The sequence below is a fragment of the Rousettus aegyptiacus genome, unplaced genomic scaffold, assembly GCF_014176215.1.
Source record: "Rousettus aegyptiacus isolate mRouAeg1 unplaced genomic scaffold, mRouAeg1.p scaffold_m13_p_4, whole genome shotgun sequence".
NCBI classification, from domain to species: domain Eukaryota; kingdom Metazoa; phylum Chordata; class Mammalia; order Chiroptera; family Pteropodidae; genus Rousettus; species Rousettus aegyptiacus.
The window spans coordinates 154,614,111-154,675,058 of NW_023416307.1; the positions used below are offsets into that span (position 1 = coordinate 154,614,111).

General features: G+C 49.2%; 1 protein-coding gene and 1 pseudogene across 4 annotated transcripts; one reads left to right on the forward strand and one right to left on the reverse strand.

The window, feature by feature from the left end:
- Window positions 1-28,601: 28,601 nt before the first annotated feature.
- On the reverse strand, window positions 28,602-48,886 carry CDC25A (cell division cycle 25A). 4 transcript variants are annotated; one of them, XM_016149822.2, is made up of 15 exons: window positions 48,210-48,883; window positions 47,157-47,230; window positions 46,366-46,408; window positions 45,834-45,870; window positions 45,273-45,371; window positions 43,351-43,470; window positions 40,746-40,880; window positions 40,110-40,184; window positions 38,601-38,774; window positions 35,407-35,505; window positions 33,716-33,778; window positions 33,522-33,620; window positions 33,011-33,141; window positions 30,715-30,826; window positions 28,602-30,477 (listed from the first exon to the last, which is right to left on the reverse strand). In XM_016149822.2, exons 1-15 carry the CDS (start codon window positions 48,377-48,379, stop codon window positions 30,337-30,339), a joined length of 1,572 nt encoding a protein of 523 aa, XP_016005308.2. In that variant the 5' UTR covers window positions 48,380-48,883; the 3' UTR covers window positions 28,602-30,336. The 4 variants fall into 4 exon arrangements, with proteins under 4 accessions (XP_016005308.2, XP_016005307.2, XP_016005310.2 ...); XM_016149821.2 differs by having other exon boundaries at window positions 45,273-45,374; window positions 48,210-48,875; XM_016149824.2 differs by lacking the exon at window positions 43,351-43,470 and having other exon boundaries at window positions 48,210-48,886.
- LOC118602246 lies at window positions 34,029-34,147 on the forward strand (annotated as a pseudogene).
- Window positions 48,887-60,948: the final 12,062 nt, after the last annotated feature.

Below are 60,948 nucleotides of genomic sequence, written 5' to 3' on the forward strand. Positions count from 1 at the left end.
ACTTTGGTATGGATGCCAGTTCTGCCACTTAACTGGGTGACCTCTTGTTCCTGTCAGTCTCCATTTCCTCATCTGTAAATAAATACAGACAACTAGTGCCTGGAAGATAGCGAGAGCTCCAAAAGGGAGAGCTTTATTAAGCTAAAAGAGTATAATGGAGTTTTTTGTTAAAACATTTTATCCGAAAGGAAGGAGTGCGGACCACGTAATGACAGCCACTCAAGACACCCTCCGAAGAGAGATGCCTCGCTCTACAGAACTAAGAAGAGCAACGTTTACAAGTGGCAAGGGAAGCAAGTACCTGCTGCACTGTACCGACGGCATCCTTTGCTTAGCAACTCTAATGTTGTCTCCCAAACACCCTGTAATAGTGAGAGCATGACAACTGTTCGCTCTAAATCCCTGCACTCAGCTTGGATCCAGGGCTGATTTATAAAAATAGCCGCTGCGCCGCTGCTCTTTCAATCTCTTTCAGCTGATGACTGGGCAGTGTTACCCTATAGGCCTGGAGCAGCTGTATTCCCTCGCCACACCCTTTTCTCTGCCGACCCAGCCCGGCGGTCGGCACCCCCCCTCCTGTCTCTGCAGCATACTATTCTCCCTCTTCCTGGGCTGAGTGAGCAAATCGCAAGCACAAATATCCCCTGATGCAATGCCACAACCATCCCTGGGAAAGAGCAGAAGCAGTTGCCAAAAAGCTCGGCAGCAGGGAAATGGGCGGGAGACGCACATACACGGAGCAAGAAAGGCTGCAGCGCTCGGCGGCGGGGAGAGCGGATCGAGAGGCCCCGGGGAGCCGCGCTGTAACTGCACCGGACGAGGGGGAAGGAGAAAGGGGGGTTTCCAGGAGAACGCCAGGGAGCATGGGATTCCCGCTGCGCCCTGGATCTGCGTCCCAAACCCAAAACTTAACGTACCCCCTGCTTCCTCCCCAGGAACTCACACGTTCCTGGATGGAAGTAAAACCCCGCGGGGTAATCTCACTAAAGAGCTCAGTCGGCACCGCCGCGGAGGACCTGGTCCACGTGCTAAATCACAGTCTCGGTCCTGGGTGACGTTTCCGACTGCCCCGCCTGGCCCGCGTCCCCATCCCCACCCTTACCGCGACCCCCCTCCGCAGTCCCGCAGCCGGACTCGTCCCCACTCCCCACACCGAACCGGAGCCGACGCACGCAGAGCCGAACCCCGGCCCGGTTCTCCAGGCCACCCCTCGGCCGCTCCCGTAAGCCCTGACGGGACTCCCTCCCGAAGGCTGGCCTCGGCCCCACCGCAGCTGACCCCCCAAAAGCCTCAGAGGACGACCTCTGCGTTCCGATGCGTCCCCGAGCCCCACCCAGGGCCCCAGACTTCAGCCGACCCTCGCTCCCCGGGCTCAGCCCCGTCCCGAGGCACGCCTCTCGGCCTCCCGCTCCGGACCCCCGAAAACGGACCCCTCGGCCCTTCGCGCCGCGCGGGGGCCCCGGTCGCGCCCGGAGGACTCGGCAGATCACGCCCCCGGGCCCCCCGCCCGGCCTCCCCCGCGTCCCGCGGGCCGCCGGCCACCGCCCTTCCCCGCCTCGGGCGGGCCCTGCGGGGTCCCGGGCGGCCGCGGGGCCGCGCTCGGGCAGCCCCCCGGGACGGCGGGGTCAGGCCGCCCCCCGATCAGGCCCGCCGGCCGCTGCACCTACCCGCCGCCGCCGCCGCCGCGCCGGAGCCGGAGGGAGCCTGGAGAGGGCCGGGAGGAGCCGGGAGGAGCCGGGAGCCAGCGAGAGCACCCGAGGGGCGGGCCGCAGGGAGGTGGCCGCTTCCTCGTCGCCCTCTTGAGGGCCAGCGCGGGGGCGGGGCGCCGCCGCCGCCTATCCCGCGGACGCCTCGGCCGCGGCCAATGAGCGCGCCGGAGGGGTGGGCCGAGCGCCGCGGCCGCCAGTGGGCGCCGGCGCCGCCGCCGCGACCTTGCAGCGGGAGCGGCGCGCGCGGGGGGCGGTTGGGGGCGAGGGACGCGTGGGGGGCTCCGGGCCCCGCCCCTGGCCGCTCGGGCCGCCCCGCCGCCCCGCGGCGATCCGCTCGCTCTCAGAACTTGGGTGCCCGGAGCGCGGAGGATGCGGGCGGCGGGGAACGCGCAGGCGGGGGCCGGGCCTCCCCGCGCCGGGCCTGCGAGCTCTGTGACGTCACCTGGGAGAGCGGCGGGGCGGGGCCTGCGGCGCGGGCCCGCGGGTCGCTGGAAGGAGCGGCCGGGGGACGAGGGCGTGCCTGCCGCGGCCTTCCCGGAGCGCCCCCGCCACCCGCTGCGAGTGACGTGGCCGGTCCAAGCTAAGATGTGCGCTCCTAGTGTGGACTACACACCAGGTTTTCGAGACTTAATACCAAAAATGAATATTCGTAATTTTACGTTGATTGTAAGTGGATAATTGTTTCCAAAATTGATTACTGTGTGGGATATATTTGGTTAAATAAAATACACTTAAAATAATTTCATGCTGCTTTTTGCTTTGTAAAATGTGGCTACTAGAATGACCATTTTGTTCACATTATATTTCTGCTGTATAGCACTAATCCAGAATGAAAAGTGATAGTTTACACCTATTGTGTCCTTACTATGTTCCAGGCTCTCTTGTAAGCATGTGACACCTAATAACGCATTTAGTCGTCACCATAATTCTTTATGATTGGTATTAATGTTCCTATTGTCATTTTACAGATGAGGAAACAAAGAATGTTACTAACTTACCTAATGTCAGCTAGCCAGTGATGGGCAGTGGGGCTTTAACTGAGGCAGCCAGGTGCTACGGCCACGCATTCAACCTCTAGAGCAGGCTGGTGACCAGAAAGAACACCGGACTTGGTGGAAAGCCCTTGGCCTGGCTCTGCTACTTTCTAGCTGTGTAACCTTAGGGAAGTTAAGCTTCAGTTGTCTTATTTATAAAAATGAGATAATACAGTCACCAGCCTCTGTCATAGTAACTGTTAGGGTGACCTGGAGGTAGTGTATTGTGGTAAGTAAACTTGGACTCCGGACCCAGACTCCCTGTGTGCAAATCTGCGCACTGATACTTAAACGTTATGTGAATTTATGGAAGATACTTAATCTCTCCGTACCTCGGTATCCTGACTGTAAAATGGATAATAAGGGTACTTACCTCATTAGGGTTGTTATGTGGGTCAAATGTGTTAAAATATGTGAAATGCCTAGATCAGATGCCAAGCATGTACAGAATGCTATTAATATAATGATTATAATGAAGTGTTAACAACCTATGCAAATATGAAGGGATGAAGAGTAAAGCGCTAAGTGGAGAGGTTCAGAACTATGAATTGGGAGCCCTGGAAAGAACTTTAGGCCAATTACAGAGGACTGAGATGACTGGCCTAGCTCACGCATCAATTAGTAAGCCGGAAGCCTTGGGCTCCAACTCAGCCTTCCCTCTCTCACACTTACCCAGACTCCAAAGTAGGGGGACCATCGTTGCAAGCCTGAGTTCATTCATCCCAGAGATGTTGATTGAGTACCTGTGCGTCAGGAAGGGCCACTTGCACATCAGGAAGGGAACACTTGTACAAAAATGAATAAAATGGATCTCCTGTCCCGGTGAAATTAGCGTCACGTCATACCAAAACCCACATTTTGTCTAAGCATGAACTTAACTGCTGTAGGAAAATACATAGGTGGAAGCTAAAAAAAAAAAAAAAAAAGTTGCCTTGATCCTTCCTGTTGCCTGGAGTAGCCAGTCCCAAGGCCTGTCCCAGCCCTTATGAACGGAACTAGCTTTGACCTCCTTATAAGTCAGATGATTAGGAAAATTCAAAAGTGTCGAAATCTTCCATTCCTTCTATAAGGTCATAGAGTCACCATGTTACGTGTATCCCAAGCTAGACACTCGAGAGTCATTCTCAGTTATTTCCTTCCTTCTCCCCGATCGGGCCCACCAGATGTTGCTTCTGCCTCAGAAACGTCTCCATCACCACCGATGCCGCTCTGGTTCAGTCCCTGTTCCCTGTGTCCTGCCACAGCTACCTCCAAGCCCTCCTTCTGCCCCTGCTTCAGTCCCAGTTTTACACCTTCTGCACCACCCTCTCTAATTCCTACACATCGGCCTGTATCCCTTACATGCCTCTCTATTACAGCACCCACCACATATGTGGTAATTATTTGCGTAAACGTGGATCTGTCCTAAATAGATTGTTTTTCAATGTACAGGTTCATCCTGTTTCCCCACCCCCAGTAAGGAAGAACATTCCTTGCATTTCCATGGTACCCAGGGTGAAAAGCATAGATCCCCACAGCTTCTCAGATTGGAAAAGATCTTAGCAAACATCTGGTCCCATGTGTAAGGGTTTATTCTTGAAGCTCTGGAAGTTCACAATAAGATATTTTAGAGTTACCCAATATTTTTATTATCCATGAGAAGCATGCTTTATGTTTATTCCTCCGAATTTTAACCAAAGTGTCAGGCAAGAGACAGATATGAGCAGAGTCCAATGGCTTACCATAGAGACTTCCCTCCAGCTTTAACATAAACTTTTCCATGGCTTTCCATTGCATTAAAATCATGCAAATGGCTTTCGAGAACTTGTGCGATGATGCTGTCTCTCTCTCGCCTCATCAGCCTTATTTCTCACTATGGCCAGCATCATCTGCCTGCTTTGTTTCTTGAACTTTCCCCACTCGGGACCTTCCTCAGGCTGTTTCCTCTGCCTATGCTAATTTGTAAGTAATATAATTTTTTTTTGCATAGAAAATTTGGGAAGATCTACAAACTATTAGAATTAATAAGACAGTTCAGCAAGATTACTGGATACAAAGTTGACATATAGAAAGGAGTAGCATTCCTATACATATCCAGTCATCAATCACAAAATGTGATAGGAAAAAAACATCCGCTACAATGAAAGAACAAAATCAATACAGTACCTAAGAATTAACCTAAAATAGGGTTGTAAGACTTCTATAGAAAAATATTATAAAACTTTACAACATTTGGTGGGGAGATTGGATTAAACGTGAGAGGGTCGCAAACCCTCAAAAGACCCTGGCATGCTACGACTCAATTACACCTTCTGAATTTCATCTCACATCAGGGTCGTGCTCCCCGGTTGCTAAGTGCTTTGCTCTCCGGTATTGCAGGTGATGCTTTCTATCACCCTCACATAGGCAAGGCTAGTATTATCATCCCTGAGGACACAGATTCAGGGTTGTGGAGCGATTTGCCCAAGATCACACAATTAGTAAGTGGTAGATCTGGAACTAGAAACCACAACCTTTGATTCCTTGCCCAGTGCCCTTTCCACTACACCTTGATTTTTTTTTTTTTCTCCTTCTCTTTTCTCTCCAGGATCCACTTTCTGGCTACAAGTCATAACTGCTCTCAGCTGTGACCCCAAGACTGCTCACAGTGATGCTCTCAGTTCCAGGCACTGGCATGCTCAGCAGACACCTGGCTTTCCCCCAATTCTTCTTCCATCCTCAGTTCTGAGTCTTCAGTCCCGATAAATCCTCCTGGAAATATGGGCCCAGTGTGGTCAGAGAAAACGAAGCCAAATTTAATGTGCGGTATCCTGGTTGTTGAGTGTCAGCAACTAATTAAACAGTTTTAAAAATTCCATGTAAGCCGAACCCATCTGTGGACCAGTGGCTCTTGGGATGCCAAGGTCCAAATCCTTTACCCCGCAGATAAGGAGGCCAGCATCCTTCAGGGGGACACAAACCTCGGACCTTCTATTCAGAGGTCCCCCTCGGCCACCTAGAAGCTGGAACTGTGGCCTATTCAGCTCAGCAGGCCTCTAGTGAGAGCCCGCTCTGACAGAGACATTGTGAGAGGAGAAACAGATGAAGGAATTCTTTTAAAAGATGCCCGCCTCAGTTCTTTGTCACTCCTTCACCTAGCCTGGACTCAAACATTTAGTTGCAACAAACTAAGTCATGTTTGAGAGATAGCCGCACGTGTTCGTGGAATTTCTGCGGGCACAGTCCACACTGACCGACTTAGGATTCGGGGGCCCGCAGTCCACACCGACTGACAGGATTCAGGGCCTGCTGGGGAGCTTTTTCTAAACTTCCTATTTGGAAGTAATTCCAAATGTATCGAAAAGCTGCAAGGATAAAAATAGCACATCGAACTCTCATATACTCTTTACCAAGGCTCACCTCTTTGAAACGTTTGCTTGATCATGTGCTACACGCACATACCACATGCAAATATTTTTGGAGCCATTTGAGTGTAGATTCCAGACATTACGGCTTTTTATCCCTAAACCCTGCAGTGTGTATTCTCAATAATAAGGAATATTTCTTGTACCTACAATATAGGGATCGACCTCAATAAATTTAACATTGACTCAGGAACTCTTTCTATCTAATTTACCACCCGGATTCCAGTTTTTTCAATTGACCCAGTAACGTCCCTTAGAGTGTATTTTCCTCCTTCAGAACAGGACCCAGTCCAGGATCAAATATCACATTCGGTTGCCTCGTCTCTTCGATTCCTGTTAACATGAGGCATGTTCACAGTCTTGTGTGTGTGTTTTATGGCATTAACATTTTTGACAAATACGGTTCCCCTTTTTCTAATTAGAATGTCTCATTTCGGGTGTCTGATGTTTTCTCACAGTTAGACTCGGGTTATGCGTCCCAGTCTGGAATAATGCATAAGTGACGATGTGTCCTTCCCCGGACATCATCTCAGGAGTCACACCCGATTTCTGATTTCTCCAGCGGAATTTTACTCTTTTCTTCCTTTCAACTAATAAGCAATCTGTGAAGAGACATGCTTATAACCTGCTCCTCATCCAAATCGTTCCCTAGATTTAGCATCCACGACAAGTCTTGCCCAAACCAGTCTTTACTGTGATGGTCGCACGGTGATGAGTATCCATTTCACTTCTCCCTCCATATTTACCTGTTGACACTACGCATTTTGATATAAACCACATGCCTCCCTTTTTCCTCCAGGGATGAAGTTTCAATCTTTCGCAAGGTAAGGGAGATCTGGCGTTCGACTGGAAAACGTTAGTGTCTCCTGGCAATGGAGGGTAAGGAGATAGCCTACCTTGCCTCGTCGTTGAGAGCAGACCAAGGGTGAAGTGGGACAGTCACTGCCAGGCTCCAGCTAAGGAAGCCAAGACCTTCAGGGAAGCAAAGCAGCAAAGAGGAACGTGCGGGGTCTTCACACAGTGTCAGTTTCAAATTCTGTCTCTTTTCACCTGCTTAGTGACCTCTGACCTCCACCAGTATACTTGGCTTCTCATTGGCCTCTGTTTCCTAACTTGTAACATGAGGTAATTCTTACCTTAAAGGCTCATTGGGAAGATTAAAGGAAACGATATGCTCATATCTCGAGAGGTGCATATTATATAGAATATGGGGAAATTATGGTGTATTTGAATTGTTTCATTTCAACAGGTGTCCCCTAAGAGCCTACCATGCCTCAAGGCTCTGTACTTGGAGCCAGAGACTAAATAAATCAGCCCTCACAAAACTCACAATCCAGAGGAAGAAAAAGACAAACTTAATTCCACTCCTAGCTATTTATCCAAGAAAATTAAAACACACATCCAGATGAAGATTTGTTCAGGAATGTTCATGGCAACTTTCTTCTTAATAGCCCCAAACTGGAACAGCTCAGGCATCCATCAACAGATGAATGAATAAAAAAAAAAATTGTAGTACGCCCAGACAGTAGAATATTACTCAGCAATAAAGAAGAACAAACTGCTGATTTTATTGCAACCTGTCTGAACCTCAGAAACATGTCGAGTGGAAGAAGTCTTACACAAGAATACATACTATTTGATTTCATTTATGTGAACTTCGTAAACAGGCAAAACAGGAAAAACCATCAGAGAAGTGGCCGCCTGAGGTGGAGGTACAGTTCGGGGTTGCTGGGAAGGGCAGGAGGGAACTCTCCAAATGACAAGATAATGTTCTATATGTGGCTAGGGGTTGGATCGCACAGGTTTGTGCGCTTGTCCAAATTCAACGCATGTACAATTCAGATTTGTTTATTTCATTGTATATAAATTCCACATCAACAGAAAAAAATTAAAAAAGATCAAACTCTGATTAATGGTATGCAGAGAGAAGTGTACTGATGTCTAGTATTTTCTTTAAAAAGTATCAAAAATAATTTGGATTAACAGACGGATGACAGCATGGAAAGACGGATAGATATGCGATAAAGCCAAGTATCATAAAGTGTTCACAGTAGAAACAAGATGCTAGAGAAATGGGTATTAACTGTAAAATTCTTCCAACTTTGCTGTGCATTCAAACGTTTCATAAGAAGATATTTGGGGGAAAACAGTGCTCTACAGTTCAAGTTAGACTTTGATAAAATGGTGAGGTAGAGAGAGAACCGGCTTTCTCCTCTGTGAGCACAGAAAAAAAATAGAAAAGTGATCATTTCTGCTGGGGATGAATGGGGCAGGGGTCAAGGAGAGTCTCAGGGAGGAGTTCTAGGAAATGGACCTGAAAAATAAGATTTTAAAGGTAGAGGAAGGACAAAGGGGAAAGACATCCCAGTAAGAAAAAGAAAAAAAAAAAAAAAAAAGGCAGCATGACAATGCAAGGCATTTTTGAGAAGCTGCAAGAGCGACTGGGCACAAAGTGGCAGAAGAGGAGGCCGAGGAGCTGAACTGTGCCCAGGATGAGAAGGCCTTCATGGAACAGACAAGGGCATCTGGTGTTGACTCAGTAAACACTGAGAAGCCACTGAGCATGTGTGTGCACCTGTGCGCATGCACGTGCATGTGAGCACGTGTGTGTATGTGTTTGTGCGCACGTGTGTAAGGCTTAGCCATCTGACAGCCAGAGTAGAGGAAGGCGAGGAGGTGGAGACCAGCAAAGGGGAGAAACAATAAAGCTCGTGATACAATTGTCTCCTGCTTTTATTAGCAAGCTGACAACGAGGGCAATTTTTGGGACAGAAAAATGGTCAAGACCTTCCTGGAGGTGAGAAGTCTTTTAAATGAGTCAGGAAGATAATTTAGTGTGTCCTAGTTCCCAGCTCTCTGGAAACTTTAATGTCCCTAAAGACTTCCTGTTCCCTCTGAAGCTCTGGGCCGTCTGTTGACCTCCCTCTGGCCCTCAGCCACAGACAAACCAGAAGATGCAACTCATCCTCAGGGTCCTCCAAGAAAGAGCACACCGGGAGTCGGGAGATCTGGCTTCCAGCCTGCTTGCGCCACCGCCCCGCACCCAGAGGCCGTGTCCTCCCCGCTCCCTTCCAGTTTCGAGACTGCTCTAATTGGCCTTACAACCAGCCTCCCCGGCTCTTTCTCAAATGTTCATTTTCCCTTGACTTGCAGACATCTTTCTGATCACAGCCCCCACTGTCTTATTTGTCTTACTAACTACCTCTTTCCTCCTTGTCAAGGGTGTCGCTGCAGGTGTCCAGCTCCAGCTCCCGGCTGATCTGGGCTGGGGTTTAAAAGAGCCCCCTGCTGGCAGGTCAGCGGTCTCTGGGCCTCCCTGATGAAGACGTGAAAGGGGTCAAAATTCCCACCTCCCTGGGACGTGGGGAAGAACCACGAAGTGTGCAAAAGCACAGCCCGGGGGGCCAGCCGCAGCCCAGGTACTCAGCCGCTGTCCTCCACACCTCCCCTCCGCGTCCCAAAGTTCACAGGTGGCCTGGAGTGACTGACCTGAAAAGGATACGCCTTCGTCTTCACACCAGCTGAGGAGGCCAGGAGAGAAATGCTCCATTCTCCCGACCCTTGCTGAGCTCTGGGTAGAGCTCAGAGTTTGACACACATCGACCTCCATTAATTCTCACGGTGAGGCTGGTATCTGTTCCGCTTTAATAGATATGGAACTGAAAGCTCAGAGAAGCTACACATCGTGCCCAAGGTCACACAGTGAGATCCGAAAAATTCACAACCAACGTAACTAAAGGAGCAATGATGCGGTATTCTCTACACCCAGCACCGACTTTCGTGTGTGTGTGTGTGTGTGTGTGTGTGTGTGTGTGTGTGTGTACACATTGCTCCTTAGTCTGGGGCAGCAAACAGAAAAAGTCCAGAGATGGCATTTGCTGCTTCCTGAGGGGCCAGGGAACTTCCCCAGGCTCCTGCATTCACTGAGCCGATGCTGAAATTTCATCCGAAAGTAGAGTGCTGAGGGGAGACAGAGACAGGCAGGGGAGGGTTCTCTGGACTCTTTAGAAGATGAGGAGTCAAGAAGCTGAAAAATGAGAGGGCCCCGGGGGCCCAGCGTGGTCTGAGAAGTAGGAGCAGAGTAGAAGAGAAGACGCTGTCGAGGGCGAAGGACCTTTGACGGGGGAGGATGGGTCAAAGAAGTTTGAATGCTCAGGCTCCAGGGCACTTAACCACCTGAAGGAGCTCGCAGTTCCTCGAGGAAGAAACCCGCAGCCGTCTGGAAAGCTGTGTGCCACAGGAGAGTCGTCTGGAAAGGTCTCGCCAGGTGTGGGGCAGAGGCGGTGTCAGCGGCTGGGGGCGGTGCGGGCCCTCTGGGCCTGGGCCCCCAGGCGTTGGCTTCCAGGGCTCTCTCTGGGCAGGCCGCCCGGGCGGTCAGCCACCTGGGGATACACCCAGCGCCACACTCGTGGGTTGGATTGAAGCTTTGGAAGGACTCGGCTCAAATGCTCTCTGTGATAAGCCTTCCCTAACTCCCCTGGAGCAAGGGGTTCACATCCTCGGGGTACATGCTCACCGGTCGTGGAGCACGTCCTGCCCTTCTGAGTCCTCTGCAGCCCGTGGCGGGGTTCACTCACTCATTCGTTCACACCGCCTTGCCGAGCTCCAGGGCTGTCGGTCTACTGGACAGACGACGCGGGGGCAGGATGCTGGATCCTCACAGGGGGCTGCGTCCCTTGGAGTCCCACTCGGCCCTGAGAACCCAAGAGCTCTGAGCAGGCAAAGCTTCCCACTCTCCGTATCCGTAGTGATTTAAAATATGTCTGAAAATTCTTCCACGCTTTTCCCTTTCAAAGGCGGAGTCCTCTCTCCGTGGGTGTGGGCCAGACTTAGTGACTTGCTTCTAATGCATAAAACGTGGCAGAAGTGAGTATGACTTCAGAGGCCAAGCCATAACAAGGTGACAGCTTCCTCCTCGCTCACCCTGGGGGAGGTCAGTCGCCACAGGGTCAGGCCAGCCCTGCGGAGGAGCCCCTGTACGGAAGGAGTGGGGTCTTGCCCCGAAGCCAGGCGTGTGAGTGAGCCGTGTGGAAGGGCATCCTCCAGACTTAGTTAGGCCTCAGACGACTGTGACCCAGCCACCACTGGACTGCAGTGCTGGAGACTCTGAGCCAGAACCAGCCAACCAAAGCCATCCTCCCATTCCTTATCTGCAGAAACTGTGAGAGACAATAAACATTTTTTGTTGAATTAAGCCACTAAGTTGCACGGCAGGGGATAAATAGGCATTCTCCTTCTCCCCATTGCCTCTCTCTAGGCTCCATGTGCTCCAGACAAACTGAACCACTCACTGTTCAAAGCAACACATCTTTACTGAGTGTGTTCTGTGTGCCAGCCCAGGCCAGACACAGGGGATATGGCAGTGAGCCAGCTAGACCAGCGTGGCCTCTGTCTTCACGAGCTTATGGGTCACATGCTCCAAAGGTTTTCAGATCCTGCTTTGGCCATCGTGTGCCCTCCATCCAGAGAGCTGGCCCACCCCCTTATCATTACATTCTGATCATTTTTGAATTGACCTTTCTTCTTCAGCGCACAACTTCATGCTGCCTCCTCCATGAAGCCTTTTCTGATTGCCCCATTGTAAATGACCTTTTTGTCACTGAACTTCTATAATGCTTTGTCCCAGCTTAGTTTGGCCACTTACCATCTTCCTTATAGTATTATGATTATGTATGTTAATAACCTCCCTGATGGCAGACGTAGATTTCTTGGGGTGGACGTCTCATTCATCTACAACTAATAGACCAAGTGCCATGTGCATAGTTAACATTCAAGAAATGTACATTATGCAAATGAATATGTGAATGACTTGACTGTGATATAATAAAAAACCAAATATCAACACGGAAAAACAGAAGCAGCGCTATGAAGGCCGGGGAGGGGAGTGCACACCCCTGGGAGAAAGAGCAGGGAAGAACTAAACTTTATTAGATTCTAATACTATTAATCGCAAAACACCTCTATGATCCAGCAGCTCTTGTCCTAAGCATGTACTTATGAGAAATAGATGCTTGTCTCCAAAAAAGGCCTGTACAAAAATGTTCAGAGCATCTTTATTCATGATAGGCAAACACTAGAGCTAACCTAAAAATCCACAAAGGAATGGATAAACAAACACACCGTGGTATAGTTATAAACGAACACTGCACAGTAATGAAAAAGAACATTCTACCGGCACATGCAACAAACAGATAAATCTCAAAAATATTGCATTGAAAGAAAGAAGCCAGACGCAAAAGGGTTCATAAATATAAAAATAAGCGATCCCATTTATACAGCGTTCAATGCAGGCAGAATGAATCTATGGTGATCAAAGTTAGAACAATGATTACTGCCGAGGGAGGGTATTTCCTAGGATGGAGAAGCATTTTCTGGGGTGCTGAACTCTCTTGACTTAGGTCGTAATTAAATGGTGTATACATAAGGTGAAATTAATTGAGCCGCACATGTCCATGTTTTATAAATTAAATTATACCTTAGTTAAACAAAACAAATAAAACATGAATAACCCTGTGCTCAGCCTGGTGCCCATCATGGGAGAGAAGCTACAATACACACACGCTCAGTAAATTAATCAAATCACATCAACCAGTAGACCTCATCTTGTTTTAGTGTTCTGATTCTGATGCCAATTCCTAGATATGTTTTTTTTCCCCATACCATTGTTTGAGCCGCCAGTCCTCAAAAGACACACAGACTACCAGAACTCAGTGAGTTCCAGGAAATAACACTCTTTATTCAGCCAGCTGGGTCTGCCAGGGGTACGCGGACCCCAAATTAAGCAGCCCCGAAATGTAGAGGTACAGGGTTTTTAAGCCCAAAATCTCATTGTTCATTCCGTCTAAACACAAAGGTCTATTTTGCTTCTATTCATTACCTGTCGACCCACAGGTCGGGTGTGCAAGCGGGGGTACAGAAGCAGAAAGCTTATTGTTAGAATGTTATGTTCCTATGGGTGACAGCCTATGTCCCCATGGACATAGCCAAGCAGTAATTTTCCAGCCAGCACACCATCACCCAATTTTATGATTGAGTGCCCTATGATTCGTTAGATCACGGACTTATTATAAAGAGACATAACTCAGGAACAGCCAGATGGAAGAGATTTATAGGGCAGGGACTGGGCAGGGGCTAAGGGCTTCCATGTCCTCCACGAGAGTGACAACCTTCCCAGCACCTCCACAAAGCTCCCCTGAACCACATCCTTTTGGCTTTTTGTGGAAGTTTCATCATAGGCATGGTTAAGTCAATGGCCACCGGTGATTGATTCGACCTCCAGCCCCTGTCCCCTCCTCTTGGAGGTTAGGGGGTGGGACTGAAAGATCCAACCCTTTGGTAACCAACCCCCATCCTCAAGGTGCTTTCCAAAAGTCACTGCATTAACATAAATTCTGGTGTAGTTGACTGGGGTTTAAGAATATCAAGATACCTTTATCATCCTTATCTCTTGGTAAATTCCAAGGGTTTTAGGAGCTCTGTGCTGGGAATGGAGACGAAGACCAAACACATACTTTACTTTCCAAACTTACCTCATGAAATAACAGTTTATCTTCCTGAGGATTTTTATAAAAAGAAAGAATGAAAGGAAAAAAAGGAGGGAGGGAGGGAGGGAGGGAGGAAGGAAGGAAGGAAGGAAGGAAGGAAGGAAGGAAGGAAGGAAGAGCCAAAATGGAGTCACTTTTGCCAAGTCATGTCACCAAATCCAGACTTAACAACTAACCTAACTGCACGCAGTTTCAGCCTCTCCCAGGAGTGGAATTCTAAACCAATTCATCTGGAATTTCCCAATCAACACAGGTGAGGTAACCTGTCTGATAAGACCCCTGCCTTTCCCTGAGGGAAGATGTCCTTACCTGAAACAGTTCACTCTCAACTTCTTAGTTCCGCCCTCTCTCTGTCTATAAAACCTTTCTATTCTGTGCAACTAATCAGAGTCGCCTTCTAGTTCCTGGATGCGAAGCTGCCTGATTCACGAACCACTTAATAAAGCCAATTAGATCTTCACATTTACTTGGTTGGATTTCGTTCTTTAGCAAGTTCCTCAGTGGTAGAGTTTGAATTCAGGCACTACACTCTTAATGCTTTTTTTTTTTTTTTTAAGTTGCGGCAAATATATATATAATATAAAATTTTCCATTTTAATCATTTTTAAGTGTACGGTTCAGCGGCATTAAATACAAATACGTTCCTGTGCAACCAGCACTACTATCCATCGCGACATTTTTCGTCGTCCATATTAAAACCGTACCCCTGCAGCACCAACTCCCCGTTTCCCCTGCACCCCAGCCTCTGATAACTGTTGTCTTACTTTCTGTCTCCATGAAATTTTGGTTTTTAGAGAAATTTTCTAACAGTTTATTGGAGCTAAATGGATGACATGTGCCAGGAAGCAAGACCTCGTCTGTCTCTATGAATTTGATGACTGTAGGTCTCTCGTCTAAGTAGAATCATACAGTTTTTGTCTTTTAGCGACTGGCTTATTTCACGTAGCATGATGTCAAGGTTCATCCATGGTGGAGTATTGCATTTCTTTTTAAGGTCGCATACCGGTCCACTGTATTTAACACCTTTTGATGAAAATAAATGGTTCGCCAGCATCTTTGCCTTGAGCATAATTTGAGCTTCTCTTGATGCTTCAGCATTATCATCTGAATCCTTCTTCTCTTGGTGTCTCAGTTTGTCTCTGCAGTGAAGGGGCTTACTCAAGTCTTCTTTATGGCTGTGACAGTGGCTTTTTGCCTTCCCTGAAGGCTTGGGCTCTGACTCCATCTGTCCACGGGGTAGGACGGCATGGCCTATGTCTTCTCTAGACAGAGAAGCGATGTAGCCTTCGGTCAGCATACTTTCTCAGCAATAAGATTACAGTATAAAATGATATCGAAGTAACAAACTGTACACCTTAAACTTACACAAGCTTACACGTCACGCTTGTTCTATTCAAGAAAAATAAATTTTAAAAAGTAAGAAAAAGAGGCGGGGCAGGTTAGTCAGAGGAGATGAACTCAGGGAATCTGAGCCATTACCAGATCACACATTCGACTCCTGTACCGTGACAGGCCACGCCCCTCCCTGCTCAAGCCGGCTGGGTGAAGGCCACCTCCAGGCATTTCACCTGGCACACGTCACCCCAGCATTGATGTTGGTGGGGAAACCCAGGCAATCGGCGCTCACGTGCAGGACTCATCCTACAGAGAGAAACGAGGCAGCCTGGTTTGGCTCTCACGGCACCCGCTGCCCAGGAGCATGGCATTATGTGTGGAAGGAAGTCCCTGCCCTAGAGAACTTGGCTGAGGTCCCACAAGGCACCATGCAGCAGCCGGGTTCTATAGCTGCCTGTCCCAGACCTGAGCCCCTCAGGGTGCTCAGCACCCTTCCCTAAAAGCATGGAAGAAAAGAATGATGTAATGCACTCCAAAGTCACCTGTATCTAAGCTCTAGTCCTTCGTTATGAGAAGCTCTAACCCAGGTCGCTTGCTCAGGCTGGGGACTCACTTGCCCAGTTTAGACTGGTAAGTCACTGGAGAGAACCCTGTTCAGCCAATGGGCAAGAAAAATACCCAAGACAGAACCTGTGCTCGATGTGACTTCCCCGGCTCCTCCGTGGGCTCTGGGCACTGGGGACGTTGTTCAGATCATCGGGAATAAAGCACTGAGCACGGACTTTGGGGCGGAAGCATCTGGCCCTGAGCACTGGCGTTGACACCAGTGGGCGGTCTTGAGTAAGTCGGTTCAACTCTGCAGACCCCCCAGTTGCTCATCTATAAATCAGTCGTAAACCCTCCCCCCTCTCGCAGGGTCAGTGAGAAGGTCAAGGGAGATAACGCACGGAAGCACTCTGTGGACGGCAAAACCCTTCGAACGAAAGGGTTATTATTGTTGAGCTGCTCCATGGCCAGGGGTACTGGATGTTGTGATTGGCCCTGCCCTTACCCAGGTCGGTCCCCTCCCCACTCTGCCCTTTCAAATAGTCGGGCTAGAAGGACTTCCCTGTTCAACGGAGTCTGATGGTTAGTGGTGATGGTGGTGGGAAAAGCAGAGGACGTAAACCTCGTGTGGAGGGCCATGCAAGGCAAACAGACGGCGGCGGTGTTGAACGACCAAAGGAAGTGACCCCCCCCTTCCCCCCCCATGAGGTTATGGCATTGAGCCAAGCTTCCGGCAGCGCCGGGTTTAAGCAGGGAGGCCCCAGCTGGTCAGCCTCAGTCTCCTGAGCAGCTCCAGAGCAAGCTCGCTCCAAAGCCAGGGCAGGGCCTGCTGCTTGCAAGGGCCACTCTGAGCACAACGGGTGTCTGCAGGCCAGGCAGACATTATGTCATTCATGCATCTGGAAACCACAGGCCCGCCCTCCTGGGTCCCCAGAGGCTCTCACGCTCTCTGGCCAGGATTCCTGAGTTCCGTTCTCTCTGTGTCCCCAACCCTTCACATTTCAGGCTCCCAAGGAACTGAGTCAGGACCTCCCGGGCTTCGGTCCAAACAGCTAATTCTAAATTCCCCCACCCCCTCGTCCCTTGGGAGTAAACAATGCAACCTCAAACAAAGACCACAGAGGCCGTGAGGCAAATACTGGGCCGAGTTGAATGTTATGCTTACCGTTCATTTCTTTATACCCACACTTTGTTCCAAGATGGAACCTGAGGGGCTGTGGTCATTGTAATTCTCTGTCCCCGCTCTGGGCTCCGGACGCTGTGAATGCTGCTCACATTCACAGGGTTGGTAGGGTAGTGGAGCAGGTGTGTTTTAAGACAGAAACTTGGGTGTTTGATCCCAGCTTTGCCCCCTTATTTAAAATTTTTTATTTTACTTTTTGTTTATAGTTGACATACAATATTATATTAGTTTCCGGTGTAAGCTCTGTCCCCTTATTGACCGGGGAGTCTGTATTGACATCACAGGGTTGGGGTTGCTGTGAGGAGCGGGTGGCAGCACACAGTGGGGGCTCAGCACGGAGGACCTTCCTGCCCGCCCCCCCGTCCATTAGACCACCGTCCTCACTGCCCTGGAGGAGGGCTCCAGCTCTGATCGCCCGGCCTCACCACCAGAGTGACCCATTCAGCAGTTCTGAGCCAGTTCTAAGAGCCCCCCCAAGAGCTGTTGCTGCGGGTGGCCCAGAGGCCACATCTTGAACACCCCATTGTGTTAGACAAAGCATGCGTGGCCCTGTCCCCCTCGCGAGGAAGAGGAGAGGAGCTTTGCCCTCTGCTCTCAGCCTGGCACCCAGGGGAGCTCTGGGTTGGACTTGTCAAAAGTGAAGTAGTTCAAGTGTTCATTGACGTGTAATTGACACACCATAAAATTCACCTGTTTTAAATTATACAGTTTAATGACTTTTAATAAATTTACAAAGTTGTCCTATCGTCTCCACAATTCAGTTTTAGAACATTCCTACCATCCCAAAAAGTTCCATTTGGGCGATCTGCGGTCAGCCCCCATGTCCCCTCCCAGCTCCAGGCGATCACTGGTCTGCTTTCTGTCTCAGAGTTTGCCTTTTCCTAGAAACTCTGTATACATGGACTCACACGGTATACAGTCTTTTGTGTCTGTCTTTTTTCAGGCCTCATAACATTTTTGAGGTTCATCCGTGTCACTGCTGAGTAGTGTTCCATTGTGTGGGTATACCGCCGGTGACTTATCTACTCCCCAATGATGGGCACTTGAGTTGTTTCCAGTTTTGATATGAATAAAGCTGCCAGGAATGTTCGTGTGCATGCCCTTCTGTGAACGTACTATGTTTTCAAATGCCGTTTCTAAACATAAACCATAACTTAGCAAGTCACCCCGCCCTTCACGGTGTCTGTGGCCAATGCTGTTAGGGGTGTGAGGCAAGAGATCCAATCCAAAGGGCTAGCGGGAGCCCCGCCCCCAACCCCCCACCTCCAATGCCAGCAGCCAATCAGATCTCACCCCACAGCCTACTTGTCATCGCCTTCCGCCTCATCACCCTAAATGTTATACCTTGACTTAGAGCTGGCGATTAAAGGATTTTACCTCTCAGTTAAATCAAACTGCAGCCAGCAGGAAAGAGAATAAAAACAGGATTGACCCAGATCTCCTGAAAGTCCTGGCGCTTCTCATCCCTCCTGAGCATCACCAGGCCTGGGATGTCTCCATGTATGAGGCTCTGTCTGGTCCAAAAGGAGCATCTTCTCTGGGTGCACAGCAGTCAGAGCCAACTGAGGACCCAGACACTGGCCTTTTGCCCCCAAGCCCCCTGATTCTTTTCTGCTGTTCCGCTGCCCGATGTAGCCGACGTCATGTCTAAAACACCTAGACTCTGTTCTGTCTGTCTCAGAGACATCCCCGCTGCTGTGCGGGGCAGCATTTTCCCTGCTCCACTTCCGAGCTCTTCCATCTGCCACACGAGGTGGGTACTAAAACTATTAGTCTGTACACAGACACTGTCCCTTGCAAGGGCCCCGGAAGAATGACTCGAGCAGAGGCTGATTGTCTGCGACTCTGTGCCCTGAGCCAGTGCCCCGGCTCTCCGGGGCCAGGCGGAGCTGAGCTCAGATCTTGGGTCACGCCACTTGGCAGGGGAGGTTCCAGCGTCCGACTCCAGAGATCTGGGTTTGCGCTTCTGTGCTGGCTTGTGGTAGCAGTGAACTTGGGCTGTCTCCCTTAAACGGGGGTGATGCTTTCATCCTGCCTGCCTCCCCGGGGCAAGCAACTGAGGTGACAGATCCGTAGGGTGGAGCCCTTGCAGAAGCTTGTAGGCTGAGTACCCTAAGGCCAGAGGGATGTAGGGGAGGGGGGAGACTCCGCTCCTGGCCCCTCCTGAGGCCGGAAACCAGGGCGCTCTCAGCGAAGCAGCTTCTCAGAACCGCCATCAGGACTCGCGCCCCAGATTTGCCAAGTCAAACAGTGTCCCCAGATTTGCCAAGTCAAACAGTGTCCGCGTGCCAGGAGTTAAAGAGGCGCATCAAAGTGGCGGATTAAAGTTGCTTTTTTTATGTAGTATTGAGAGGTTGAGTGTCGTAGGCTGAACCTGTTGGGAAACGCCTGTGTATAGAGCATCGAGAGGATTATGGCAGATGGACAATTCCAAACGCCCTGAGTGTGACTACCAGCCCTGCCACCTGCTAGCTGTGTGACCTTAGGCAACTTACCGAACATCTCTGGGCCCGGGTTTGCTTATCTATAAAATAGGAGTAATTATCTCCCAAGGTTACTGTGAAAGTTTAGTGACAGAACATATGTGAAGTTCTCGTCAGCTGATAACAAGCGTGCCCAAAGTGGCGATTTTATTGTTCATGTGTTGTTTTTAATAAAGCATTTCCTGAGTGCCTGCTATCTGTTCAGTCATCCATTGCTTTGCTCATTCATTTGTCCATTCATTCATTTAACAGAAACTTTCAAGTGCCAACAGCGTGCCAGAATCTAGGAAATGCAGTAAAAATAGAATAAAATAAAATAAAATAGAATAAAATAAAATAGAATAAAATAGAATAAAATAAAATAAAATAAAATAAAATAAAGAGTGAAGATTTTGAAGAGTTAAACCATTTTTAAAGCTCTTTTACGTGAATCGCCTTGTTTTACCCTCCCACATCCTTCAAGGCAAGGCTACGGAAACGGGCTCTGATGCAGTAATTTGCCCAAGATCCTGACTAAAAAGTAGCACCGCAGACTTACACTCAAATCTTTGGATATTATTTTATTAGTTATTTTACAGGTCACTTCGCTGTCAGAAAGAAGGACAGGGTGATTAATGGGTGAGTAAGATGGGGCCGCTCCCTGAAAGGCTCCATAGCTCACGCTCCCAGACACTGGACAGACGCCTCCCTCTGGCCGTCTTTCCCTCAGTGCCCTGTTAGAGACTCTTGTTCAGACTCATTTCTGTTTTCTAAAAGCCCGCCCAGAATGAAGTATGGCATCTGGATGATGCTAATATCCATCCGTGTGCTGAGTTTCCAACAATGCCTCAGGGCCCAGGTCACAGGTGATGCCCCATGTGGCTGGAGAAGCAAAGGCCTAGCTTCTACCTAGAGGAATGGGACTCAGACTAGGGGAGTCCCCAGCACAGGAGAGTATCTGGGTGCATAGGAGACCTACATACCTTTAGCCCTAATTAAAGACTCTAAAGAATCCTTCCAGCACAGCCCGAACGCCCCAACAGAGCTCAGAGCCAGGATCTAAGACATCTGATGGCCAAAGGTATTCAGATGGCAAAGGAGGCCTTTGGGCTGGTCCTGGCCAGAAGGCCTCATCGGCACAGAGACACACAGCCTCCTGGCCTTGCCCTGCCCAGGTGCGTGGCCAGGATTCGCTGGGATCTGGCCATCCCCAAGTATGGTGGGAGTCTCTGTACTGAGAGGCAGGATGTGGCTCCCGCTGGGACACCAGCTTTAGGAGGGGTCATTGAATCCTAAGTTGAGCATTCCAATAACCAGGGTCCAACCTCGCTCTCCACGCTCTAATACCCTGAAAGGTACACAACTCCTCTACCCGCCTCAGCTTCTCTAAGTAAGACTCTACAGAGAAACATACAAAGGATAAGAAATGGCAGCTAAGATCAACAAAGTCGCAGGGAGGAGCCCCTGGGAGAGCAGAAGAAGAGGCGACCGATGCCGCTGAGGGCTGTGAGGACGCTTCGGGGGAGGTGGAAGTAACCAGGGATGAGGCCTGGCAGGAGTTTGCTGAGAAAGCAAGGGAGGGAAAGGTGCTTCACCCGAGGGAACAGTGAACAGCGTGTTCAGGGACACAGAGCTGTGAAGAGCAAATCACGGAGGGCCACCAAGGACGGGCCGGGGGCGGAAGCAGGCGAGGAAGACCAGCAGGGCAGAGCAGAACATGAGGTCGTGCCATGATCTTCAGACAGAAGCCAGACTGTCCAGGAGGTTGAGCAGGTTCGCATTCGAAAGGGAAGTCAGCGCTTGTGCTGAGAATTGCAGCTGTGTGTGGAGTGCCAGCTCTGTGCGCGGTGGCATTTTCTCTGCACCACAGCATGTGTGTGTCCTTACAGACTGGGACATGACGGCACTGACCGCACGTGTGCAGGGAGCGAGGCAGAGAGAGCTTCTGAGAGCCACACCGGCCCCCCTCTCATGCGGAAGGAAGCAAGTTGGAGATTATAAAGAGTTCTGTCTCCTGATCTTAATAAGATCTGAAACCTGGGTGTCCTCTCTGGGTCACTGTAGCACCACCCAAAGTCACAACATCCAACATCTCAAATGGGCCATCCGGTAATGACCCCCAGACTGAGGCTTGTCAGTGGTGGGGCCCACGTGCCAGGTCCTTGGCAGATGCTCGTTATAGCTGCCAGACAAAGTTTTTTGGAAAGAGTTCTTCTGGTTGTCCCCTGGCTTCGGCCAGCACCCTCCAGAAGCGACTCCCAGTCTCTCTGGGTCACCAAGGTCCTGTGGAAAGGAAGGGAGGCGCTCCATTCACTTCCAAAGAGCCCTCTCCAGTCAGGTGAGCCAGGGAGAAAGGACTTCCTAGAGAGGAAGAGGCCCAGGTGACCAGCTAGGAAGGGCAGGAGGAGGGGAGCAGGGAGTGGGGGTGGGCGTGGGAGGGAGGCCACCCGAGGAAGCCACTGGGAGGAAGAAACTCAGCCCCTCACCTCTCGGTGCTGTTTTCCTCCCCGTGAGGCCCGTTCTGGCGCCTCCTCAGAGGGCTTCTCTGAGGTGGTGGTGTCCGGGGAGGGTGGAGGGAAGAAAGGAACCAGCCCCACCTGGGCCAGGGGACGGCAGCCCAGGTGCTCTGCTGGGCGGCCACTCCTAGGCTCCTCGCTATGTGTCATCCGCAGCGGCTTATTGGTCGTGACTCACAGCCCCTCCGTGCCTGTTCACCCATCTGCAAGGTGGGCTCAACGATGATATTTACCTTGCAGGGCTTCGTGAGGACTCAGGGTGAGGTGGCTTCTGCTGCTATCCTGATTTCGTCTGTTGTTTTGTACTTATGTGGAGGAGAAGAGATGAACCAGACACAGAGCCCGCCGCTCCCTGTGTGCTGGACTCATGATAATTAAGCCTCAGATTTGTCAGTACTTATCAGAACTGTTTCAAGTTCCATATATGTTTAAGTCATTTGGTTCTCACACCACCCCACTGGTATCTGCATTTCACAGATAACGACCCTGAGGTTTCCGTCCATCCGTTCCCTCATCCGCCCAGTCGCTCCCCAAATACTGTGCTCACCAGGTGCTCAGTGGCCGGGCCTTCGGGCAGCCCACAGGCAGCACACCTGGCCTTCCTGAGCCAGCCAGACATCTGGGCAGGCCTGGGAGCCTCCAGACCTGTCACCGCACCCTGTTTCAGCCCTGCCTGGCCACCTTCCCTACCCTGCCGGGTAGCTTGGCAGCTGCCGAGGCTTGTCATTCTTCCCCTGCACACCCAGTTGTTTGGGTGCCGGCAAATACCAGGCAGGTGAGGAGATGCAGCTTCCAGTGGCCCAGCTGCCCCTGCCCGCCAGGTGTGGGGCACGAAGTAGGGGAGAGAAAGGGCGTGGCTCCGGCTCAGGATCGCTGAGGCCTGCAGCTGAACGCCCGTCCCCATTAACTCATCTAGAACTGGGGCTCTGGAGAAAACAAAATGCCTGTTGAGCAGGACCCAAGGAGAGACATGCCACCCTCGTGACCTGAGTAGCCGGGAGGTGTCCTCTGCCCAGGGCCAGGGCCAAGTCATCTCAAACTTAAATCACGTGGTCCCAACTTCTCTTATTCTGAAGCATTCATTCAGGACCCAGCATGAGCCCCCAAAAGAGAGGGAAAGCGGGGCTTCCCAGCATAAATTAGGCCGTGCAGCCTCGTGGGAATTCAGCACTGTTGCAGCCACCCAGGGGTGGCTTCTGTGCTCAAGAAGCTGAATCCCAAATCCCGAACCGAAGGCCCAAGGAGGGCGGCCTGTCCCAGTGCCCCGGGAGCCAGCGGACGCCCGGCCTCTGCTTTTCCCACCGCCTCGTGCTGCTTTGTGTTAGAGGAAGGAAACGTCCTCTGTGAAAGCCCTTCTAACAGAAAAAAGGGGCGGAAATTGGAACAGAATGCTACGAAGGACCCTGAAAATCGTCTCCCACCCATCCAGCGAGCCCCGTGCTCCTGAGCTGGGCAGGCCCAGCACCCTGCAGGACGGAGACAGCGGGTCGGGCCTGGGGTGTTTCTCTCTACCAGACCCTCTCCTACGGGCCTCTTCCTCCTGCCTCCTGCACACTCAGGCCACAGCCTTCCGCACCCCCCTCCCCCACCCCACCTGCCACCTAACCTGCCTGTCACGCACCTGCCTCCGGCCGCAGACCAGGCCGTGACTGACGGCGAGACCGTGGGGCCCAGGGCAGAGGCGACAGTGCCTCGGAAGCCAGGCCCTCGTTTTCCTGTATGGGTGGCAGTAGGAGTTCCCGGAGAAGCTGGAAAGGCCGACGTGACACAAAGCTTTGTCCCGGTCACTCCTCCGATGGCTCATCGGCAGGGCCTCCCTGAAACATCGCCTTCTGGCTTTCCACCTCTTTTCTGACTCTCTCCTCCCGTGTCTGAGCCACCTTCCTAAGCCGGCCCGCTCTCTGGGAACAGGCTTGGCACGTGCGTCTTAGGAAGGTGGCTCAGACGCTGGAGGAGAGAGTCAGAGAAGAGTCTCGGGCTTGGAACCCGACGAGCCAGCGCCGACGTCCATCCCTGCTGCTTGGCAGCCAAGTGGCCAGAAGCAGCGCACCTGCCGCGCTGGGCATGAGTATTCTCATCCACAAACTGGGACAAGTCCCAGTGAGAACGGCCACAGAGGAGAGACCAGAGCCCCAAGGTCAGGCCTCGGGTACCCAAGTCCCATGAGACACTCCAGGGGAAAAAAGGCTTCGTGGGCAAATAGGTTTGGAAAATGCTGTATCCTCTCCCAGAATGGAGCCTGGCAGGTCAAGGATTCTGAGCAGGTCCACAGTGAAGAAAACAGGTGGAAAATTTTAAACTCGGAGTTTCTCGAACTTGACCTAGGCATCCTTTTATTTATTTATTTATTTTTAAAGGCACATTCTGTGGAGGTGGTGTGCTGAGTGCCCTTTAAGAAAACCTTAGGTGGCCACGTGTTAGGAAAATGGCAAGTAGACCACGTCATGGGAGTACAGGGTTCAGCTAGGAAGGGGGACAGCAGCCTGGAGGTTAGGGCCATCCACACGCCCCTAACCGTGGGCAGGAAAAGACACTGACGTGTTAAGGGGCGACTTGACCACACCAATGAACGAATTAAAGGCTCTGGCGACTCCCCTCCGAGGAACTTCTCCCACGTAAGTATGCGCATTTCATAGACGTACAAGAATGTTCGCTGAAGCATCACGTGCAAATATTGAAAAAGAGAGCGAGAACGATCTAGACGTCCACCCCGGGGGAGCACGAGTCACGACCGTCCGTCCGTCCGTCCGTGCAGCAGCCCATGCGCCCCGACACCCGGGCTTCCGCAGACACACACGTTCTCACGCCTGCGGTCGGTCTCCCGTCGCTGCAGGCGGGTGGCACCACACTGTCCCCGTGCAAGTGCCCTGGCCTCGGCTTGCCGTGTGCTCAAGAGCCTACGTCCTCGGCATTCTGCCCATATTATGTGCCCAGCTATGGACTTCCTATTTACTCTGCTGAGGATTCATGGGGTTTCTGGATTTTGTGGGTTCGAGTTTTTTTTTATCAGACAGTCTTTCTTTAAAAATTGCCTTTCCTCTCTTCTCTCTATTCTTTCCTTCTGGGACTCAGATTTGGTGTAGTTAGACCTTCTCATTACGCTGTTTCTTTCCACCTCTCCCATAGTCTCCTGATAAGTATGATAAGTATATGTCTTACTATTGCATTCTAAATAATTTCCTGACATACTTCTCCAGTGCATTCTCTCTTCGGTTGGGTCCAATCTGTAGTTTGACCCATCAATTGAGCTTCAGATTTCAATAATTATATTATTCATTTTTTATAAGAATAAGTGATTTCTGTGAAAAAAGAAGGGCACTCCCCAGAAGGTGTCAGCAAAGGGGAGGGCGGGCGTGTGTGCAGGAAGGGAAGGAGTGCTGGGTTAGGGGTGGGGGAGTTGCCCAAGCCCACCTGTTCTAGATGAGATCTCTGCAGCCCAGAGAAATGACGCGTTTTGCTCAGGGCCACACAGCTAGTTGGTGGCAGAGCCAGTCGGAATGCAGGGCTTCTTAGTGCTTGATTAGGGTCTACCAGTTGGTCAGGACTCTCCCAGGGAGGAGGGGCTAGGCGTTGAAAAGATTGAGATGGGTCCCACCCTGTGTCATCCAAAATAAACCACGAATGAAGTGTAAAGACACCGCCCCCCTCCCAAAAAGCTGACGTTTTTCCATGATGACTACTTTGATGTTTGCACGACAAATACACACTGATAATCCATCCCCGGCTCCCACGTTTTGTTTTCCCTTTTGGGGCCCTCGCTTTGTGGGACACGAAGCACGTGCTTGGGCTGGATCATTGGGAACTGCAGCCCGAACAACGAATGACCATAGCTTCACCTGCACTCAGGTCCGGCAGGACGCCCTTAAACGCAGCTGGAAGTCAGGGCGGGGAGGCCGGTTCCTAAGGAAGAAAAGCTGGAAGGCCGATGCTCCAGAAGGTTCACCTGAGGTACCACCGCCACCTGCTGGCGGACCCCGGCCATGGCAGCAAGCTCAGGCCGGCCACGGGAGAACAAAGGAGGCTTGCGGGTGGAGACGCCCAGCTGGGTGATTTGACATTGAGGGAAGAGCTGACCGGCTCTGTCCATCACCAGAAGGGGCTGCCTCCTGCAGGGAGTGTGCAAGCAGGGAGCCTGAGCCTGGGCTTTACACGACTGCCAGGTTTCATCACTTGGAAATCTGAATGGCCAAGGTCTTAAGATCTTGGAATCCTCGAGGGAATCCCCACTCCTAACTCTGCTGCCTGGTCAGTCACGCAGAGGCCGAGAACTGCTGAAGGTCAGCCAGCTCGTCCTGGCCCCTCCGCTGTCACTGCCTCCCTCCCTATCCATCCCTCCCTATGGCTCCTCTGCCCCCACCCCCGTGGGAAGCCTTTGTTCACCAAGGTCATCGATGACATTCCAGCCAGGGCAGGACAGCTTTGCCTTATCTCTTTAGTCCTCGCTGTGACTGTGGCTCCACTGCCTCCCTGTCCCCGCCCTGCGTGCTTTCGGCTTCCCCCGGGTCCTTGCCTGGACCTGGGACCTCTCTACAGCCGTCCCTTTAACTGCCATTTGGATGCTTGGGGCAAGCCTGGGTATTTCTCTGCCCAGTCCACTCGCCCTGTCTCCACAGGGGCTCAGCACTGCAGCATCCCTCTCTTAAAATGTTTTGCTTTGAAATAATTTAATACTTACAGAAAGTTGCAAGAATAGTACAAAGAACTATCCTCTACCAAGTCATTAATTTTTAACATTTGTCCCATTTTTTTACCTCTCTGGTCTCTCTCATACACATTTTTTAAAATTATTGTTAAACTATTTGGAAGTACATTACATAAGTCCTTAACCTTAACTTCAGTGCGTTATTTCCTGAGAATAAGGATATCCTCATTCTTCTTAGAAAATTATCAAATTCAGAAAATTAAACATTGAGGCAGCATTTCAGCCTAATCACTAGTCCGTTAATCTGGAACAATTCCTCAGTATCCTTGTCCAGTATGATGTAGCCGTAAGAAACATCTGAACTTGTAGAGAATTTTTGAGCCAAAACTGACGACATTGCTGGGAAGATCTCAGATGCTCCAAAGAATAAGTTTTGCAGCTTCTTTTAGGCATTTGAAATTAAGGGAAGATAAGTTTCCAGGGAGGTGGGAGAAAGCAAGGTGGGGATTGGATTGCAGGACAGTTAAAATTAGGGGCTCTCTAGAGAATGGTTACGCCTCCGAGGGGTATTACACATTTCAAGGGCGTGTTAACCTAGAAGCAAAGAACAATGGACAGGGCTAGCTTAAAAACCTCTCACTTAAAGTAATTACAGGCCTGGGGTGTGGCCACCTACCATGACCTGCCCAGTTAGGAATCTGTGACTTGTTACAGTGCTTTTTCATCCAGAATGTTTGAAGTGCTCCGTGATTAACTAGTGATCTTGTAGAAATCATAAATACACTTATGTGACATATGTGAAATCATCCTAATCACAAAAATGAATATTTGGTCTTGGTATAGCTTTTTTTAAATAAAAAGTACGATTTATGGAAAGTACACTTTAGGAGATGGGCCAGGCTAGGGAAGGCTGCAGCCCTGTGGAATTTGGTTAAGTGAAGAGATAAGACAGTCCACCCCCAAGGGAGGAGCGTGTGATCAGCAAGGAGCTGTAACCTTGGCAGAGGTTGTTTATACATGAACTAGAAAGGTGCTGTGTCATACTAAATAATTTGGATAAAAGATGAGTTCAGAAATAGATGAAGAATTTAAGATTTTAACTGGAAAGCAAAAAAAAGCAGCATATCTAAATCAATGTTTTATATGTGCTTTTAAATATGTACAGATAATATTACAAGTAGACATTTGGTTATTTCCACCATAAAACCTAGTTTATGTGGTCAGATTAATCAAAATTTAATCTTCTCATTAGGAATAGAAAATCTTGTCTTTGGGAAGGTACTCTAATATGGGATGGATTCAATAAGAGTAGAGTCATATTTATCAACGGTAATTGAAAAATAAAATTTAAAAAGCACTTTCAAAAATAGTAGTGACAAATGTTGAGGGTAGGATGGGGGTGCTCAGACATGCAGTGTCTCTGGGCTAAAGAACCATCCGGCCATCCGGGAGGGGAAATAGGATGCTAGGTGAGAGCTTGATAGAGTACCCTTGCTACTCTGGACATGTTCTCCCCGTCTTCAGGACAGAAACATGTTGATGGTTAATGCTCACTGGAGATGGGTGTTACGGGGAACTTCTTTTCCTCATATAATTCTTCTTCTTTCAAGGCTGGAAGGATGCCTCTATTATAGATGCAAATCAGAAGGGAACATGTCTAAATGAAGCTTGACTTCAGTTGGGACCACAGGTGGAACATTTCAGATTTCAGCTATGTCTATGGAAGATTTCAAATATATATATAAACAAGTTATTTTCTATCCCAGGTGCCACTCTATTCTGTGATAGACTTTTGCTCCAGCGTTTATCTATTTTGCCAATAACTCCCAGCTTCACACTTCCAAGTTTCCTTGGCTGTGTGGGCCCATGACTTACCAATAGCTGTCCTATGTCATTCCGTAGTGTCCTCTGGCTCCTTCAGAACACAATCTAAACTCTTATCTATCTCCTCTGGCCAGTTGCTTAATCCATATGCAGGAACAGATTGTGAGGGAATGTCAGTGGTTGAGGCAGGTTTTTGCTGTCCCTATTTCATCATGCAAATCAATCTGAATGCAAGTTTGTGATAACTAGAGATCAGAGCAATAACTGGAAGTCGTTCCAGCCGCTCTTGAGGCCTGGCTCTGCGAGGCCTTTGACCTCTTGGGGCAGGTGGCTGCTCCAGCCACGGGTTTTAGTCAAGCATGGTCCCACAACCTCAAAGGGAAACACAATTCTCATTGAATCTATCAAGAATTAGGCAGAAAATGGGTTCAAGATTGTTTTTATTTTCGAAGCCTGCAACAGTTGGTTAGCAATGCTAGTTAAACTGGTATAATCCGAAGGCCGTTCCACCTCCCTTTTCAGGCCCAACAAACAGAATTCCTGCAAACAAGATTAGAGACCACCCGAGATGAGTCTCACTGTGTGTGGGAACGGTCCTCTCCCTCTCCCCTCCTGTTCCCTGTTCCCCACATACTTTTTCTAACAAGATTGTTTTATAGCCAAATGCAACTCAAACCCATTAACACGGAACCAGTCATCTCCAGTATCACCGGTTCCCTCCCCATCCCCAGAATAGGAAGCCGAGGCAAGAGGGGAAACTGACTCTCGTGTATGAGACAAACTTGGCTTCCACTCCCCAAAATGGAGCAAAGATGGCGAGGAGGCCGGCGCCTGAGGGTGGGGATGAGCAGGAACCAGACAGGCCTGTCCAGAATCAATCGAGTCAGCCCCAGCTCCTTGAGTGGGAGGTGTTCCTTTGAGACCCCTACTTCCTGGGGTTAGGTAAGGACGCAACTGGCGATGCTCCATCACTCTTTGTCCCTCAAATCGAAACATGATAAACTCAGTTTTACCTTTGAAACCCACCACACTGCCTCCTGAGAAACACAATCCAGTCTTCTCTGCCAGTGCCCGCCCCCTTGATGCCCAGGGCTCCCGGCCCTTCTCCCCAGCCTTGGATGGGCCAGCCAACACTGATTTGATACTCTTTGACTCATAAAAAGACTTTTTTTTTTTTTTGGGAAATTAAGTTATCAAAGGGTATCAGAGTAATAGAAGGAAGATACTCAGTGTGTACTCCCCTCCCCCATCCCGCAGAGCCCACCCCTCCCTGCCCCCCCATTCTGGGATACCTACACTACCACGTCCCAACACTGACCTGGGGGTGGCCCCATGGAAGCTGCCAGAAGTGCTTTCCTGACTGTGACTCCTATACCAGCCAACATCACAGGGAATTGGGGTGAGGAAGAACAGGGTCACCCCCCAAATAGATTTCGCCGGCCTTTGAGGTAGGTCTGGGAGGTTTAGCTTATGTCCTGGGGCCAAGGCCGAGTCCGGTGCCTGCTCCCACCAGTACCTCGGGCCGTGGCTTTACACAGCAGAGCCCCCTGGGGTGACAGAGCTCCCGGTTCTGTCCCACGACTCCACAGGTTTGCCTCTTCTCCCCACTCCCTTTTTAAATTAAAAGCAGAGGTAGTCCTTGGGATAAAACCCTATCTGGAGTGGCAGTATTATGACGCAACGCAGCAGTTAAATAAGTCTCCAGGAGTTAAAAAAAATAATAAAGTGATTGATGAGGTTGAATAAATTAAAGATATGGGTTATCCCACAAAGACCATTTCCTTCCTGGGCTGTCTTTGGTATTTGGCCAGCAGCTTTTCCCTTTGTGTTTCTTCTCTCCACGTCTAGTCTCTTGCCCCTCCCCTCATGAGGGGACGGTGCCCAATAAGGCCCCGGATGGTCCCTTCCAGCTGTGGGGAGAAGGAGCCAGAACGTCTTGACTTGGTGCTCAGAACTGTGCCGTGCCACATGCGACAGCCTTGGCAGACTGTCCTGGTACAGGGACGGAAGAGGCGTAGCCAGCAGGATGCTCCGGGCTCCAGCGCTGGGAGTGTGGCAGGTAGGTTTCAGGCAGGAAGCCCTGGGCCCTCTCCAAAGGTCACACAGCTGGCCCCTGCGCTCGGGTCTCTCTGCAGCAGCGGGGAGGGTCACGCTGTGCTCAGAGCTTCTTCAGGCGGCTGTACATCTCCCTCTTGCTCTTCTCCCCGGCCCAGGTCCGGCTCTTCGTGCGGAACTTCTTCAGGTCTTCTTTAAAGTCCTCGTGGTGCATGGGCCGGTAGCTGGGGGGCTCACAGTGAGACTGGGGGACAAGGCCGAGTGAGGTCAGGGTGCCTCTGCTCACTCCTATTCCTGCTCCCCGCCCCTGCCCAGGGCTTCGAGGCTGCGAGTGGCAACACAGACCTGGCCAGCGGCTCCTAGGGCCCCTCTTGCGCAGGGCAAATCCCCAGACCCCCGGCAAAAACAGCCACGGCCACCAGGCGGATCCAGCTGGCCAACCCAGGCCAGGGGTGGCCACGCTCTCCAGAGCCCCTCTTACCTGGCATTTCAGGAAGAACTCCTTGTATCCGCCCTTCAGGACATACAGCTCAGGGTAGTGGAGTTTGGGGTACTCGTTACCCAGCCGATCCCTCTCCCTCACGTAACGGCACCTGTAAAGGAGGCCACGGTGAGGTGAGCCCTCCCACGCGGACAAGCGGTGACAGCGGCTGCAGGACGCCCTGCACGGGCCCTCCCAGCTCATCCCTGGGAACGTCAGCGCGACTGGCGAGGTCCTGGTCACGTGTGATCTTTAAAAAGTGTCATTGCATTGCAATGGAAGGCAGATGGTCTCTTCCCCAAAGTTCCTTCTCCAGGCTAAACAGCCCTAGCACCTGACCCCTGGCTCAGTGTCCTCCTGGCCACCGCCTGCACTTCATCCGTGGTGACGGCCTCAAAAGCTTCCTACTCCTTCCCCGCCCTCTCCCTCGCCCCCCGTCTGGGGGGGCTCCTCCTTCCTGTGGCTTCTCCACAGGACAGCGTGCTCCTGCCTCGGGCACCTACTTGCAGCAGATGCGTGGGGTGCATACTGAATGTTCTTCCTTGATGTCCTCACCTGGCTGGCGGCTCCTCGCCGCCCAATCCTGGGTACAACAGCCAAAGGCTTCAGAGTGGCCTACACCTTGTCACCCCCACGCCCTGTCCTCCCCCATCACGCTCCGCTCCGGGCGCTGCGCTTCCCGCTCGCTGTTCCTCCAACCTGCCTGGCAGCTCCCGCCTCTGGTCGTATTTTTCTCAGAAGCATCTCCTAACACGTTGCACACTACGCATCTGTGATGTTGGCCTGCCGCCTGCCTATTCTGAAATGCACGCTCCTCGAAGGCAGGGGTTTCAGTCTGTTTCGTCCACTGCCACCCTCCCTGGTCCCTGGAACACTGTCGGGCATGTGAGCGGCGACAGGAATGTCTGCAGAGGGAATAATTCCACTCACGAATGGACGTGAGGTCTCGCTCTAACCCCGACCCTTTGTGTGATTGTGGTTTTGTATTAACGCGAGGCCAAGTCCTCGCCCTTTGGAGACAGCCGCCGAAGGACTTGGGGAGACACGTGCCAAGTGTCTGTTGTAGCCAGGTAAAAGTGACAAAAATAACAGCACCCGAAACGGAACGAAGCGCGCGCGGGGAGAACCTCTTTGAGCTTTGAGACGGTTCGAAATGCACAGGTGGCACGAGGACACGGCCGCGGGGCCTCTCGGCCCGTGCCAGCCGAAGCTGCCCTCCTCCCGGCCGCCGCGCTAACCGTCTGCTGGCACTTGTCGCAACGGTCTTCTGTCCCCCACGGGGACGCCCCCGCAGCGGCTGGCGCCCGTCGGGCCTGCCCGCTGCCGCGCTTTCGCTGCGCCAACAGCACCCGACACGTTCCAGGCCTGCGGTCCGTTCCGGAGGGGCCTGGACGGCAGCCGGGCAGCTGTCTGTCCCCCCCTCTGGCTTTTCCACATCATCATTCACTTCTGCTCATATTTTTCAGCCAGTCCTGTGACACCATTAGCGAGAATGCTGTTAGAGCATCAGGATATTACTTTAAATCTTAAATGAAGACTGTTTTATTGTAATTATACTTTAACCAATTTTGGTATAAAATAGATCTTCGGGTAGTTAAGTTCTAATAGGCCTTAGATACCAAAGTCCTAACAAAAATTTGTGCTAATTAAGGGGTATGTGCAGGGGAGGTGGGGGCGCAGTGGGCATTTCTTCTCACCCGATGTGGCAAATAGTATGGAAATATATGACCCACTCCTCTGCAAACACAGATGTGACAAGTCAAGTGTCACAGTGAAGACTTCACTTTTCTGGGATCTGCATATAGAGCAACCGCATTGTACCCGAAGGATGTCACCTGAGAACAACAGCCTCGCAGGCAGAACTAAGGACAGTTGGGGAAAGTGGGAGAGCCATAGTTTAAGTCACTATAAAGGAAGGTTAAATACTGAGCCACACCCAACGGCGGGACCAGCTCAGGAGTGGGGGTGGTGTCACAGGGCCAGGTCTCCAGGGCATACTGCCCAAGCAACACTAGCACCACAGACAGGCTGGACCGGAGAAGGCCGCGGGCCCTTCACAACCGAAACCGTGAGGTCAGGCCTGAAAACCACACTCAAGCGGCTTATGACAGTGACTGCTGAGTAGAGAAGAATCTGAGAAAACGTCTGCTACATGCAAATTCACATTTTCACAAAACCGTGCATTCCCGTGCCACATGCGCAAGCTGAGGCACGGAAATGATGGACGACAGGGGGCTCCGAAGGCGTGCCGCACGCCGCCAGGCCCCACAGAGGCACCCGTTCTGCTGGCACTCACATGCGAGGGCCTCGCTCCGAAGAAAACTCGCAGTGGAACACCACGATGACGCGCTTGCCGTCGGTGGGCACGATGGGCTTCTTGAGCAAGAAGTCTTCGACCTCCTCTTCCATGTGCAAGTTCACTGCGCCCTGCGAAGGCACCAGAGACCCTTGGCGCCCGCCCATCTCACACCTGAGGTGATAGCTCTGAGCGGGATCTTTAAAGGGGCACCTCAAATTCTGTTATGACTGCATACTCTCAGTGCTATTTGTGAATCTGGGGACTCCGAAAAGCCAGGAGAGGATGGCAAACACTACACTGTATTTAATTGCACAACACGGTAGAGTCCCGCAGGCCAGGGGACAAGTGCACCAGACGTCACGAGCCGTTCCCACGGGGGTCTCCTAATTCTCATAACCAGCATGTGAGCAAATAAGCAGCCAGGTGTCACCACCCTCCATTAAGTCACGGATGCTGTCTAGGGTGCCCTGTATGCCTCCCACGTTCGCCGGGCTCACCAGACGCATACCTTGATGTGGCCTCCCTCGTACTCATACGGGTATCGGCAGTCGATGATAACGAACTCTTTAATGAGGTTGGCAAATTTGCCATTCAAAACAGATGCCATCTGTGGAGAGAAAGCCCAGGGCAATTGGCTTTGGCTGCCAGAAACAACTAGATTCAAATATACCACGTGAAGTAGTTTCCAAAAGGGTGACTTACAATTTCTGGAGAGATGTATTTTAAATCCTGATGCTTTCCAGCAACTGTATTAAATAGATAGCCCTTAAAAAGATATATAGAGACACTTAGCAAATCTACATAGCAAAGCCTATAAACACAACATTTATACCACTTACCTGCCTGGTAAGAAGCAGCTTTAAAAAAACAAACTTTAATCTACTAGTTAGACGAGTAATCTGCTAGTTACTCGTCTAGGCACTTAATATCGGGGCATTTAATTTTTAAACAAACAGATTTGTCAGTCCTTAACTCAGTAGCCATACTGTGAAGAGCAGTTAAAAAACTCAGTGAAGTCTATGGCCATGCCACCCTGAACAAGCCCGATCCCGTCTGATCTCAGAAGCTAAGCAGGGTCGGGCCTGGTTAGTACTTGGATGGGAGACCACCTAGGACGATCAGGTGCTGTAGGTATAAAAAAATATAAAAAAATAAGGGATTATAAACTGACAAGGTCCTTGCAATCCATGAGGTCAACCAAGGGTTGCTTTGCCTAAAAAGTAAATAAATAAAACTCAGTGACAAATGCACCTACTGTGCCCAGCATGGAGTTAGGCAATGGAGATGGAAAAAATGAGACCTCACCTGGCCTTGAGGGAGAAGACGGCCCATCAGCAATGACTCGTTAGGGCAAGTGCCCGGGTCAAAGGCTCACCCACTCCCATGGCCATGTGCAGGGTCATTACAGCAAATGTATTGGCTTTGATTCAAGTGGAAGGGTCCACAAGAGAGAACACACCCGGGTCTTTGCTTGCTCCTTCCTTTGGACTAGAATTCTCCCATTTTTAACCTACTTATTCCTCCCTGCTCCTTCAAAACCCCCGCCCCACCGGCTGAAATATCACAGGTCCGGACCCCGCCCGCTGAGACGACAGCCTTCCTTTTTCCTGGCCTGCTTACACTGTACTGACATCTACTCCACTCTGCCGTGGCTTCACATGGTTCCTGTCTACGTGGTTAGACAGGTCTCAGTGACCACACGTTAAAGTTTTTGAGGGAAGGAAATGGGTCTCATTTTTGAACCTCTGCCTAACATAATAAGTACTTAAATAAGTGCTAACTAAATTAATGAATCAAAGATTGGTCTGGTAGCCCTTCGAGTCACATGTGGCTAGAGGAGCTACTATTGACACATTCCCTGTCCCACCCTCATACGTCACAACAGCTCACAGGTGGCCAAATCCTTCCCATAGGAAACCCCCATCAGGCCATCAGCAGATCTTCCTCCGGACCCCCCTGGGGGCCTTTTCCCTCAAAGGCCATGCTTCTTTGGAGAACAGAGAAATTCAGTCTCAATCCTGGACCTTTTAAGATAACCTTGTGATACATACTCTTGTAGTGAGCTTATAGGTTTATTTATGCTTTTCTGCAATACTATTTTTATGATCAGAAACACAGTTTCCAGAAAGCCTGGCCTTTGGGCTGGAGTCAAGGTGGCTGGTGAGTGGCCCACTACTTATTAAAACCTCTGATTAGCACCAGTAAGGTCTACAGTCCCACAGAGACTAAGATACACCTGATTATGAGTTTGTTTCCTTATCTTTAAAATTTTCAAACCATGTCCCTTTTGGGGTGGCCCAGGAGCCACCTTAGGGAGGGGGGAAGATGGGAGTTCTAGGCCACCCACCAACCCTGCCTCACATAGCCAAAGGTTTGCATCTGCTGGCAGTTACCTTGGAGAAGTCTCCGATAAGGTCCCTTGGGTCATTATCCAAAATGTTCTCGATGGTCCCTTTTGAGGAAGACACCAGGGATAAAGACTGATGGAGAATCTGTGACAAATCAAAGGTAGAAACTGAGGCTAGGACTGAACAGGACTTTTAAAAACATTCACCTGGAATGTGTCACAAAAAGATTAAACATAGGCATGCTTATGCCTATGTTTAACAAATAAAGACTTTTTATATTTTATTGAATTTGGAGAGAAAAAACTGGTTTACTGACTAGGTCTACTATTATTTCACTGTCTGAATTGCTCTGAAACTAATTTCTTTCTTTCTTTCTTTTTTTTAAAGGGATTAAAAGTAAGGCAAAGTCTAAAAATGTATTTCTTAGCTCTGTTCACTGAAAAGCTCTAGGCACGCCACAGGCGTCCCTGGAGGACTGTGTGGTCTCTACTTACTATTTTTTGCTAAAATCGGGGCTTTTTGAAGTGACTGACTCCAGGTTGGGACAAGGAAACTATCAGACCTCTAAGAGCATGTCAAAAGGGCTTATCATGGGAGATAAGAATTTCTTAAGCTCTAAACAAATAAAGATTGATAAACTGAAATACAAGAAAATCGGTTTACCAAAAGAACAATATTGAGTAAAAGAAAAGGCAAGGCTGCATGGGAAGATATCAATCCAGCCAATAAAACATTTCATTTCTGAATATATACAGTACTCTCACAAAATAGACAACTCAACAGAAAAACGGGCAACAAACTTTGACAAGCAATACAGAGAGGAAAATCTAGGACCAAGAAAGACTATCAAAATTCAAATTAAAACCCCAGACAGCATATACTCACCAGAATGGTTAAAATTAAAGGAATAGACAACCCCAAATACTGGGAAGGAAGTGGAAGAAATGGAACTCTCGCACACCGTTGAGTATAATCACTCTGGAAAACCATTCAGTGTGTGCTACCACTGAAGTGACTAGCCTACTACCAGCATTCTGCTGAGAAATGAAAGTGTACACTTACAAAAAAGGGGGGAAAAAAGAGAATGTTTTTAGCACAGACCTTATTGGATCAGATTTGAACAAGAAAAGGCATTTAGGAGACAGTTGGAGATGATATTAAGAAAATAAAAAGGAAAACCCCAAGTCTGACAAAAGGAAATGAATATTTTAAAATATTGATATACAAACAGGAAGCTTTCTGAAAGGCAGTTTGTTGACATGTACACAATGCAGTTTCACAAACATTCCTGTCCTTTAATCTTGAATTCTGCTTTTAATTGGAAAAAAACGAAATGTTCATAAAGTACTTGATAAAATATAAGGCACCAGGCCTAGATGTTTTCATGGCTATGCTATAGCTAACCTTTTAAGACAACTGATATTTACTCAAACTTTTTCATGCTAAAGAAAATAAGGGCAGTTTTCCAGTTTCTTTTATAATGCTTAATACCAAAATAGGCTATAAGGGCAGTATAACGAAGGGAAAACATGTACAAACAAAAGCAATTCTAAGTAAACACTTCAGCAACCTGGGCTAGTTTGAAAATCAGGAAATCTATGAATAGGCCAAAATATATATAAACAAATTAACAAAAACACAGTAAGCACAGCTGAGATATGATGTTTTGCAGGCTTTAGTTCACAGAATAAACAGAGGAAGCAATGCAGAGCACCAGAGGACTTAGGTCCAGAGAACCAGGACTAAACTTTAAAGACAGGTCACTCATCCAAAGAAATGTTTAATGGTCAACAAGAAAAAACAAGACGCTGAATCTCGGGAAACAGATAGGAGTTACCACTTCCCACAAATCAGAATAGCCAGATCTCCTAGGAAGGATACATTTGGTGCCTGGGGAGATTTTGAAGAAATGTATCATTTGTTTCTGGCAGGCACCTGCACCCATGACTACTTTTAGAGAACAGAATGAATGCACGTAACATACTTTCCCAAACAACCTCACTTATTCCCCAAAAAACACACATGCAAAGATGGTGATTATTGTAGCTGTTTATAGTGTTAAAAATCTGGAAACAATCTAAATGTTAATTAACAGAAAAACAGCATATCTATAAGGCCTCTCATGCAGCTTTTAAAAAATAATTTACTTTTGTGTACCGACCTACAGGGATGTTCATGATATATTAGTAGACACAGTTCCAAAATCACATGAAGACAACTACTAGCAATGCAATTAACTTGGCCAATCAGGCAGAATTAGATATACTGAAATCGACACCAAAGAGCATACATTTTTTTGTGAGTACAGGTAAAGTCTTTATAAGAATTAAACCTTTATTAGGCCACGAAAGGTCAGAATTAAATGAAGGAAATAAAGGAACTAAAATACCTAGAACTAAGTGACAAGGGAAAACACTATGAAGTCTCAGGGCAAACCTAAAGTAGTGGGAAACTTAAAGATTTCAATAGATCAGGGGAAGATTAAAAACCAATGAGTTTAGCATTCAATTCGTGAGGCGGGAGATGGTAACCCAGCAAACTTGAAGAAATAAGCAGCCCTAAGAAAAGGCTGCTGCTCTGCCAAGCCAGAAGACAAGACAAGGCAAAACTTTCTGACAACGTAACACTCTGCTCCAGCCATCACTAAGGGGAAGATCGTGGTCTTACTCCATGTCCCATCAGCAAGTGGCGGAGAGCTTAGGCTTCTATCTTTGCCCAGCTGTAATTAAATGCCGCAATCTCTACTCTACTGCAATGATGTCAGCGCAGGCCTAGCGAGAGCTCAGACTTCCGCTCCCGCCCAGCAGTCCTGAGGCCTGCCTTCACCCTACGTGTGAAACGAGGCTGTGTTGGGGAACCTGGTTTCCATCCCCACCTTCCCCACGGCATCAGAGGAGGCCTGCTAAAACAGAAGATTTACATAGACCAGAGTCTCATGATACCCCAAATACAAAAGATTGAAAAATCACTCATTACACCAAGAACCAGGAAAGTCTCAACTTGAACAGAAAAAAACAATCAACAGAAGCCAACACCATGACACAGATGTTGGAATTATCCAAAAAGGATTTTTTTTAAAGCAGCTGTCATAAATATGCACAAACAGGCAATTATAAACACACTTGAAACAAATGAAAAACAGAAAGCAAGTCTCGGTAAAGAAAAAGAACCCAATGGAAATTGTAGAACAGAAAATCAGTTTCACTCTCCTGGAGCAAAAAGGAATCTGCAAAACTAACCTCCTGGGGCTTCTCTGGACTAGCAGCGTCCTCCGGACTGGCCCAAGCCATGCTCTTCCTCCGCTTCGTGCTTCCAGGTGGCGACTCCTCTTGAGATCTTTCTGGTCTTTTCAACACTGACCGCGTGGTAGAGCTACCCGGGGAGGGGGAGTCAAACAGCTTGCAGTGATTACCCTTTGGGGGGAAAAAAAGAGCCAACTTTCGTTAAAACTGGCTTGCTTGCATGGTTAGAGAATGGACCTAGGACTTCCTGGGATGGATTAAGATTCACCCTAAATTAGGAAACACAATGCCCATTCACCTAGTCCCATCAGCTCTTGTAGGGTCTGACACCTAGTAGATACTAAGTACCTGGTGCTCAATGCACACGTACTAAGCTGGCATTACATGGAGGTGAGGAAGACAATCAGTGCCCTCAAAAAGCTTCCTGTCTACACAGGGTTTTAAGAGTCAGGTAATTGTCACCTTGCAGGTGGGAACACATTTTTGACTTCCTCTGCCCGTTATTACATGCGCCTTGCTTTAACATCTCAACAGATTTTAAACACACGTGGTACCCTCCGACCCTCCATGCCTTACTATCTTTCTGGCTCAGAAATGAGTAGCCACAGGAACCCTGCTAGCTCCTGCAGTGGCCACCTCCTAGCTTTGCTAAAGTCCTGTAATTCGAAACTGGTTGTTCTTTTTTCTGTATTTAAGAACAAGACGGATTCCCCATCAAAAGGAGCCTTTCTGCCCATAGTACCTATCACAGGTTTGAGTCTCCTTATTCTACTTAGGTATTCTCTCAATGTGTTCTAGTCTCTCCATACCTTCCCAAATGTGGAAAGTAAAACATGGTAATCCGGCATGCTCTCTCCACCCCAACCAGAACAGGGCAGGGTTAGCATCTTCTTTTTTGGTTCTGGGCCGGGGGTTTTCCAGTCAGCCCCGAGGGACAGTGCCAGTGGCAGGGCCACCCGCTGGGCTAAGTGAGTGCGGATGGCGCCTGTAGCGCAGGCTTTCTAATCACGCTGCTAAGATCGCATTCTTTTTGTCAGCTACAGATCATTCGCTCATGATGCTGTCAATTAAAATTTAAGCTAATACCACATCTTATATAGTTTAAGAATAATGGACTCTTTTAAATTCAGTTTAGCAGGTATGTTCCAGATATTACCCAATGACCTTAAACCCTAAAGGTTTAGGGGCCGGAGTTGTACAGAAAGGACATTAACTGACCAAGAACGGTTGGGATGAACTAGAAATTGTAAAAACAGGAACTGCATGCATGTTACCCAGACTTCCTCACACACCAATGAGGACAAAAAACTTGAAAAACACAGTGTGCAGTAACACAACACCAGTGACCAGTCAAGGCCCATAGATCCAAAACCAGACTCTCAAATGAAATAACCTGATTCTCGTGGTGACGTGAGCAGAGGGCTAGTTTTTTGTTTTGTCTAAGTCCACTCTGTCTCAGAGGCCCAACTACTCCAGGCTCCCTCCGGACACACCAGAACTACTTACAAGGTTCGTAGTTTTTCTCATGACAAGAGGAGCTGTCCAGAGGCTTGCCATGCAGGATGGGGTCTCTTCATCATTCTAAAGAAAAGAAAGACGGTTACAAAGATCCAGTAGAGTACCACTAATTTAAATGCTTTAGGAGTGATTTTGCCTGAAGAACACCAGACAGGTCTGGATAGGAAGTATCTCATGTCTGCCCCTCTTCCTCACTCCCCCACATTTTAAGGTCTGAAGAGAAATACATTTTATTATTCAGTTATCTGAACACAGCTTAAAGCACCCCCATCCCCATGCAAGGAGGGATCTAGTCTCTTCAGCTTTAGGCCACATGGTTGCCAGTCAACCAAAGTTTCACATCTCTTGCACAGAAATAGACTGTGAGCTCCTTCGGGGTAAGAAGGATTGTATCGGTGTCTGCTCTTCAAGTCCTCCACAGGATTTAAATGGGCTAGAAACACAATGTCAGTGAAGTCTCAGCAAAGGAACAAAATTATCAGCCAACTCGAGCCCTGGGGAATCCCTGTACTTTCTCACATGACTTCTCTCAGGGTAGTCAGTGAATGGATAGGAACACACACACACACACACACCACACACACACACACCACACACACACACACACACACACACACACAGTACCTTCAAATTCTCTCCATCGAGAAGGTCCATGAAGCCATCATCCTCATCAGACAAAGCGGCAGTCACAGGTGACTGGGGCATAAAGAGAGGAATGAAATTCCCTGGTTCACGACTATCTCTTTCATTTGAGGAAAGCTACAAGACAGAATTCATGGCTTGTTAATAAATGATCAGCTTTAATGTCTTTGGATGTGTCACCAGTTTTTATGAAAACATACTATATTTGTTATAAGAAGTAAAATTTTAGCAGCTACTAATCAAAGGAATATGAATCTCAAGGCTATAAATGATCTGATGTCCACACACAGTCCTGAGTCATGTCAGGCCAAGCAGCCTTCACAAAGAACTTTCCCAGAAGCAATTCACCTTACGGTGGCATCTGGGGGTAGCCTCTTGTGAAAGACAGGTTTGTTTTTTCAGAGGACAGATCTACATTAGGGTTGGGACAACATGATAATCTGCTGAAATGAGGAAGGGTGAGAAGATACAGGTCTCTAGGGAGACCACAAAATGGTCTAGAGAATGCTTCTGTAACTCCAGTTCTGACAGAGGGAAATAAAGGGTGTCCTGGTTCTAGAAAACTCTATCCTAATTCTTTAGACTTGGATTTTAAATGATAGCTGCTTGGTTTTTAACTGAGGAATTACTGTGTGCCAGACACTATACTATAATCCTCACACATATATTCCCATTTAAGTCTCAAAACACACTAAGGGCAGTCCTTTTCTTATTTAACAAACCAGAAAATGAGTGCTTAAGCACAGTTCCCAAGATCACACAGCTCACCTGTCTGACTCCAAAACCTAGGCTTTTCTCCTCACTATACTCTCCCTAGGAGAGACCATTCCTGGAGTAAAATTGGGGCCATCTCATTAGGCAACCCTATCTCGATTTGTAGGGGAAACCACCATTATAGAACTGGTATATATTTAATATAAAAATTTAAACCACTCATGTATCTACCACCTAGAGATAAACACTGCTAATACAAACATTGCTGGTACTTTATCTTTTCCACACACATTTCCAAAGCCAGGAAAAAAGTTCAGAGAGATATATAGATACAAAAAGTTCAGAGTAACAAGGTGGTCCCAAGATAAGCCATACAAATATCCTTAGGATCCAAATCCCCTTGGGGTATGAGTGCATTAAGAAGCCCCCAAGCCAGCCCCTTGATTTTCTGGGTGGATCACTCACCTAGGAATCCTCTCTGCAGCTGGCCTACTCTGGTTCAGGCACTAACTCTGCATTGCACCATGGGACAAGCTCTGGGCTGTCCCTGATCCTGCACAGGGGCACCTGAGTACCCCCGGGAAACGCTGGCAGGTTTCTAGCTAGCAGAACCTATGAGCAGGTAACTCTATGGAGGCAACAGCCTCCGAATGCTCACATCATGTTATAACACGAGTTTTTGTGACCTGGGTTCTCGGATCCCTAGAAGCAGATGTGCCATAGAAAATGACGAATGAATCTCTGGACAGGACTTAATTCTTTCTCCACAAGTCCTATGCCAAGAAGCCATTATGAGGAAAGACAGATGGAGCTTGGAGATTAAAAGGATACCAAAAAAAATGCCCTGACATAATCAAAAGCCAAACTGATGAGATTAGCACTGGCTCTTTCAGTTTGTACCCTCAATAGCGACAACTAGGGATGACCAAGTGATCACAGGGAATCCTGGCTTCCAGCATACGCACACTCAACATATTCAGTTTGGGTATCCAGCTCTCAAAGTGTTACTGCGTACTTGAGAATCAGAAGGTTTTATTAAGTCCTGATCTTCTATTTATCTGTGTCCTTTGGCAAATCACCCAACCTCCCTGACCACACCTTTCCAATCTGTGAAAAGGATAAATCCAGCTACTTCTCAGGCTTATGAAGATAAAAGCCAAGAAAACATAAAAGTGCTCTTTGCAAATGCTAGACAGCAATGCTGGCTGAACCCACACCTTAGACCACGAGCCAGTCTGGAAAGTTTTATTTCCAGGTGTAAGTTCCCAGGAAAACCTGGAAAGCAAATGTGGTCATTTTGCTCAAGTTGGGCCTCTCCCGTCTATAGCTGTCAGATCACCAGTAGGAAACTTTGGGAGTAAGACAGTCTGTCTGGCAAATAAATAATCCTGAGGCACATGGCCCCAAATACCTTCAAGTAGCCCAAGAGGCAACGAGTTCACAGAAATCCACAATAGTTCGTAATAAATCACCTTTGGAAGAAGCCAAGTGCTCTCTCCAAAAACCACTCTGGGAAGTATCTCTTAGCACTCAGATGCATTTGTGAAAGAGCAAGTTTTAAATAAGACACAGAATCCCATCCATCATACACATAGGACAATGACCCAGGTCGCCCGCTGATCATTTTCCCGGAATCGACGAGGTCAAATATCCCTCGCTAAAGTCCAACATTTCAGACATGCCATCTCACTCTGCTTCTGCCTGTGTGCTCTCCAGACACAGCAAAACACCAAAACCGTGACCACCGCGTTTCGGAAGACAAAGTCAAGGTAAAGACAGCAAGAGCTACTGCAGTGTCTCCGACTCCAAGTGAAAGAGGGTGCTTTCATTCTCTCCCCGTCAGGAACCTCCCTACGAACGCCAGAGCACATACCATCCGAGCCGGGGCAGAGTTCTGCCTCTGTGCGAAGAGATCTTTACCCTCCTCAAGTCCATGAGGATGCAGGCAGCCACGAGATGCAGGTCTTATTGGCTTCTTAAACTCAAAGGCTTCCTGCAAGACAGTAGAGTCGAGACATCGTCCACTGTCCACGGAAACCACCTCCGGGGCCTCGGCTACAGTTCAGGTGAGACAGCCGAGGGAGTGGACACCGGTCACCTCCGTCACTGCCTCCAGACTAAGAGTTTACCCATTTCTAACATCAACACTGGACTTGCGTAGCTAAGAATTTCAAAGACTCTGTCAACAACAGCTAACTTCTAATGCAGCATTTTTTTTCTCTCATCACTTTATTTTTCCTAACACATTTCTGCCAAGTACACAAAACAATGAGTTACAAGCTAAGTCAACAACTTCCTAAAATCTAAAGCAAAGTAATTTCAATATGACTGTGAACAAGAGGCACCACACTTTTCACTCTAGATTTATGTCGGAGGGCTTTGTATTTTCTACCTTCTTCCTAGGAGAGCATTTATTTCCACTTAAAATTACTGTATTCCGTACTCAAAGCAATGGAAAAAAACCCACTACCGGTTTACTCGACATGGACGAACCTCACATAATGCTGAGTGAAAGATCAGAAGAGATAGCGTACACACTGTGCGATTCCATTTACTTAAAGTTTAAAAGCATCTCAGAATCCCCCTACTCTAAAATATACATGTTAAGAACTTGGGATTAAGTGCTAAGAGCAGTAACGGCTAATGTCAAGAGCATTTACATGCCAACACAGTACTAAGTATATCCTATGTATTAGCCCATTAACCATCAACTACAGGAGAAACCAGGCCTTCTAGGTTACGTGATTTCCTGAAGATCTGGCTTCCTAGCCAGACAGGACAACCCCAGAGCGAGAGTTCTCCGACCTATGCCATTTCCCCTCCAGAACGGAGCTCAGAGCAGGCAACCCTATGAGAAGCCAAGTTTGGTGTGTGTGTGTGGGGGGGGGGGTGAGGATGTGGACCAAGCTGGCATGGGACAGCTCTGGACTGTTCTACAGTAGAAAGGACTACACAGAGGCTGACACAGTCTCCTGAGCACTCAAGGCAGGAACTCATCTCTGTATTCTCCCTCAGGACGTCTTGCTTTGCCAGAGGAATCACTGGGAGAGTTCATGGAGGCGGTATACCAAGTCTGGAGGATTATAAGGCTTAGGAATTTTAGCAGGAAATGGAAAAGGGGAGAAAATATATATGGAAATATATAAAAAGAGTGGAACAGTTGAGCTAATTCATTTAACTATTTTGGATGCCTGCCCTGTGCAAGGCACCCTGCCAGCTATGAGAGAAAAGCCAGGTCAGGGTGTTCTTGGACTTCTGGGTGGACAACCACAGGCTCACCCTCAAAGCTACCATTTCAGTTACTCAAATTCCCTGGGACTTGTTGGCTCTGTTCTTTCAAATACTGTCAGGCAGCCTTTTCCTAAACTTACAACTCAGCCCAAGGTCAGCACAAAGAAGAAAGGAAGGCCTGGGCAGACCCTTCCAGATAAATTATTCATGAATATAATTATTCCTAAGAGCTACCATCTGTGCGACTCCTACCTGCCAGGAACCTTATGAAATCCTTTTGTCTACATTATCTCATTTAATTCCTACAACAGAGTTGCTAGATACTGCTGTTCCTATTTTACAGAATAAATAAATAAATAAAATTAAAAACTAAAAAAGAGAAAAAACTCGCCAAGGTCACACAGCTAGTAAGCAGCAGGATTAAATTCTAAGTTTCTCTGACTCCAAAGACCACCGTGACTTTGGTGAAAGTTTAGGCTCCCAGAAAGCAGCCCAGCCACTTCCATGTAAGCCAATGACACTTGTGGGTTTTATCTCTGCCGTCTACATTAATGCCACACTCACGTTTTCCTTGTTCTCATCCTGGTCCATCAGCTGAAAGACATCGTGGTCAAGAGAATCAGAATGGCTCCTCTTCAGAGCTGGGCTACACCCCAGGAGCTTCTGCTGTCAAAGTGAAGAAAGGAATTAGGGTACACAAACGAAAATCCAATGGCAACTCAGTTCTCAAAAGAAAAAGAAATAGGGACGGGCCTAGCAATTCACACGGTGCAGTAAATGTGGCCAGTGTTCCTCCACCTTGTCAGGACACAGGACATAAGTTCCCGCTATGTGGCTTTACACCTAACCCCACAAGGCCTGTGGTCCCTAGGAGGGATTTAGGGCTGCCAAATCCACCTACCAAATAACATCATTTGCAAAAAAAGAACCCCTCCTGGTTTGATAACTCTGATAATTAGAGATGGTGGGAAAAACCCTCAGGAGACAGGTATTGAAGCTTTAGGAGCATAAGTGGTTATGAGACTGAGGGAAAGCAGTCTTCATTGTCTAACTAAAAGGTCTACTATCAAGGTCACTCCGGTAGCTAAGCGGCAAATAATAGGTATTAGTTCAAAATGAACTTACAGGTAGGCAATTTATTCTCCTCATGGGATTGTCAAGGCTGCAATGAAATCAGAAGGTAAACATGAAAATAAAGCAGGTAAAGAAGTAGTCACATCGCAAGACACATTGTGCCTCACCTATAGTTTGAAGGGTAGTCAAACTTTCCCATTTTAGGCAAGATGAAAGAACAGCTTTTTGATGCTGTCCTGTTCTCACAAGCACCCCCAATGCTGGGCTTCAAGGTGAAAACAGCAAACCCAAGTGTTGTCTTAAAATGCACACCTTCTCTTAAGGCTATGATGTCAGAGGGTGGGGCAAGGGCTTGGGTGAGACTCGAATACAACACTAAATTACAGCTAAGATAAAGGAAAGAAAGTTCTGAAAGCTGCTGACGCAAACTACTCATTCTCAAAAGGGACCAGACTGCTTATAGGATCCAATTTTACGAGGGAACACTAAATCTAGAGCTCCAGTCTGGGGCATGATGAATTTCATTTAAAAAATTAAGAGTTATTTTTCTAAGCACAAACATTTAAAAGCAGTGAATACATACTTTTCTTTACTATCCAAGGGCCCAGGAGAATCCAGACAGAAGCCTGTGAGAAAATAAAAACATCTTTCATAAAATAATACACGAAACACCATTTTGTTATTAAAATAAGAATCCTAGTACTTTTTCTTTAAGCCAGTCAATAGACACACGGCTTTGAAGATTTGCCAGAATTGAAGTTGAGTCTCTATTTGTCAAAAACTTAGTATCTGCACAAGTCTTGACATTTTCATGGTATATCTACTAACCCCCCTTTACTACTTGCAAATACCAGGAAGACAAACAGGGTTTGAGAAGAGAATAGAAATTGAATTAAACAGGCTTGCTTAGTTATGTAGACAGAGGTTACCCAGTAACTTTCTGTGAGTTCTACCCATGGAAAGAATAGACAATCCCAGTTTCCTGAAAGAGTTGTGATTTCAAATATTTTAACTTGTCAGATTATATGCATAATTTGGGGGTTTGGAAAATACAACTATGCCATATGACAAGTCGGTTTAAGTATTTATTGCCTTCACCAAAGGAACACCAAGAAAGGTGCTCATCTCAGCAAAGCAGCAGGGTGGAGACTGCTCAGCACCGGCCGGACCCACCAGTGCCTGCCTAGCGCCCATCCACCTTTCTTCCCTGCTGTCTAGATAACCAGACAGGAGGGTAGGTGTTCGCTCCTGACTCATGTGGTCCCTTGCCACATGCCACAAAGTTTCTAAGTGAAAGCACATGTTTCAGCAAATTCCAAATATTGCTCCCAACACAGCAGACACATGACAAACGCGGAGGACTTAAAACGATACCTGAATCGGTTGACTCGGAGGAGCCCACTCTCTGCAGACTGTTGTTTCTCACCTCCAGTGACTGTTCATACTCGCTGAAACCAAGAGAAATCATTGTTTCTAGGACATAACCAAAAGCTTACATACAGGAGACAGGCTGCCACCTATGATGGTTACTTCTAGACCACACCATGGAACACTCTGCCACCACAGCAGTCAGCGAGCGCGCACTTCAGTGTTAGAGATGAGAAGGGAGTGGGGTGGGTCGGCACTGGTCTGGGTCGCATGATAGGACAGGATGACGGTGATGAATGTTGGAGCATTTCCTGAAATGGGAGCATGTGCTCTGGGTACAGTGCCAGGAGCGCGGATGAAAAACGAATAGGACAAGTTCCTGCTTTTCAGAGGCTGGAAGACCTACGCCACATGTACTTACTTAGAAAACAGGATGTTCAAGATTGAAGGAAAAGCAGCTTCACCACAAACACTGTGGGATGCATTTTTTGCTATGAAGAGAAGTCCAGGGAGCTTTTGGGTATAGAAAGCTGAGTAAAAAGGGCTGGCCTGAGGAATGCATCGCGGTGGACATCACGAATGTGCACAGGGCGAGGGGCTGCGCTGATTTTGCACAAATCCCAGGAAAGAAAATGCCACGTCCCTTTGTTGAGAAGGAACAAAGCTCACAGGAAACTAGACCCTGCGAGGTGGTTCAGCGAAGGGTGGAAGCGAGCGCCGAAGAGGGCCTGCTCTGCCCCGTGGGGGTCGATCTGAAAGAACTTCCTGGGATAGAGACAGAAGAGTACCCGGCCATCCCAAAGGGGTGGCGAAGGTGGGGGGCCCGGGACGCCCCCACCCCCTACCGGGCCCAGCTCGGGCTGAGGGTAGCCCTGGGGAGTCCGAACGGCCTCTCCCGCCCAACATTCCGCCTGGGGGGGAGGGTGCACATGGCGAGCCCCCGCCAGGCGGGGCCGCTCCCAAGCGGCGGAGAGGTCTGGCCCTTCTCGCGGCCTGATCCCCCCGAAAGCGGTCTGGGAGGTCAGCGACCTGGGACACCGCTCGTCCACCCCTCCTCACCTGCCCAGCCCCTGCAGTTGATCCATGGTGACCGTCAGGTTGGTGACAGGCGACAGGCCCCCGGCGGCTGGCGCGCCGAACAGCGCCTTCACGACGGGCTGTGGCGCAGGAGGGGGGCTGCAGGCGAAGAGCAGGCGGCGGCGGTGCGAGGGCTCCGGGCCCAGTTCCATGGCTGCGCCCGGCCTCCCGGGGCTCCCGCTCTCTCCGCCTCCGCCTCCGCCGCGCCCGCCCCGCCCCGCCGGCACTGGCCTCAGCCGCGCGCCCCGCCGCCGGCGCCCGCGGGTCAAACACAAACACGACCCCGCGGTTCAGGGACGCGGCGGCCGCGGGCGAGCGGCGCGGACGGGCGGGTGTCCGGGCCCGGCAGGCGCCGGCCACACGCACGGGTGCTTCCCCCTCGCCCCGCGAGGCCGGCGGGCGGGCGGGCGCCGGCAACCTCAAGATTAAATCCAAACAAACGCAGCGGGTCGGAGAGGGCGGCCAGGGCAGGGAGGCAACGGCCCGGGCTCACGCTCTCTTCGCTTCTTGCCCAGCCCGGGGTCTCGAAGACCTGAACCGATTTTCACCTCCCTCCCGGGCTGTCGCTGCCGAGAAGACCTTTCGCGGTAATAGCTGCTCACTGGGGACAGCGGCTGCCCCGCCCCCCCTTTCCTAGTTGGCGCCAAACGGAACCCACCAATCACTAAGCAACTTCTCCTCCTCGCTCCCGAATGGCAGGTAGGCTGGACCAATAAGACGGGAAGAAGGAAGCCGCTCGTGGGACTCTGCGAGGTCACCTGCTCTCAGAAGGGGGCGGGGCCGAGGGAGACCAGGGCCGGTCCGGAGGAGAGGGGGCTCAGAGGTCAATGAAAGGCGGATCTTCCCCGGTGCATGCCGGGGAGCGTAGTTCCCGCCCCGCGTGGCAGCCCAGGCCCCTCCCACCCCCGTTGGGCTGCGGCTGCACGGCCCCCACCTCTCCCCGCCCCCGCCCGGCGCCCCAAACGCTGAGCATATGTGGAGGCTGGAGAAAGCCATCAGGCCACTGGAGGCCAGGCTGAGAGCCCAGCCTTGGCTCGACCTGTAACCGTGCAGTCCTGTGAGCCTCTCTCTTCCACTACGGGCCACCACGCCCCAATTTTATGAGTGAGGGAACTGAATGACTCTAGGACTGGGCACTGCTCATCCCACCCACCCCCATACACACCAGGGCCCAATTCTGGAGGTCGTCAAACTGCTGGCCACGAACTGCTGACCGCACAAGACTTGAACCCTACAATACCACCTCCCGGGGAAGCTTAGCATTCACTGCTTACCTCCATTTTAGCTCAATATATTTTCTGACAATCACTTCCTTCTCTTCCACCCTTTCTTACCTGAGTGGGAGTTCCTAGATTGCAATACCATAAATTAAATAATAGCTAACGCTTATATAGTGCTTATGTGCCAGATGCTGCTCCAAAGTGCTTTAGCTGAATTTATTGATTCCTTACAACAACACTATGAGAGGGGAATTATCCTCATTTTATAGATTACCATATTTACTTTTATATGCCCTACGCCGGTGACAGCTCCTAGAATGACTGATTTTATAAGAAGGACATAGGTACAGCTGCAAGTGGACTGTCTGCAGACAGCATGTGTAGAGCAAACACTGCTTATTTACATTGTGTATTTATTTTAGGTGTCTGTTGATTATGCCCACTACGTCTGCTAGGGGCTACCATGAAATTCATTAAATTTAACGTTTCTTTAAAAAGCTGTTGCTTTTAAATTTTGTCTTATACAAATAATACCAAATAAATATAGACCTAGAATATATGTACTTATAGATAAGTATAATTTTTAAAATCATCTATAATTCACCATCTTCAAAGAAAATACTGTCATCGTTTTCAGCTTTTTGTCTGTGTGTGCTTTGTAAATCAATATTTGTTTCATGGTCAAATAAAGAAATGGAAAAAAGAATGCCTGAGCAGACATTGCTTGAATGGGATCTGCAGAGTGGTTTAACATACTGAAGCATTTACATCTGGCAGGTCCAAATATTGGAATAAAAACTTGGTGTCAGAAATATCGGAGAACCATTGACTTTTTTCCTTTTTTAAGGCTGAAGTGTTGATTTTTATGGTTCGGGGCCATCTTCAATTGTGAAATGGAGCAAAAAGAAAAGCATAACTTAACCCCATTTCCACTCCCCACCCCCCGCCATACGCTTGCTCTTTAAAGTCCTGGGGCAGCGCTAGGGAAAGGGGAGAGCCTTGCACTGTGAATTGGGAGGGCTGAGTTCTAATCTGATTCTGCTTTGGGGCAAGTCAGTTTCTGCTTATTCATTCAGTCAGTCCCTGAGCGTCTACCAACTTGCGAGGTCCGAACAGGCAAGGTCAGTGTTTCCTTGGAGAGTGCTGGAACGCTCTCCATATCCACTTCACTCAGCTAACATCCACCCTTTCCAGGAAAGCTCTACCCTGAGATATCCTGATTGATACATTCCCTTGTTCTCATTCACCCCGCAGGAGCCACATGTTTACTTCTGTTTCTGTGATTATTTAAAAAGGTGAGTCGACTCAAATGACTATAAACTCAAGAGTAGGGACCCTGCCTTTCCTTTTCTTTACATAGAGGAGTTCCCCAGTTCCTGATTCAGGGGTGGGGAGGTGGGGGGTACATTCATACATATAGATTGAATACACACTGCAAAGAAAAAGTGTGAATGCTTTGAAAGTGTTTAAGAAGGTAATGTGTCTGGTCTAGACCTCAGGGAATCACTGAGAAAAGCCCTCAAGACTAGGAAGAGAGTACTCTGGCACAGGGACAAAGGCTCTGAGTCTGGACACAGAGTCCCCCGTGTGTGGCAAAAAACAGGTAGAAGAAGAGGAGGTTAGGGAGGACCCAGACTCTGCAGGGCCCTGAAGATCTCATTCTGGAACTTGAACTTTATCTCAAAGGCAGTGGGAAACAATGGAAAAGTTTACATTTACATTTTGGAAAGATAACCCTAAAAAAAAAAAAAAAAAAAAAAAAGATACTCCTAGCTTTAGAGTGGAGATTCGATTTAGAGAGCAGACAATGGTCAAGCTGGGGAGACCAGTTGGGAGGGAACCACAAAGTCCTGCTGTGAGATGATGGTGACTTGAACTGGGGAGATGAGGCAGAGGGGAAAAGCAGGCCTCGCTGTGAGTGGGGAGAGGTGGACGGCTGTTTCTCAAACGGCAGGGCTGGGCTCCTGGCCTTTCCCTGCTGCTCCCTGGCCACCGCAAAAACTTGGCTTTTAAATCTGCATTCTGTATCCTTGTGCCCTCTATATTTTCTTTGGAGAAGGAATTCCCCTTATTAACAACAAAAGCAAAAAACAACAACGAAAAAATTCCGAACATTTCCCATTAATTTATTAAACTTATTTTCTGTAAAAAAAAAAAAAAAAAAAAAAGGCAACATTCCTTTTTCTGATTTAATGTTTACATGTGCCCACGCTCCTCTCAAAGCAATAACTGGCAGGCGGAAGACTAAAACCTTCAGCTCAGAACACCAGTTCTTCCTTTACAGCCGGGCGGAGGTACTTGCTCTCTCGCTTTATCCTCTTCATCCCCCACAAGCACTCACTCAAGCTCCAGCCATGACCGCCCCTCCTCTCCAGAAGCCCCGGGCTGTTGTAGCCACCAGCCCCCAACTCACTCAAGCTCCAGCCATGACCGCCCCTCCTCTCCAGAAGCCCCGGGCTGTTGTAGCCACCAGCCCCCAAAAGACACCCGGACCACCAGAACTCAGTGAGATATACGGAACACATTCTTTATTCAGCCAGCTGGGTCTGCCAGGGGTACGCAGACCCCAAATTAACCAGCCCTGAAATGTACAGATACAGGGTTTTTAAGCCCAAAATCCCGTTCTTCATTCTGTCTAAACACAAAGGTCTACTTTTCTTCTATTCATTACCTGTCAACCCACAAGTTGGGTGTGCAAGTGGGGGTACAGAGCAGAAAGCTTATTGTTAGAATGTTATGTTCTTATGGACGAGATAGCCTATGTTCCCATGGCGATAGCCATGTTCCCATGGGCAATAGCCAAGCAGTAAGTTCCTGCAGGTAATAAATTTCTAGCAGTCATTTTTCAGCCACCACATTCCCCACTGGTTTTAGCAGACAATCAAATCTTTGATTCTTCATGCGGAATTCGCTCATAGCCTCTATTCTGTAACACTAAAAGTCTAAGAGAATTAATTCTCTTCCTTATATATGTAAACAAGAAATTAAGGAAACATGGGCCAAAGGTTAACAAGAGGAGGAGGATGAGTACAGGTCCAGCTACAGCATATAGAAGGGTTGTTAGACATAGTGACCAATTGAACATCCTATGAAATCAGTTATTTGATTCTAGTCTGTTTTTCCCTGGCATCTAAATTTCTCTCTACTAATCGTAAACTTTCTCTAATTACTCTAGAGTTACTGGCATAGAAGTAACAGGTTTCACTTAGAGCTATATATTATCTATCTTGTTTTAAGAATAATAAATCGAAACCTCTTTTATTTTGGAAGACTACTTCTGCTAGTGAATCGACCTGAAGTTTTAGCCTGCTGGGCTCAGTTACATTTAGGGGAGTTCCTACCCTGACATAATAAGGGAGTTTTGGTTTTAGGTACAACCAGCAATTTTGTCCTATGTCTGGGGCGGTCTTATTTAAGATCTTGTGTATTGTTGTTAGCAAAGTTATTAATGTTCCTTCTGGTTCTGGTTGTGGCTGGTCGAATGCCTGGGCTAAAGAGGGGAAAAGGAAGAAACAGAGGGTTATACTCATGTACGCCTGAGTCTTAGTCTTAAGGGCCCGTCTTCCTGAGCTGTCCACTCTCATGCTGTCTTCACATAGGAGCGATGAATCCGTGATGGGATGCGTCAGTGACATCTGTGCAGTCATGAACGGGGGCCTTGGGGTCTGGGTCTGGCAACAGATTGGCTGGGTTGATGACAGTAGCTTTGGATTTTAGCCATACGTTTGGGGGTCATCCGGTGCCTCCCTGTTGTTGAACACCTTCTGGGCTATCTCAACAAGTTGGGACACGTTCATCCCTGCAAACCTTTCTAAGTTTTGCAATACGCCAGATATCAGGGGCTGCCTGAGTAGCAAAGGCTATATTAATTGTCTGCTGGTTCTCAGAGGCCTCAGGATCAATGGGGGTGTATAACCCGTACTCCCCCTTCAAGAAATGCTCCAGGGGATTCCTGAGGTCCCTCCCTGTAGAACTTTGTTACCTTAGAAAGGTTAGTTGGCTGGCGAGCAGCCATCCGAATTCCCCCAATTAGAATCTGGTGGTACCGATCTAATTGCCGTTCTCTCTGCCTGAGAATTGCGTCCCCAGTCTGGGCGGGTGGAGGGAAATTCCTCCTCAATCTGTTGCCCCTGCTTCCTCAACTCTCGTCCTTCAGCAATCGTTTGTGTTTCAGTCCGAATGTGTCCGCGTTCTTCTGAGGTCAGGGGTAATTAAAAGCTGTTGGCGATCATCCCAGGTGGGGCAGTGAGTCTGAAAGACACTCTCTAAGAGTCCCATTAATGCCTGGGGTTTTTCAGAGAAAGGTGTATTCTGTGCTTTCCAGCTGTATAGGGCACTAGTCGAGAAAGGCACTAAACCATAACGGGCCTGTCAGTGTGCTGCCCTTGGGGTGGTGCTTCTCGCAAGGGGAGGATGGCCGGGGTGGTGGTATTGGCTGGTGCCCCACCCAGAGGCCCATAGGGGTTACCTGCCCACTTCCGAGGAGGTGAGGCGGTGCTATTGGGCCTCTGTTGTCCTGGATTATGGGGTGGGGGAAGGTCCCTGTCCTCTGGTGGAGATTGGAGGACTGAGGGACTGGGCTGTCTTGGAGATTTAGTTGCTGCATGTTTTGGGGTGCCCACAACTAAACTGGTGCCCCCAGAGTGAGGGCAAGGTAGAGCCAAGGAGGGGGTTCTGAACAAGGTTTAACCATTGATCATTGTAGGCATGTCCTGGGTCTCCCGTGACAACCTTCCAAACATTTTTCACCAAACTCTTGTCCAAAGAGCCCTCGGAGGCCAGTTTGCATAAAAAGACAGCCACTCAACTTCACACAAAGTTCTTAGTCTGCCTGGAGAAAACTTTATGTCATAGTCATCTCCCTCTACAAACCCTTCTTTGAAATGTCGCAGGAGACACCCATGGTGTCTTCTGTGAACTCAGGCTTCCCCTCATCGCCTGCGCAAAAAAACACACACACACATAACACAAAACAGACACTCGGACGAGAACAATTACTGAGGTGTGGGTGGACCCAGAGAAGTCTGCCACCCACAACCTAGACAAGACCAGAGACAATAAACGGAACCCAACAACAGGGCACAGGAGGTGGCGTCCCGTGGCCTGGCCACGGTCCGGGAGATATGACTGCGTCCAGTCTCTCCACGGACCGCCAATGACTGGTCAACAGAACCAGGAAGGTACCTTTTATCCAGACGCCAAGGCCTCGGAGATTCCAGATTCTCATCGGGACCAGGAACAAAGAGTGTGTCCTGAAAGTTGCGTCCTTAATGATTGCATTAACCCTGTCATGGCATTCAAAGGCACTGGAACGTCTCAGGTTGGCCACCCCTTTGAATCCGTAACAGGGACAGCAATTGCTTCGGAGGCGGGTCCGGTCGTAGATCTCAGGGCCACTCCCCGAGATCTCACTGGGGCCTCTAAATGTTGTAGCCGCCAGCTCTCAAAAGACACACGGACCACAGAACTCAGTGAGTTATAGGGAACACACTCTTTATTCAGCCAGCTGGGTCTGCCAGGGGTACGCAGACCCCAAATTAACCAGCCCCGAAATGTAGAGGTACAGGGTTTTTAAGCCCAAAATCCCATTGTTCATTCTGTCTAAACACAAAGGTCTATTTTGCTTCTATTCATTACCTGTCGACCCACAGGTTGGGTGTGCAAGTTGGGGTACAGAAGCAGAAAGCTTATTGTTAGAATGTTATGTTCCAATGGGCGAAAGCCTGTGTTCCCATGGCGATAGCCATGGGCCCATGGGCAATAGCCAAGCAGTAATTTCCCTCAAGTAATAAATTTCTAGCAGTCATTTTTCAGCCACCATAGGCTATTTAAGCCTCTCAGCCCGCACAGTTCCCTCGGTCTGTGGTGCCCACCCCCACCCCATCCACTATTTTAGGTACTTTCCTCCACTAAACCTCTAAAAAATTTCTCCCCTCTCCTCCCCTTTTGTGTAGTTGGCTGGGCCTCCCATTTCTTGCATTCCTTCATTCAACCCATGTTTATTCATTGCTCACTGGGACAAACCCAGTGCTTGAAATAAAATCCCACAATTCCTACCCCCAGGGGCTCACATCTGCCAAATACTATCTCACAAAACATTCCTTGTAATAATGGAACCATCAGGTGATAATTGCTGTGACAATTTGTGGAGGGTTGTAGGTGGCACCTGGCGTGGGGGTGGGGGGGAGATAGAGCTGGGGAGGGGCGGAGGGGAGGGAGGGGGGGCACTTCCCAATGGAGAGTAAAGCTGCTGAGACTTGAAGCCTAAGGTGGCTGGGAAAGGGGAACTGGGGTGAAGTGGGGGTGCTTTCTATGGAAAGAGTCCTCGTAGGTCAGGCAGCGAGAGAACAGCACTTTCTGGGAACTACTGAGTCCTAGAATGGGTACAAGGGAGGGACCCAAGTGGGAACCGGGGGACAGTCCTTGAAGGGTTTAGAGCTTCCTGAAGGGTTTGGCCACATCCTGTAGGCTGGAGGCTGTGGAGGGTGGGTGATAACAGGATCAGAATTGCCACAGGGTAGATCAGTGAGGTAGAGTTGGACAGCCCGAAGAACAAGGAGGGGCTACCCCACAGTCCTGGGTGAGAAATCCTGAGGCAGGCGCTGGAGGAAGGGAGTGACCTAGGGAGTCAGGAAGGAGGGAGAGCTCTTTAGATTTTGATAACTGAGAGTTGAGGCAGGGGAGGGGAAGGGAGCAGTCTAGAAGGATTCCTAGGTAATTATTTAGGCACCTGGGTGGATGGTACCACTATTTCAACAGTTGTTGGAGCAATTAGATGAACTCGGTTTCCTGCTTGTGTACTGTCTGGGGTTGGCACTCAAGAGAAAGACTGGGGCTCATTAGCCTAAGCATGTTCATGTCCAGCGAAGATGTGAAAAAAATGCTTAGAAGACTGGATCAGGGGAGCAGCGGTATCGAAGCCCGGATGTAGCGAGACAGGCCCACGAAGGCGGTGCTGGCAGTGGCCAGGCTGTGGTCCACCCAAGGAGGCCCAGTGGAGGTCATGTTGAGTAGGTGGGAGAGGGAAGAGGTGAGGTAGCAGTAGCCACCGGAAGGCTCTGGACAGGCGAGAGGTGGCACCGGAGGTACACACGACACGTTCCGGTTTATAAGTGCACACCACAAAACACTTCCATTTTGAATGTTCATAGCCACATCATTCATTTAAACCTCAAGCAGGGAACGACCCAAATGCCTGTCAACAATAGAAGGGGTGAGTAGAGGTTCTTCCACAGAGTGATTGAAAGGTAAGAGCTACCCGCGCTGCGGACGATTCTCACAGTCAGTGTTGAGCATGAGCCAAACACAGAAGAGGACGTGCTGTTTGATTCCAGGGACATGAAGTTAAAAGAAATGGAAAGTCCTGCTTTTTAATCCTTGTGATAGTGTGCTGGCTGGAAAATCACTGCTTGGCTATGTCCATGGGAACATGGGCTTAAAAACTCTGTACCTCTACATTTTGGGGCTGCTTAATTTGGGGTCTGTGTACCCCTGGCAGACCCAGCTGGCTGAATAAAGAGTGTGTTCCCTATAACTCACTGAGTTCTGTGGTCCGTGTGCCTTTTGAGGGCTGGGGACTACAACAATAGAAGTTAGGGTTCTGGTTATCTTTGGGAGGCAGTAGTGACTGGCAGAGGCCATGAGGAGGACTTTTGGGAACTGGTCACATTTTTTCTTGATCTGGGTGCTGGTTACCTGAACGTATTCACCTTGTGGAACTTCATGGAGCTGCCTACTCATGATCTGTCTGCTTTTCCTCCGTAGTAATGATAGATTTCAAGGAAATGTTTGTTAGTAATAAAACCTTCCCTTGACCCCAATTTACCCTCCGGCTCTACTCCCTCCCTTCACAGTAAAACTCATCTGGAATTTCTCTCCTTTCATTTTCTCTTGAACCCACCCCAACCAGACATTTCAGCTTCCCTAAGCCACAGAAATGGCCTTCGGCAAGTTCTCAGGACCTTCATGTTGCTGGATCCGGTGGCCAAATTGCTGGCCTTGTTTGACTGTGTGCAGCAGCCATCACTGACCGCACTGGATGCCGTTGATCCTTCTCTTCTCGAAACATGTGCTTCGCTGGGCTTTCAGGAAAGATGCCATTCTCCAGATTTTCCTCCCCTCTCCAGTTGCTCCTTAAAAAAAAATGCAGATAGGTCCTGATGGAGGAAGCCATTTGGCCCTCAAGGGTAGGAAGCCCTTGTAAGGAGAGAAAACAGCCTTGGGCCTCCTGGATAAGCTCTTCTGAGGCATCCTGGCATCTTGCTCCCAGCAGCAGCATAGAGCTGACTCAAGGCGATAAAAAAGTGTTTGTGGAGTGGATAAAGGCTAAGAATTTGAATGTTATCCTGAAGCCAAAGGATTATAAGGACATCTGAGAAGCCGTCCTTCCTTCCTCCTACCCGCATAGAAGATGGACTGGTTTTATGGCTTGGTGTGGTGGTGCCTAGAGTTCCTTTTCTCTTCTGAAAAGATTGAGGACATTTCTGCAGCTCTTCTCCTTGGCGGGCATTGGTGCAGCACCCAAGGAGGCCGCCAGAGGGCACTTGTTTCCCAGGAGGCGGGGGCGTTGGGGGAGCAGGGGGAAGAGAATTGAGGAGTGTTGGGAGAAAAGACAGCTATCATTAGAGAGACTTGGGCTGGAAGCTAAGCACATGTAAAAATCTGAATGTACCCAATTGTCAGGAGTCTGTTTCCAGAGCCTTTTGCAGAGTGGGATATGCTCGGGGCCGGGAGCCCCAAACCCATGTTGTTAGTCTCTGCTGCCCCTTTATCTTATGTGTCATCTTCTTGACCGCTCTGGGTCTCAGTTTTACCCCAAGGAAATGGGAGGAATGACCCTGATCAGTATACCACCCAGAGGCATCAGCAAGAGGAAACAAAGCAAGTAGTATAAATACTTTTTGGAAGAAATGTGAGGCATGCTGATCTCGTCATCCCCTGCCCTGTGCACCTTTGCGAGCACCTGTAACACCTTTCCGTGTATGACACTACTCCCAGTGAGTGCCTCAAGCTGCGCACTCTTGGGGAGGTGATTCCCCAGCAGGTGGAGGTGATGGAGCCTGAGTTAAGTCAGAGGCAGCAGGCAGAGAATGGAGGCCATTGGGGCAATAGGGAGCCATAGTAGGTTCTGGGGTAGGGAGTAAGTTTCATTCCAGAGGGTCAAGTTTTCTTGCGAGGTTTCCTGGAAGTCGGAGGTCCTGGATAGCCGCTGAGCCCCCCTTACAGCCTGCACCTGTGTCCCCATAGAAAGTACTGAGAGAAAATGCTGTGCTGGGGGCAGCATGGGCCTGGAGACCAGCAAGCTGGACCTGTGGTCTCACTGCTCTGTCCCAATCTTTCTCAATCCTGCGCCTCTGAAATTGTTCCTGGGGTTCCCTCCCATCCTGGTTGAGTTAGAGCCTCTTACACCATCCAGCTGTTAGCTGGTTGGCAAATGCCCACATTAGGTAAGGTGCTGTGTGGGGCGATGGCGGGCCGGGAGAGCGGGTCGTGGTTTCCCTTTTCATCCCTGAGCAATGTCTGCCTTGGAGGGAGTTGGGGTGGGCCCATTCCAACCCCTTGAGCCTAAAATCCAGGCTCCAAGGCAAGCCCCGGGCCTTCTGGGATGTCCGTTCTGTGAAAAGAGAAGCGAATCTGAGAAGCACCCACTTCCCCTGATGCCGCCCCACATTCATTTCACAGAGGAAGCAACAGAAGCCCAGAGGAGAAGGGGCTCGCCCCGGGCCCAGGTTGGTGGGCTCCGCTCCGTGGGCACACGCACAGCGCCCCACCCCCGTGGGCTCCTCCTTTTCCTCACCGTCTCCCTTTTTGTCCTCGCCTCCAGTGGGCCCGTGACCCTGCTTCCGCGAGCGTGGGCTCTCCCTTCACAGAGAGTTGGGGAGGGGGCAATGCTCCTTCCTGAAACACGTGTCCAGTGTCCACGAATCGTCAGCGCTGACCTCCTCACACTCTGCAACTTTGAAAACGGAGGCAATAAATTACCTACCTTAAACTTTACAGTTTTCCGTGTAATGACATGAATTGTGACAAACGTATGCAATCGTGTAACCATCACCACGATCGAGAGAGAGGTAGAACATTTTCATTATCCTGAAACATTCCGTCGCTCCCCTTTGCGGTCAATCTCCTCTGCCCAGCCCTGGCCCTTGGCGGCCACTTCTTTACTTCCTATCACTGCAGCTTGGCCTTTTCTGCAGATTCCACATAAACGGAATCCCACAATATGTGCTCTTTCGCATCCGGCCTCTTTCACAAAAAAATCGTCACGTTTATGAGGTTCATTTGAGATGTGCGTACCTGCAGTTCATGCCTTTTTCCCCGTAGGAAGTACTCCAGTAACCCGTGTGGATGGCCAGTTTGATGAGCCTGCTGGTGGATGTTTGGGTTGTTCCTGGTTTTTGAATATTATGAATAAAGTTGCTGTGCACGTTCTTGTTCAAGTTTTTGTGCGGAGCTTTCACTTCTTGACAATAAACACCTAGGAATGGAACTTCTGGGTTGCATGATGTCAGAGCTTACCCTTTTCAAAACGACTCCTGGTTGTCCTTCTCCTCTCATCTGCTGGGGAGACTCACGGGGATGAGTGGGTAGCTGAGGCCGGGGGAGCCTCGGGGGTAACCTGGGCCTCAGCCCCTACACCCGAGTAGCTTGGTGTCTTGAACAAGTTGCTTTGTCTGCTCTGGGCAGGCCTCAGTTTACTGATCTGTGAAACAGCAACAGCACCACGACCCTCCCTGCCTGTCCCAGAGGATGTTCTGCGGGTGAAAGGAAGTGGGCAACGGCCACGTCTGAGAGCTGAGAGGGGCCTGCCCTCGGAGGGGTGGCGCACAGTTCAGGTGGAACTCGTGAGGCAGAACATGGCCCTGATGCAAAGGCCTCTCTTTGAGAGCTCCTTCCTCTCTCACGTTGGTGGGGACTATGACAACAGCCAGTTTCTGCCAATCTTGAGAGGTTCTTCTTGGCCCCCAGCTGAGTGGGCAGGGGCTAACGTGGTCTAGGTTGTCAAAGGCCATCCATTTGCCACGAACGCCTTGGAATATGAAGCTATGAAGGAGGAGAAAAATTTTGCAAGGAGGCCAAGGAAAAAAGGAGCTCTACTACTGCCCTACACATGTATGGCTACTTAAGTTTAAATAAATGAAAATCCAATTAAATGAAGAAGTCAGTTCGTCAGTTATACCAGCCTCGTTTCAAGTGCTCTTTAGCCACGTGTCGTTAATGGCTACCATATTGGACAACACAGATACAGAACTTTTCCTCCATCACAGAAAGTTCTATTGGACAGCCTGATTGAGACCCCAAAGCCTTCCTTTTGGGAGGGTCGGTATTGTTAGACCCTCTCCGGTGGACCGAGGTCACCTGGCTTACAGAAAAGGACCCCGGCAGCTCCGGCAAAGGGAGCTCACGCTGAGAGAGCTGGATGCACAGGGAGCCTGCAGCCAGCTGGTGGGAGCGGCCCCTGAGATGAACGGGGGACACGGTGAGGGCCCTGCAAAGGTAGA

Bases quoted from the DNA above. Each gene is read 5' to 3' on its own strand.
- CDC25A (XM_016149821.2), bottom strand. From the start codon at position 48,379: ATGGAACTGGGCCCGGAGCCCTCGCACCGCCGCCGCCTGCTCTTCGCC. The intron at 40,185-40,745 runs GTACTGTGTGTG...TCTTTTCTTTAG, and splicing joins TCGATGGAGAGAATTTGAAG to AATGATGAAGAGACCCCATC. The intron at 38,775-40,109 runs GTAAGTAGTTCT...TTCCCCCCAAAG, and splicing joins TGAGAAAAACTACGAACCTT to GGTAATCACTGCAAGCTGTT.